This window comes from Petromyzon marinus, chromosome 35, assembly GCF_048934315.1.
Source record: "Petromyzon marinus isolate PM22_M1 ecotype Great Lakes invasive population chromosome 35, UKy_Petmar_22M1.pri1.0, whole genome shotgun sequence".
Classification (NCBI taxonomy): domain Eukaryota; kingdom Metazoa; phylum Chordata; class Hyperoartia; order Petromyzontiformes; family Petromyzontidae; genus Petromyzon; species Petromyzon marinus.
The window spans coordinates 11099863-11171951 of record NC_133701.1 but is presented as its reverse complement, the minus strand read 5'-3'; the positions used below and the strand labels follow the sequence as shown (position 1 = coordinate 11171951).

Genomic DNA, 72089 nt, shown 5'->3' with positions numbered 1-72089 from the left:
ACGGCAAATTCCTCACCCAGTCAGAGGCGGCGAAGGGTAAAGCACACAGTGGGGCTGCCCATACACAAACACCGAACCCGCGCTCCCACCCCGGACACTCCGGGGGGCGGGGAAGTTCTGCCGCTCCCGGCCGCCTTTGTATCTCCCGCCCCCCCCCCCCCCATCTCTCGTGTAATGAGCATAGGACCAGGCTCGCTCATTTCAGGCTGAACAGACCTACGGGCCGACAAGAGCAGGTGCGGAGAAGGCAGATCTTATCCTGTACCGCGCCGCTCCCCGACCGCCTTTGTCTCTCCAGTTGGTTACTAATGTTCGTACAGCACTAGCTACTTGACCGAAGGCTGAGTCGACCTCGGAGATTGCCCTGAACAAAGCTCGTATACGACGTTCCACCGATGTTAGGCAGAACCAAGCACTCCCGGCCGCCTTTGTCTCCCCGGTGTGTTAGCAACATGCGCACAGCACCGGGTAGTAATTTAAAGATGCACCCAGCTGCTCGATGTGCCTAGAGAATCGATTCGCCACTGATGTAGTCCGTGAGCCGGAATCGAACCCAGATGGTGGTGTTCGTAGTGCAATGCGCGACACTGCTCCACCTATCACCATACTACAGACAAAGATCCCCCATATAGACTTTAACAGACTGTTGGGGCAAGTGCTGTTAGCGATCGCCTATTAAGGGTGGCCTGCACCACTCCCGGCCGTCTTTGTCTCCCCAATTGCTGACGTGTATACACACAGCATCAGGTAATAATTTAAGGCTGAGTAGACCTAGCGGGAGCCCATGACCGGTTCAGATATCCGGCCACTATTATCGGTCGTAAGCGTGCATCAATCTCGAGTCGCTGGGTGCGCTAACCACTGCGCCACCTATCACCATACAAATAACAAACATCCCCCATGTAGCCTTCAACAGACTTTCGGGGGGCAAGTGCTGTTCGCGAGCACATTATCACCACCATACAAAGACAAAGGTCCCTCGTATAGCCTTAGCATACGTTCGGGGCAAGTGCGGTGAGTCGTACTCACACGCGGTGGTGGCATTGCACTCTGAACCCGTGTGGGGAGGCCCTCGTCTAACAGTGGATTGACAACGGGCAGTAAGCTCTAAACACCTCTAAACAGGCTACCGGGGCAAGTGCCGTTAGCGAGCACCTTTGAAGGCCGCCACGGCGCGAGAGGGAGTTGCCTGGCCGTCTTTGTCTCCCCAGTAGCGGTATTCGCACACTCCACCATAGTTCATTTATTCCATTTATTTATTTGGTATAGCCCAGCTACCGCTCACTGAAGCCGTGTTCGGTCATTGCTAGAACCCGTTCGGATATTCGCGGCTGAGGTTAGCCTCACACATACCCCTCCACACGCGCACGCAAAGAGAAATACAAAGACAAAGATCCCCCATATAGTCTGAACAGACTGCTGGGGCAAGTGCTGTTAGCGAGCACCTATGAAGGCCAGCACGGCACACGAGGGGGTGGGTCGCCAGCATCACGCCCGGCCGCCTTTGGCGATATAAACGCATTGCACCAGGTACTATTTTGAGGCTGAGTCGACCTAGGGGAGGCCCAGGACCGGTTCAGATAATCGTCACCGGTGTTGGTAACCGTGAGCGGGAATCGAACTCGGGTCGCCGGGTTCGTAGCGCAGCGCGCCAACTGCTACACTACCGCTCCCCGCACACACACAAGCACACACACACACAGACACACACAGACACACACACGTGTACGTATCTGTATCCATACCTATGGCTCGGAGCGGTAGGGCAGGGAGCACCGAGCGTTTAAATCATCCGCCCGGCCCGCGTCTCCCACTGCCCGTGAGTCGTTTGGACGCCAACGTTGGATTTGTTGCTGTCCACGAATGGGGTGACGGGTGTCCGCGCACAGACAAAGATCCCCCGTATAGCCTTCACATACTCTCGGGAGCAAAGTGCTGTTAGCCAGCACCTATACGAAGGGGGGCGGGGGGGGGGGTCGGTGGCCAGCACCACGCCCGGTCGCTTTTGTCTTTCCAGTGGCGATGTTGACACGCAGCACCAGGTACTGATTTGAGGCTGAGTCGACCTAGCGGAGGCCCCGAACCGGTTCAGATATGCGACACTGTTGTTGGTCGCGAGCGGGAATTGATCTCGGGTCGTCGTGTTGGTAGCGCCGTGCGCTAACCACTCTACCACCGCACTCCGCTCATTATACCTGAAAACACATTGATCATCAGCCATGGTCCATCCACTGCTGGATGAAATCCTCCGTCAAGCTGCGGCTACCTCTCAGGATCTTGCGACGCAAGTTCCACCCAGGATCTGCGCACGAACTGATTCCATCTCTCCGTCTCCTCGGTGGAAGTTCTCTCTCTGGAAGAGTTCCATTCCTTGACTGGCTCTCCGTCATTCATCATGAGCATTGTCAATCATCCCTTCATCTATCCGTGACGTGTTCTGCCCAAACTCACTTAATGTTCTTAATAGTTGAGCGTATTTACGTATATATATATACACGTAAGATAATTACTGCTGAGTGATATATCAGCCTAATTAACAACGCTACATTTTGCGTAAATATAGTCTATGCGTGCCATGGAAGTTATACACTTTCATAGGCGTAAGTGATATTACATGTCTAAGAGAGCCGTATAAAGTCTGAATACGAACACAGTGTGGGATACGTATTTCTATAATGGAGCTCTAGATCAGGAATAGCTCGATGAGTCTCAAGACTCGCGCTCAGGAGGGCCCTGCTACATTGAGATGTCTGACTGTGAATTCCATGCGTGAGAATTTGACGTCGAATTAAGAAAAGACCGGAAAAAATGCTTTTAAAAAACTCCGCACAGATGGATTCAATAAACCCAAAAAAATGCACTGCCACATCCTGACCACCTCGCTGCCCAAGTCTATAACACCGGGGAAGTACTGCACCTCGTGCCCATGTTGGTTGTGAGCCAGATCCACAACTGCTTAGCTTCAGAGACCGGGCACGTACGGAGAAAGAGAGAGAGAACGGCGCGCCTCGGGTTCCGTCACGGAACGATTTGAAGCACGCACGCACGCGAACATTACACCCACGCTCATTTTAAATTATCGTAGCAAGCAAGTTCAGCGCTGTGCCAATCCACTGCTGGATGAAGGTCTCCCCACGCCGCGTCGGTCACGGTGTGGGGGCGGGAGGGAAGCTGTTTGACCATACTTCACCACTTTATGGTCAGTTGCGGTCACGTGCGGACCGGTTCGGATAACAAACGCCACGCCGATGATAGCGGTGGCCGGGAATCGAACCGAGGTTTACCGGGGATTTGACGCAGTGCGCCAAACCGCGGCATCGCAAGCTCTGCACAGAGCAACACAACTTAGCAGACGAGATACTTCACACTTCACGTATTCGTCTCTCTACATCAAAAATAATTAGAAATCCTCTGTCAGATGCAACCCATAAGCCGCACGGCCTTCTGTGAGCACTTAATTCCAACAGCATTAACTCAAGAGAAGCAACACTCTGGACCGGATTCGACATCCAGTGTCTCATCAGCAGAGTCGGGCTCGCTTGAATGGAACGCTGGTGAAGTGCCGATCGTGCTGGCAAGGAGCCTCCCTTTACGATACAGGATGACAGTCGCTCGGTAGATAGTACTCCTGTTTATAGTATCAATTTACGCAGTACTGTGCAAAAGAGAAAAACTAGCTGCAATTTAACAGAATCACATTTTTCGTTCGGTGTCTGCTTGACGTGTATGTTCGCTGATTTGGTAACAGTCGCGTAACAGACGCCTCGTGATGACAGTAAATAATCCGGCATTGTATTAATCACAGCTGGTATCTTCACGTGACGTGGAAGGGATACTGGTCGTAACGCCAACGACTCAAATTCGCTTGTAGTCAGTCTACAATGTGTGCGTACACATGCCAGTGATGGGTACCCATCCAGCAGTGGGTTTAGCAAGGGGGCGTCGCTATGATTTATTTACGCAACGTTCTGTTGACTAAACGAAGACGTTCACGAGACGAGGCATCTGCATTGGATCGGATGAGACGAAGATTCCACATCGGATTGGATGCTCGGCTTCTGGATTGTATCGAATTGGATTCTCGGGTTCTGCGGTCGGACGACTGAATATAGACATGCGCTCATTGTTGATATCATGATTTGATCATCCTTCTCAACGACCTCTTCTCACTCTATCAATAATGCAGCTGAATGCTTTGTTGGTTGTAGCTGATCCAGGCGGGTAATCTACACATCTGCGCCGCAGCTAAAGGCGCGCTTATGCACGAGCAAGTTCATTGTCCCATGTTCGTGGGGTCTATATTGTACATCCTCGGTGCCATACTGGGCGAAATCGACGTGCAATTAACATTGAAGCTCTGCAATTAACCCTAATTGATACCGATCACGTTCACGCAATTGTGAGTCGCAGTGTGCACGCGTTGTTTACACACACACGCGCGCGCGCGCATGCACACATAAACACAGGCAGATATATACGAAAATACAGCAATCCCCCATATAGCTTTAAAAGACGTGTTGGGCCAAGTGCTGTCAGCGAGCAGCTATTGAAGGCCGACACGGCACACGAAGGGGCGGGTGGCCAACACCACGCCCGGCCGCCTTTGTCTCCCCAGTGGCGATGTTTACGCGCTGCACAAGGTACTCATTTGAGGCTGAGTCGACCTAGGGGAGGCCGGTTCAGATAATCGTCACTGGTTTTGGTGGCCGTGAACGGGGATCGAACTCGGGTCGCCGGGTTCGTAGTGCAACGTGCTAACCACCGCTCCCCATGTATAAACACGCTTATACTTGTACACGGAAACACAACATGCACAGCGATACAAATGCACGCAGTTTGAACGTTGTGTAAATACGTAAAATTGCGCATGTAGACACTATACATGCAGCTTACGTGAGCATGTACACACATGCGAATGTGCGTTTTGTGGGATATTGAATGCATCGATATTTAAGTTGACACGCAGTGAAGAAGTGTGTGTATGTGCAGATTGTGTTCTCAACGCTATTGTCCACTCATTGCCGTTTGCATTGTCAATGTACTTATGCACATTGTGAATATACATTGTGAATGTACGTTGTGAATATATTCTGAATGTACTTTGTGAATATACGTTGCGAATGTACTTTGTGAATGTACATTGTGAATGTACATTGTGAATGTACGTTGTGAATGTACTTTGTGAATGTACATTGTGAATTGTGAATATACATTGTGAATGCACGTTGTGAATATACTTTGTTAATGTACATTGTGAATGTACATTGTGAATGTACATTGTGAATATATTCTGAATGTACTTTGTGAATATGCATTGTGAATGTACTTTGTGAATGTACATTGTGAATTTACATTGTGAATGTACGTTGTGAATGTACTTTGTGAATGTACATTGGGAATGTACTGTGTGAATGTACTTTGTGAATGTAATTGGTGAATGTACATTGTGAATATACATTGTGAATGTACGTTGTGAATGTACTTTGTGAATGTACATTGTGAATGTACTTTGTGAATGTACTTTGTGAATGTACATTGTGAATATACATTGTGAATGTACGTTGTGAATGTACTTTCTGAATGTGCATTATGAATATACATTGTGAATGTACACTGTCAATATACTTTGTAAATGTGCGTTGTGAATGTACTTTGTGAATATACATTGTGAATGTACTTTGTGAATGTGCATTATGAATGTACTTTGTGAATGTACTTTGTGAATGTACATTGTGAATGTACGTTGTGAATATAATTTGTGAATGTGCGTTGTGAATGTACTTTGTGAATGTACATTGTTAATGTACTGTGTGAATATACATTGTGAATGTACTTTGTGAATGTACATTGTGAATATACATTGTGAATGTACGTTGTGAATATAATTTGTGAATGTGTGTTGTGAATGTACTTTGTGAATGTACATTGTGAATGTACATTATGAATGTAGTTTGTGAATGTACTTTGTGAATACACTTTGTGAACATATATTGTGAATGTACTTTGTGAATGTACTTTGTAAATGTACTTTGTGAATGTACATTGTGAATGTAAATTGTGAATGTACTTTGTGAATGTACTTTGTGAATGTGCATTATGAATGTACTTTGTGAATGTATTTTGTGAATGTACATTGTGAATATACATTGTGAATGTACGTTGTGAATGTACTTTGTGAATGTACATTGTGAATGTACTTTCTGAATGTGCATTATGAATATACATTGTGAATATACATTGTGAATATACTTTGTGAATGTGCGTTGTGAATGTACTTTGTGAATGTACATTGCCAATGTACTGTGTGAATATATATTGTGAATGTACTTTGTGAATGTACATTGTGCATGTAGTTTGTGAATGTACTTCGTCAATGTACTTTGTGAATATACATTGTGAATGTACTGTGTGAATATACATTGTCAATGTACTTTGTGAATGTACATTATGAATGTTGTTTGTGAATGTACTTTGTGAATGTACTTTGTGAATGTAAATTGTGAATGTACTTTGTGAATGTGCATTGTGACTGTACATTGTCAATTTACTGTGTGAATGTACATTGTCAATGTACTGTGTGAATATACATTGTAAATGTACATATGCATGCCTAGCAGGGATGGCATTCCAATTTAAAAAAAAATGATTTAGGATTTATAGGGGAAATTCGGGAAATATTTTGACGAACTTACTCTTTCGGATTACGCAGATGTACGTGTTCGTGCTCACAAAGCGACGTCACTCGATGCCACGTGACATTTTTTTTGGCGGGAACAGATTCGGAAGAAAGGTTGTGTTTGTGACGTCACTTCAGTTTTCGAATCGCAAATTTCGGACGATCCGATCATTCCGATAAGGCACGTGACATCACGACTCAGACGTCCGTCTCCTCGCTAATAGCGAGGTCTCGAGTGGTGTGAGTGTGTGAATATTTGGACACGCATGTAGGGTGGACAACAACACTAACTTTTAAAGCGTGTTGTTGTTGTTCGGAAGACATGGAAGGAACCGGGATGAGTAGAATACCGCACAGAGAATGGCTTAAAGACGATGACATAAGAAGAGGTTGTTGTTGTTAGGAAGATGAGGCCGCTGCTTGAGTATATTGGCACTTCAAGACGGAGAGGAAAGTCTAAATAAATGACGAAATGCTGCAGTGGACACCTACGGGGCTATCTGCCCCATGGATCGTGATGATGATGATGGATGACAGAGGTCAGAAATCCAACTGTGTTCAATCCGACGCTCATCGCTAAGGTGTGTGCGTGTGTGTGGGCCGCTCCGTCACCTGGGTGAACTCCACCGACCCGTGCGATGTCCCCTCTCTCCGTGTCGCCGTGGATGCCGAGTGATGATCACCCCGGGCCGGGTCACCTTGAGTCTGCACAACCTCAGACCCCCCCCCCCCCCCGCCCGCCCCCCACCCCGATCCACGTTGACTCACGGCTACGTCTGCCCCGTTTGTCTGTCCGTCCTATCTCACCCTCACCCCCCCCCCCCCCCCCCCCCCCACCTCGGCCGAGCGATCGGTTGCCCGGTAAAACGTTGAGCCGACGTTGAGCCAACGTTGCCTTGTGGATGGGACCGTTGGCCCAACGCTGGCAAAAGTTTCGTCCGCAGCCAGCCATTGCTAATAGTCGGAGAGTTTAAACAATAGCAACGTTCACCCAGCCCCCCCCCCCCTCCCCCACAAGTGTCTGTAAACCCCAGAGTAATAATAATAATAATGATGACGATGACTGACTGCGGCTTGACAAGCCACTGCTGGCCTCACCCTCTCTACGGCGCTATCGGTCGCGGCGGTTGTGTTGACCATACTTCATCACGCCGGTCAGTGGCTAGGGCTGTCACCGGCGTGCCAGACGATTTTTAGACGCCACTCGCCGCGGAATAGACCTCACATCGCCCGAGTTCACGGTGCGAATCGCGCTAACCACTGCGCCACCGCTCCACCGCGGCCAACGAAGGCCGCTCAATAGAACCCACGATCTCCTGCCCGTCCGCTCTCTGTGTCCCGCAGCAAATGCCGCAGTCTCCCCAGTTTCCCCTGCCGAATAGAATACAACAACAACAACAAAAACCCCGGAACTCCACGTGCGCGTGTGTCCTGCCGCTGCCTACCGCGCTTCGCTCTGACGGACGGAGGCAGCGAAGTCCGTATCGAGTCTCGTCTCTCTCCCGACGAGAACTCCCTCTTCTTCAGAGCTAATGTTTGCGAGAGGCATCGATTTGGTAGGCGCGCGCGCGCACGCGTGTGTGTATGTGTACATCATACACACACACGCGCGCGCGCGCGCATGCACGCATACACACACAAGGAGCGGTGGGGGCCCGGTTAGCGCCATTGCGCCACCAACCCTGCTATCATCTCAGTTAGAATCCCGACCCATGGCTGACATCAAGGGCGGGTGATACGTCTGAACCGGTTCATGAGCCCACCCCTTAGGTAGAGTCAGCCGCATGTTAGCACCCCGTGGTGAGGAGTGTAAAACTTCAGCACTGGGGGAGACAAAGGCGGCCCGGAGTGGTGCTCGTCACACGACCCGCCTCGTTCCAGCCTCGGTAGTTGTTTGCTAACAGCCCTTGCCCCAACAGTCTGCTACAGGTTACACGGGGAATCTTTGTCTTTGCATAACATTGAGAGTCGGATAGTGTCCATGACTTACGCAATAGCATTTTCCATAGCCATGTTTAGTCATAGGCACAATATGCACGTGTGTTTGTATGTTCTATAGGATATCCGGTACTATATAATACACAAGCATGGTCTTTGTTTATACCCTGAGTCTCAAGACTATTTTTCAGGAGGGTCCTGCATTGAGGGACATTTGTGACCAATTCATCCAAACATTTATTAGAGAATACTGCAGATTAATATCGTAATTGTTATATATGTATCCATACTGCATTACTCGGACACGAATCGCTGTCGGCTGTCCCATGGCGGTGTATAGTGGCCGGGCCTGGCTTGCTGATGAGACCTAATGAAGGTGAAACGCCTTCCGTTGCTTCCATTGGAATTACCCCTCGGGCAGTGGCAAATCTCACCGCGATATTTGTCAGGTTACTTAGCTTAACCCATTTTTACGAGGGATGATCAGCACTTTTGTACAGTGGCGAGATGTTAACTACCTCGCCTGGTACGCAGGAGGTCGTCGGTACGACCCCGACCCTGACGCCTGCTGCTGTATATTTTGGGGAATGTGCGTGTCTCTTTCGCTGTGGTCGCGTGGTTTCTTCTCCTGGTCCTCCGTGCTTTTCCCTCCGCATTTAGAATCAACGTCACGCGTTTAGAGTATTTGGCTGCTATACATGTCCACACGATAAGCCACTTCATTGAGCTATCATTTTTGATAGCCAATGTCGCTTCTGATTTAAAATAAAAAAGCTCTATAGCTCAGTGAGCCTTACCTGGTAAAATAAAAATTAGTTTTAGTTCGACTACGTACGGTGCGAAATAAGTTCAACATACATAGATAATAATACCACTTTAATAACAGCGTGGAAATAATGTGCGCGGAGAGTTGGGTTCAGACAAACTAAGTGAGTCGGTACACGCTGCTGATGCTGCTGCGTTGGCAGTGGCAGAGTGAACAACACAAACTCAACACGTTGCGTAGTCAACAATGCGTGGCCTCTAAACAAGTATATATTATAGGCGACGTTTCCGCCACTGATCCTTCTTCGCGATATCTTCATACAAAGGCATTCCTGTATAAGCGAGGGCATTATGTTTATTGTAAAGTATAGCCTATGGCCCCTCTTCACGGCATGATAAAGGGACATTGTCCAAAAACGTCGCCTATTATATGTTTTAAGGGCGGTGATTTTTTTATTCGATGAAAGTAAATGACTGTTAACAAATACATACTCTAACATGTTGTGCCGTGATCGACTCAGTATGCCTCATCCTGCTGATGTTCCAAACCACCCTACGTGCTGGCCAACGGAAAACATATAAATAAAAAAATGGAAGTTTAAACAAATACATTTCACGTCGAAAAACCCCGAGAAATTTTCAACATAGATCCAGAGGAATCTGACACCTCCCCCCCCATCCATACTCACAGATCCCTGGCTCCCCGTGTCTCCTCCATAGCTCCTGAAGCACCTCGCTGTTCTCGCTAAGGAGCATAAACCACCATCGTGCAAACTCCGGTCATCCTCGCAGCAGCGGCTGCAACGCTCTTCCTTCCGATATTAGGAAGCCACTGGACCTATGCAATTTTAAATAATCTAGATCGAAAAACTAATTTCTTTAGAACTTATTTTTTGGGGGTTTTAGTTTGTTGTCCTTCCCACGCACCTCCGATTAGCAGGGTTGGCTACATACGGTGCGAAATAAGTTCAACATACATACGTACACATACACCTGCGTTCGAATCGGGGGCCACGGCTAACATCAGTGGCGAGTGATAGATATCTATCTGAACCGGTCCTCTACTGTCCTCCTTCCCCCTCCACCTTAACCAACCCGCAATGACCAGCGAGGTGAAGTATGGTCAAACATCCGCCCCCCCCCCTTCCCTCCCCCAACCTAGCCAATGACCAACAGCATCCAGCAGTGAATGTACGAAGTGGCTATGCGAAATTAATTCATGTTATTATCGACATTATATAAACACATAAGTTCAACGTACGTACGTGCAAGGGAGCAAAAGCGATGTTCTCAGTGGAGATGAAGCGACGTGAGTGGTGAGCTCCGAGTGGTCTGAGAAGCCCCCCCCCCCCCCGGGACACCGACGCTGCTGATGATTACGATGACGACGGTGATGGGCGCTGGGAGTGCAGAACTTCAACTTCTTCTTTCTCGGCCCACCGTGCAAGGGGAAATCATTCGGCTGCACGGAGGAGAAACTCTCGGGTGTCAACAACACACGGGGAGCGCTCACTCCGTCGCTCGTGTTGTTACCCGTGAGTTGTGCGGGCAGTGCCCGCGGCTGTGGGAGGAAGTCGGCGTGCCCACCGTCGCCCGCCTGACGTTGGGCGCAGAGGCATGGGAAGACGCGTTTGCTCACGGCCTCCGAAATGCAATGTTGTTGTCGCTATGATTTGCCTCTCTCAATGAAAAATAAAATGTTCGACACATTTGCCCATAGCGTTGCCATGAAAAGGAGATGTACATCATAGACGACGTTTTGGGCAATCGCCTTTTCTAGAAGACGTATGCGAAAGACAAGGGCAGTATGTGCATGCTATGAAGCACGGACATGCTGTGACGGTGGGCCGTTGCCCGAAACGTCGTCTATTTTTTTTCCTTTTAGGGCCATATAGTTATGGGTGAATGTGTTAAATGTGCTTTTGCTCCGCTACGAACGCGGCAACAGCACCACACATCCTATTAATATTATTGTTTTCGTGGGGTATCTGTAAATTGTTGGCCGGGTAAACTTTACATGTACCGTATCATCCGGATTATTAGACGCTTTGGAAAGTAAGACGCAGCCCAAACTTGTGTCCGGTGTCAATAAAAATAATGCAAACCTGGTCTCCCTTAATCACAACAACAACAACAGCCCCAGCCATTCGACGTCACCACGGCGCCTTGTGCCAGGCTAGGTGCACTTTGAGGCCACGTGAAGTGTCGAAGGCTCGCTGGCAGCAGGTCACGGGACAGGCCCAGGTGGCACGGGTTCACTCCACTCCTCACTCGCGTGTACACTTACACAACCTACAGGAGTATAAGACGCACCCGATAATTCGGGATAAAAAAAGGTGCGTCTTATTGCAACGATCGAGAGAATACGGTAATCTGTGTAAGTGCTATACCGACGCTGGGTTTGACAGCCGGGCTGTTACTCGAGCGCGCACTCACACTCATTAATTTTCCATTACATTCCGAACCCGTGTAACACCACCGCCCTCCTATTGTATATGATGAGGGCGTAATAGCGATGTTGAAATATATTTAATTGCCTTTTATATCCTTTGTCTCCCTTAAAAGCGTTTCCTTCACGTGCCCGAGCTGCCCGCAACAGCGCCGTCGTTCAAATGAACCGCGCGACGGCGCACGGAAATACGGGGCTCTGCCGTGGGAATGTGGAATTTCCAACCCACGGATGGATGTATGGATGGATGAATGAATCGGGGGGGAGACAACGTTGGGATGACTAACGCTACCCATCTGCGAGGGTGGAGCGGTGGCGCATTGGTTAGCGCACCGAGCTACACGACACACGGCGACCCTGAGTTCGATTCCCGACCATGGCCAACATCAGCGGCGAGTGATATCCCAACCCTCGCCACTGGTGAAGTATGGCCAAGCGATCCCCCACGTGGGGAGACCATCCAGCAGTGGATTGACAAAGGACTGTGAATGAGTATTATGGGTCGTCGTAATACAGTAAATACAACGTTAATTTGCATATCAATGCATATTGGATCACATTATTAATTGCCATTGCTTCCAATTATTCGCTAATGAACCATTAATATCTGCTTGGCGTGCGTATAATTATTAGGCGATGATTGTTCATGCAAGCGCCATTCGCGAGCACCTATTAAGGTGCTGCTGCGCGTACATTGTACACTCGTACCGTGGGATACACGTGCGACAATTCGTAGCGCCACACGAGCACGTACACGTATAAGACAAAGATCCCCCGTGTAGCCTTAACAGACTGTTGGGACAAGTGCTGTCAGTAGCGAGCAGCACCAATGAAGGCCGGCACGGAACACGAGGGGATGGATTGGGCATCACCACGCCCGGCCGCATTTGTCTCCTTTGTTGCGATGTTTCCACCAGGTACTCATTTGAGGCTGAGTCGATCTAGGGGATGCCTCAGAACCGATTCAGATGATCGTCACCGGTGTTGGCCGTGAGCGGTCATCGAACTCGGTTCGCCGGGGTTAGTTGCGCAATGCGCTAACAACTTCGCCACCGCTCACCCCTTCCAGCACACACGTGTACACACATGCACACACGTGTACACACATGCACACACGTGTACACACATGCACACACGTGTACACACATGCACACACGTGTACACACATGTACACACGTGTACACACATGCACACACGTGTACACACATGTACACACGTGTACACACATGCACACACGTGTACACACATGCACACACGTGTACACACATGCACACGTGCACTTGAATATAGGCAGACACAAAGCAGTCATTATTCGTGAGCCACTTGACGGGGCCGTACCTGCAGACCGCTGTGTTTAGTATTTTTAATTACCCGACGATGTACGCGCGCGTATTTATGTAGGTATCTTGTATTTAAGTGTGCGTGTGTATATATATACACGAGTATGCGGGTGTGTATGTGCTACAGGGGATCTAATGTGTGTGTGTGTGTGCGCGCATGGGTGTGTTACTGGCCACCCACCCCCCACGTGTGCACTTAATCTGTACTCGCTAATAGCGCTTGCACCAAAAGTATGGTACGACTCTACCGGGGGGGGGTCTGTGTGTGTGTGGGTGTGCCTGGCACAGTAGGGGGCACAGGTGGTGCACCAGCCAGTCATCTCAGTCATCTCAGTCAGTCGACCCGTGGCACCTGGGTCTGCCCCGTGACCTCCTGCCCGCGGGCGTTCGACACTTCACGTGGCCTCAAGGTGCACATGGCCTGGCACAAGCGTCGTGGTGACGTCACCGCCACTTAGTGGCGAATGGCGGTTGTTGTTGTTGTGTCTGCGTTCTTGTGTGTCTCCGTGCGTGTCTTTGTACGAACAAACATACGCATTCATATATGTACGATATATATTACGTGTCAACGTATGTTTTTGTTATGTATATGTGCATGCGTTAGCAATGCATGTACCCTTCACGTGTGTGTATAATGGCACGCATGTGTCTATGCACGTATTTTAAAAAAAACGTGCGTATGTATTAGTTTACGCATGTACGTATCAGTGTACACATGTATCGGTGGGTGATACATATTTGTGTATATATTATCGTATACGCGTATATCCGCGTACGTTGGTACATATGTATCAACGCGCATGATGTCTGTATTTACGTATGTATGAATATGTGTGCTATGTATGGGCATACGTACGTATGTGTCAGTGTACTATATACTATACATGTATAGTACAAATGTATGCATGTGGTATACATGTGTGTGTGTGTGCTCAGCATAAAATGAGTACCTGGTGCGGTGTGTAAAACATTGCCACTAGGGAGACAAAGACGGCCGGGCGTGGTGCTGGTCACCCACCCCCACGTGTGCCGTGCCTGCCTTAATAGGTGCTCGCTAACAACACTTGCCCCAACAGTTCGTTAAAGGCTATACGGGGGATCTGTATCTGTGGTTCTGTACGCACACGTGTGTACTTACATTGCCACGTAATTTTGCAATTTAGTTCAATTCCAATCTAGCAACACATTTATATAAATAAACAAACGCGCAACGCTCGCGTTATAGACAAGTGCATTAGGATTCACTCATTCGGTCACTTGTATTCAGATATGTATTATTATTCTAATTTGCAAATTATTATTATTACTACTTGAAACTTCGTCGGTTCACGGGGCCGACCAATCTGGCGGGCCCTCTAACGAGCACCCCGGGCCTCGCCAATCGCCGTCCACCCCCTCCCCGCGAGCACCCGGGGCAGCCCGACGCTCTCGCAGGGAGGGGTGGTGGTGGTGGTGGTGGTTGGGGGTGGTGGCCGGGATTCGTAACACAACAGAATGACTTGAAAGTAAAAGAGCTGCGCAAACTCGTGGGGCTCCTGCGAGAGGTGTGCGAGAGGGAGCGAAGCGATCGAGAGAGAGAGACACACAGACACACGGGGAGAGAACGAGGGAGAGATACACACACACACAGACAGGCACACGCACACGCACGCGCGCGCGCGCACGTTCACCACTGCGCTGGGCGCATCCAAGGAATGAAAAAAACTTTGCGCGGTTCAAGAGAGCGCAACAGAATGTAGCGATCGCAGTCATCATCGATCGATACTGTCGACTTCGTGAGCATTGTTTTCGTCGCCGACTCGACCATCATCAACAACAACAGCATCGTCACCGACATCGTTAGAAGTAGCAGCATCTACATCGTCTTCAACGTAAGTAGTCGTCATCAGCAGCAACACTCATCTGCTACTGTTAACTGCGTAATCATAGATTTGTCTTTTGCCTGTTACCTTCATCGTCCTTATCATCAGCAGCAGCTACTGCTGCTTCCTCCTCTTCATCATGAGCACATCATCAGCGGCACCCATCTGCCCCTGTTAACTTTCACAGTGTCCTCTGTAACCTTCATTATCATCAGCAACAGCAGCTACTCCCGACTCTTCATCACGAGTACCACCACCACCATCATCATATGATACTACTTTATCGTAATCCACACGTTCGTAATCATCATCATCATCACCATGCGTCGCGTGGCACGTGCATGGTCCTGACGACGCCGTCTATCGCGTCGATGAGACCGGGCGATGTCTCCACCACGTGCGCGCGCGTTGGCGAACGGAGCGCGCGCGTGGCGATGCGCGGAGATAGGCGAGCGCAGAGTGCGGGATTTTCTATCGATTAATCTCGCTCGTAAACAGTTGCCTGGAGATTACAGCGTTCGTGTACTGTGTATATATATATTACTCGCGGTGAGTTCACGTTTCGTTTTAAGTCGTTGTGTGTGGTTTGTTTTGTCTGTATGTTGAACTCCTTTCGCACCGTACGTAGCCAACCGTGCTAATCGGAGTTGGGGGGAGGGGGGGGTGACAACAAACCAACACAAAAAGCAGTTCTAAAGAAATGAGTATTCATTCGAGATGACTTAAAAGTGCATTGCTCCGATGGCTTCCTCATATCGAAAGGAAGATCGTTCCAGACGGCCGCAGAACGAACTATTTTAAGGGAAACAAATGATGTGGTGCTGATGTTGCGTTGGGTACTGCCAAATGCGCGACTGTGCACAAGTAGAGTCGAAACAAAAATAACCAAACACATCTGTCAGTCACATATAATGGGCGACGGTTCGGGCAATAACCCTTATTCATAGAACGAACTCTTTTAAAGGGCTTAGAACAGAGTACTCCGGTAAGTTGCAGTTGTAAGAAAAGGTTAAGACAGCTGATCAAGCTGGGATTTGTATTTATTAATAATTACGTTCATAATCATCACGTGTTAATTATGTACGTGTGTATGTGTGTTTAACTATAGATGTACAATTACGGTCTAGACCAGACCTTTGGAAGTCTATAGCGAGTACGTGGACCGTGCACGGTGAACGTCACCACCACTGCACGTCGCTAATTCGCTCAGCATCAGGGTCCCCGATACACACGAGGCCACGTGTTCGTTTGCGGCAGTAAACAAAGATTTGTATTATAAATGACACAATGTAAAACAGAAACGAATTATCACTCACATAGCAGAGTCGAACTTAGACGGTTAGAACTACGTAGGGGTGGGGGTGGTGACAGAAGAGTCAAGCTCGCAGTCCCACATTTGTCGTGTGGGTTTCATTCACTCGGTTGGTTTACCGCGTGAATGTTTGACACATGCGGGGAGTACAACTTAGATTTGAGTTGTCTGCAGTAGGGAGCACTAGGAAGTGAAACTTACGCGTTCAACTTGCAGCGTTAATATGTTTAACAAAGGAAAAGCATGGAGTAGTGTATAGGATAACTCTCACACGGCAGATCATTGAACAAGTGCTGTTGGCGAGCACCCATTCAGGTCATTCATACACACATACACAGGGGCACAAATGAATTCCATACACGTGCAGGCATATTAAAGCTTACATGAACATAGTTTTGTTTTACGTAGATACACACATACAGACAGTACTCTTGACACAAACACACACAAAGATCCCCCGTACAGCCTGAACAGACTGTTGGGGCAAGTCCTCTTAGCAAGCACCTACACACACTTAAAAACAAAGATAAAGATCCACCGTATAGCCTTAACAGACTATAGGGGCAAGTGCTGTTAGCGAGCACACTCACACACTCACACACTCACAGAGACATCAACCCCGCAACTCGCCACTCGAGACAGACCCCCCCCCCCCCCCCACTCTCAACCGGTGCCACGTGAGAGCAACGGGAACGTCTCCCGCCAGTCACCCGCACGGCGTATCTCTACCACCCCCGTAGGTGCTTGACCATGGACGGCCGGCCTGACCTACAAACTCCGGTGTCGGCCGCCGCCGCAGCAGCCGCTGCCGCCGCTGCCGGGCTGCCTTTGTCTCTCCTGAGCCGAGGCCCGCCGCACAGCCTCCTGCTAAGAGCCGCCGACAAGTACCAGCGCACGCCCAAGTGCGCGCGATGCCGCAACCACGGCGTCGTGTCGGCCCTGAAGGGCCACAAGCGCTACTGCCGCTGGAGGGACTGCCTCTGCGCGAAGTGCACCCTCATCGCAGAGCGGCAGCGCGTGATGGCCGCGCAGGTGGCCCTCAGGCGTCAGCAGGCGCAGGAGGAGAGCGAGGTGCGAGAGTTGCAGCTCTTCTACGGGCCCGCCGAGGGGCTGGCCATAGCGGCCGCGAACGGCATTCTGGCACCGAGGCCCGCGTACGAGCTGTTCGGGCAGCAGCAGCAGCAGCAACAGCAGCAGCAGCAGCAGGATGGAGGGGTGTTGGAGCCAGGTGAGTGTGTGCGGAGAGTTCAGGGATCTGTGTTTCAGTTCCGCTTTGGAGTCAGAGGCATTGCCGGCATAAGGCACTACAACGAGAGTGCACATCGCGCCTGTCTGTGACAACGCCGTACGTTTTGTATTTAGATGTATAACATTGCACACGATAATCCTAGAAGCATATTTTATGTTTGTTGAACTTCTTTCGCACCCTACGTAGCCAACTGCGCTACGGGGGGGGGGGGGGACAGCAAACTAAACACGCCAATTCACGATGGGTGTGACGCACCAACAGTAATCGGAGAGTTCCAGAGCAACGTTGCGAACTCTAACGCGATGCCATCGCTCTTATGAAGTTGGTCAGTCAGTTCGCGAGCCTCTCTCTGTGTCACTGGGAGTTGGGATGGTGGTACAACGACTGTCAAGAAGACGACACAACGCGAATGAAACTTCACCAAAGAGTCGACCTCGCTATTGGCTGCAGGGGGGAAAAAATCTTGATTTGAAGCTTTCGTGACTGCAGGAAATCCACACTCCTTGGTTCTTTCGGTAAAATTCACGTAGGTAGAAAAATAAAACAAAATAAAAATAATAATACTTTATCACGACGTTGCGATGGCAACACGAGCGGTCGTCCTCGGGCGGAAAAAAATAATCCTGCAGTGGAACTGCTGAACCGAAACGTCGTGATATATATATTTTTTTAATTTTGTTTAATTTTTCAACCTACGTGACTTTACCGAAATAACCAAAGGGAGTTGCCATACAGCGACAATATCCCAAACACCTGGAGAGACACGAATTCGGAACCGCAATGCAATGCAAAACAAACGATTCCTTTGAAAATACGCAAGCCACGTTTGTGCCCTAAAGAGCGGCGCTTACGTGCTGCCGATGAAAGGCTCCCCCCGCTCGGCATCAGGCGAAGAAAGCCTTCCCCGGTGTGAGCGCGAGTTGGATGGGGAACGCCGCGAGTCTCGCATCGCCCCAAGGGGTCTTCGTGATGCTTCCCCGAACAACGTGGGTTACGTATTGTGAGGGCGCTTTAGAGTTCGTCTGGGATCGATTGGTAGCTCGGTGGTTTCGGCTACCTCCTTGTTTGATGAGTTCAATTTCAGGTCACGGCTAACATCAGTGGCGAGTGATATGTGAACTGGAGCTGCATTCACCCCCACCCCACCCCCACATCACCACTGCCCCCCACCAAACACAACCTTGTGACGAACGTGGTGAAGTATAGTCAAACAACCCCTCCTGCCCATGACCGACACGGCGTAGAAGAGGAATGAATCCAGCGGTGGATTGAGATTTTCTTTATACATATACAGGGACGTGATGATGTACGACTAAAAATGACTAAACGCATTCGTCAATGACACTGCGACCCGAAACCAAACGTTTAAATAGGCGACGTTTTGGGCAATGGCCCTTCTACGAAGCAGAAACCACAGCGATGTGCCCGTGACACCGTGGCACGTGCCGCCTCTTGTGGCTGCCACTCCTTGGTTTGTCTCCACGACCGAGCGTGACACCTCTCTGGCCACGCTGTCCCAGCCCAAGCCCCCGCTCGCTTGACCAGTTTTAATAACACACCTAACCTGCTGGGTATGTTCTCGAATCTACGCGCTCTTCTTTATGTCTCTCAATGTAGTTCCAAGTGCGCATAAACATCATACGGTTTGATCCCCCCCCCCCCCCCCCTTCCACGCTCTCTTTGCATTTTATCTCCGTAAAATGATAAAGTTTGTAAAACATCCTGGGGAAAGTGTGAGTGTAGTGCTGGGATACAGAGTGGAATTCGACGTGATGAGATAATATATATTTATATACAGTGATAAGATGTCTTACATAGAGGGCGTTGTGGTGGGAAATCCAGGTCGGATCGCTTCACGTTTTAACCCGTGCAAAACAACGCACAGATTGAAAACTTTCGCAATTTGCCACACGATTGCGAGGTTGCTTCTCGTGAGCAAGTTGCTCCCCCAAATCACTCGTGCCCTGCTGTTGCTTTGCGTCTCTCACGCCACAAGTGGGATGAGACGGTAGGGCTAGTTCATTGTCATCACAATATATGTGATTACATTTAATTGAGATAACATGCGATAGACAGTATTCATCTTTCGTTCGGGAAGAGCCTTTGATTGACAAAAATATGGGACTCTAAATCGAGAGTTTACATATGCCAACCGTATCTATAGGTGTAATGGCATGACGATGTTATTTATTTAAATGTATAATACTAAAAAGATAAGATTGATATGGGATGAGATGGGATAGATAATATTGTATGGAAGCGAGATGGGTTTAGGCCAGATGGGATGTGACAGATGACATGGTGTTGATGGGATGAGAACAGATGGAGTCACGTGCGATGATGCTGATGGAGACTGATGACGATGGGATAATTGAGATGAAGTGATGATGGAATACGTTGAGATGATGTACGGTACAATCAAATGAGATGCAATGTAAAGAGGTGAGATGACTGAGAGTGATGACGGTGATGATGGATAGAATTTGATGCCATAGCGTGAGATGATGATGATGATGGCGATGGTGATTACTGATTAAGATGGTATCGATGGAGTGACGGTGAGATGAGATGGAGCAAAATAAGATGTGATTGGATGGATAATGATGGACATAAGATGATGATGGGATGAGACGGGGATGGGAAGTGATGGAGATGAAGATGATGGGATGAGACGGGGATGGGAGGTGATGGAGATGCGATGATGATGATGATGATGATGGGATGAGACGGGGATGGGAGATGATGGGAACGCGTGTAATCCCACCTGGCTCTCGCGTTCCCGTGACCTCGGAACGGCGCGAACCGACACGCGGCTCGCCCGACCCACGGAGAGGCACGGCATCGCCAGATATTCCATCACAAAAACCGCTTGGCACCGACGCGCACAAACGTGACTCGACATGCAACAACATGCATTGTTACGCGCTAACATGGACTACCATGACAGCGGCGGCGCAGTGGTTAGCGCCCTGCGCTACGATCCTAGGAACCCCCCCCCCCGGCGAACGCGGGGTTCGACTCCCGCTCACGGTCAACGTCGGTGACGAATATCTGAATCGTTCCTGGGCTTCCCCTAGGTCGACTCAGCCTTACAATTAACACCTGGTGCGGTGTGTATATATATGTAAAAAAATATCCACACTGGGGAGACAAAGGCGACCGGGCGTGGTGGTGCTGGCCACCCACCCCCTCGTGTGCCGTGCCGGCCTTCATAGGCGCTGTTAGCAAATAGCACTAGCCCTAACAGTCCGGTAAGGCTACACGGGGGATCTTTGTCGTTGTGGTCTCCGATGAACAATCAATTAAAAAGCACACAAATGTGATTAATTTAAAGTCCTCTGTCAATCCACTGCTGGATGAAAACTTTCCCTGGACGGAATCTGATGTGCTGTGGATTCGTGCGTCGATGCAGTCCAATGCCATATGAAGCGTGTAGCTATTTGTTTATGTTTTTGCCTGTTTAGTATTTGTGTATCTGTGTACGTATTTGTTATTTGTGTGCTAAATTTGTGTAATCATATTTCTATATGTATATACATAAAATGCGTATACTAAGCGACACGCAGTATAATTATATTTACGTGCTGTTTGTGATTTTGTGTTTTTGTTACATTATTTATGTATGGTCGATGTGTTGCTGCAACCAATTTCCTAATTTAGTACAGTACATGCAGGTAAGACATTTATTATAATTATTATAATCACATAAAATGCTATGTATTTACGCGTGCATGTACGTATGGTGTGTGGTGGTTAACGGTAGGGTAGTGGTTAGTGGTTAGCGATAGGGTAGTGGTGTGAGTAATGTTAATACTCGTTTAAATGGGTCCTTTCGAAACATATACGTTGTATTATTCCAGTAATAATTACTAAAGTCATTGTACAGCTTTAAGCACTTACAGACACCCCACTAAAATAATACTGAAGCAATTATATATTTTTTGGTTAAACCACATTTTTATTCCAAAGTCTCTTACACGTCTCCCCAACGACGTCAGTAAACTTTGTTCAATCTTCAATCCCTCTCCTCTGTAAGATACGGAGCCGTTGCGAACACGTCGTTCAATCAGCCGTTGAACAGAAAGTCAGACTGATCAGACATCAGCGGGGTATCTGTAAATGGATAACCATGTCCACATGTGTCTACTTATGCGTGCATGCATGTTACTGGGGGTTCGTTCCACTGCGTTTAGACTCCAGCCGACCCGAGTTCGATAACGATGATTTTTTGTAACGTTCCTGGACCTCGCCTAGGTCGACTCAGCCTTAAATGAGTATGGTGTGGATAATGCATTGGCACTGGGAAGACAAAGGCGGCCTTGAGTGGCGCTGGTAACACCACCACCTCGTACGCCGTTACGGCCTTCATATATATGTGTGCTTGCTAACAGCACTTGCCACAACAGTTATTTTAAAAGCTATATTTGACTGTATATATTTATTTATTATGGTATAATAACTCGTTTGCATAGTATAGTGTAGCACGTTCAAGCCAGACATTTTAGAATGATTAAAGGCCATATGTATGAAGGCATATTTTTCTACGTACGTATTGTATATTTACATGTGTGTGCGATGCATTCACCCGTACTAAATATAAGAAAATGCAGTTGAGACATTATAACCACATAACTCATTATGTATATATCCAGCAGTGAATCGAAAATGTACAAGATAATGATTATGTATATATAGAATGTTTAAATACATGTAATTCTGACATGCATGTTATGTGAGACTAATCTCTGTGTATACTATGTATGTATGTTTTCTCACACGTTTCAGTCGATTAAGTCCAAGTGATGTTCTGCGCAAATGAGCATTGAGGCTGTGGTGCTCATGTCCCGTTTACAGCCCTGAGCCATTGGTGGAAATTCCTCATTCCTATGGCGGGGGCAAGTCTATCCATAGGACAGCCACTGTTGACTTCCCTACAAAGTGGTACATATTTTATCGACCCCCACCCCCCCCCCGAGCGAAAAATAACATGCGTGTTATAATGATATCACGTATGTATACACTGTTTATGCATGTATTTGTGTGTGTGCATATATATGAATTTTATGTATTTACTCCGATAGAGTATAATCTAGTGGATTATGTAATATAGTTTGTATTTATATATAGGGATTTTTAATGTAAGTATTAACGTACTGTGTTTGAATCAATACAGAAGGATGATAATGTAGGTCCGTGAATGTTATATAATAAGCAGACTCAATATGAATACTGTGATGATAATATTATGAATAAGATGATTATCATATATCATAATATTGTGATTTAAATTATAGTTGATTGTATTCTAAATTATTTTAGACTATTGATTATTGTGGTACTTTGCACTATATATGTTCCATTTGTTTGCATACATTAATTCATAAACGTGCTTTATATGTATCACGTCAATAGATATTTTGGGCATAAATACGTGAGTATCATTCAAATGTTTTTTTTATTATTATTTGTGTGTTACGCACTACTTCAAATAAGTAACATCGAATTAATATAATTATCATCATCATTATCATAATAATCATCATCAGCCATGGTCAATCCACTGCTGGATGAAGACCTCCTCTGCCTCGGTAGATTAACGTACGTGTCACACGCGATACACATGTTACATGCGAATTAAATCGACAGTGAATTCACACGTTCATACGTGCATACGATACGTGCATCCATTAATAAAACTAACTCTCATATGGCACGCGTTCAACCGTATCTATTCTATAGCAAACGTTGGCTGCGCGTCTTACAAACCGGTAGGTGTCTGTGTGTGTTGATCAGATGTGTATAACTTTATTGAGTGCGTCTTATAATCCGGTAGGTGTCTGTGTTGATCAGATTTGTGTAACTTTATTGAGTGCGTCTTATAATCCGGTGGGTGTCCGTAAATTTGATCATATTTGTGTAACTTTATTGAGTGCGTCTTATTATCCGTTAAGTGTCCGTGAATTTGAGCAGATTTGTATAACTTTATTGGGTGCGTCTTGTAATCCGGTAGGTGTCCGTGAGTTTGAGTAGATTTGTATAACTTTATTGGGTGCGTCTTACAATCCGGTAGGTGTCCGTGAGTTTGACCAGATTTGTATAACTTCATAGGGTGCGCCTTACAATCCGGTAGGTGTCCGTGAGTTTGAATAGATTTGTATAACTTTATTGGGTGCGTCTTACAATCCGGTAGGTGTCCGTGAGTTTGAGTAGATTTGTATAACTTTATTGGGTGCGTCTTACAATCCGGTAGGTGTCCGTGAGTTTGACCAGATTTGTATAACTTCATAGGGTGCGTCTTACAATCCGGTTGGTGTCTCTGTGTGTTTGCACAACCAGCTCTATATAACTGTATTGGCAATAAGAACACATTTGAGGATGCGTCTTGCTTACAGGAGCGTCTTACGATCCAGACGATATCGTATGAAGTGAGTTATATATATGTAACGTACACGGTTGCTTAATGTAGGACATTTAATGAATACGCGGTTTACACGATGCAGTATATATGTATGTGTGTGCACGCGTGTGTCCGTACCGATAGTCAAATATAACAACAAAACACACACGCGTGGCATACAGTGAAATCTGCAGTGTATACCACAATCTACGTCCACTTGTCTCTGTATGGTCACTCGTTAATTGGCTGAAGACACCTTCTAAATATACAGAGGATCGCAGAGCTTGGACAATTGTCGGAGGCAACCGGCTCATCGCCGCGAGCCACGCCACCACTGCCTGAAACGCTGCCTGTTACATTCTGGCGAATTGCCCGATGATGCTGGAAGTACTTACCAGCGAAACGTCGTACTCAAACTGTAAATGTGTATTCACTCTTCAACACACCGGTGGGCTAAAGTAGTGAATTATTTGTCTTTTGTCAACGTGACACTTTTTTGCTGATTGGCCGTGTCGGGTGGTGGAGGGTTACGACACATTTTTAAATAAACGCGATCTAACCCAAAAACCGTTATTATGAATAATATTGGTCGCGAAAGCCTACGTGTTAAACTACATACAGGGTGTTTCAAAAAGATGTTAACACTTCTGCCAATTTGCAACAATACCACGAGAAGCGCGCCTCCGAGCTCTGGATACCACCTAGAGAAGATTCCAGGCCACGTGTTGACAACGATGGCGAACAAGTGGAGACTCTTTGACTTTTTTGAAGCTATGAACATTACATTTGTTATCACGTTGCAGTGTATTTATCCGTTCTTTTTCCGTAAAAAAACACGATAGTCCCACTTAAGTGTTAATATTTTTTTGAAGCACCCTGCGTACTATGTTTTATTTTGAAGATAAACGTGTTATTGACGCAATGTGTTCAGTGATTTAAAAAAGATATAGTACGTGCCCGTGATTGGATGGATGCTGTCACGTGTGGCTTATTTCGAATAAAACCTTACTGGTACACTGCGCCCGAAATGTGCTCCACAAATGGCAGAGGACGCGTCCGTGTGGATGTTCTCTTGTTTGCGGCCAGGGTGTTGCGGAAGGACTAATGATCCTGTATGAGGCTTATTACGTCTCCAAACTATCCTTGAATTCTCATGACGGACACTGATTCGGATGACGAGTTGTACACCCGATATTGTAATGTGCGTCATGTCTATGTGTGTAGTGTATATATGGGGAGTGGTGGCGCAGTGGTTAGCGCGCTGTGCTGCGAACCACGGCCACCAACACCAGTGACGATTATCTGAACCGGTCCTGGCCTTCTGAGATGTCGACTCAGTCTCAAATGAGTACCTGGTGCGGTGTGTAAACATCGTCACAAGGGAGACAAAGACGTCCGGGCGTGGTGCTGGCCACCCACCCCCTCGCGTACTTTTCCGCCTTGATAACATTTGCCCCAACGGTTTGTTAAGGCTGTACTGGGGTCTTTGTCTTATATCTATATGTATGTATGTATGTTGAACTTCTTTCGCACCGTTTGTAACCACCTGCGCTAATCGGAGGTGCGGGGAAAGGACAACAAACTAAGCACAAAAAGTAGTTTTAAAGAAACGTGTTTTTAATCTGGATTTAAAAGCGCATAGCTCCAATTGCTCCCGAATACGAGGGTCTGTCAAACATTCCCACGATTATTCCATTGCTGTTCTTATTAGTATTAACATTATAGCCATTGTTTTGATTCAGCTCGTTAACCCAGGAAAGCCTCACTGAGTCTCAAGACTCTCTTTCAAGAGTCTCCTGCCGTGGTCTCGCATCGGTGGGCGACAATTGGCACGTATTTCTTCGTTAAAAGTAAAATCGCGGTGGAATGTTTACACATTTGGACCGTGACGAATTACGTCTCGGGATCTTTAACGTGCTCCGTGACGCTGCAGACGACGCGTATATTTAATTGGTTAATGCCACCCCCATCGCACCTCCTGCCTGTGACATCTCCTCCCCTTCCTCGAAGACACGGGGTGCAGTGCCCATCGGCCGCATGAGAACACCACCAACAGGCACGAGCAGCAGCAGTAGTGCGACTGCGGCCATGCATCCCAGACTCCTTCAACGGGGAAGGAACAGCATAACTACACGAACTCTGTCTCTCTCTCTCCCGAAGCCCTCTCGCCGTGGCCACCAGCATGCCTCGACATCGCCATGCGGCTCCTGGACACATTTCCATAGAATATAATTCTCCCGTAGTATTGACCGGGGCGGCCTACGGCGTTAGAACCGCGGGGAAGGGTGGATGTCATGGTGGATTTCATGGGGGGGGGGGGGGGGGTAGGCAGCGGTGTTGAAGTGCTTCACAGCAGTAGTGCTGTGAACCCAGCGACTGCGAGTTCGATCACAGACCACGGCGGCTGACATCAGTGGCGAGTGATGTCCTTTCAGCCCGACCGTCACCGAGACCCGTTGGGGTGAAGTATGGCGACCCAAACGACTCCCGTGACTGACGCGGCTTCTGGAGGCGTTACATCATGGCAGTGTATTTACAATGTAGTTCCCTAACGTGCTGCAATCAAATATTATTATTAGAAGTGTTAATGTTGTGAATAGGGCGCACACATTGTGTTATTATATTATGTAGTGGCGTGATTAACATTGTTTGGATTTGGGAGAGACAAAGGCGAGGAGCTTTGTGTCAGTCGACCAGTCACGCGTGCCGCGTGCCAGCATTAATAGGTGCTCGCAGATAGCGCTTACTCATGGAGTCTATACGATGAAGCAGACGATACGTGTGCGTGTGTGTGCATATATACACACACACGCATACGATTGTACGTGTGCGCCTCTGTGTCTGTATCTGCGTGTCTATTTATATATGCTGTACAAGGATAGCCTATATGTGCGTCTTTGTGTAATTTTGTTCGTGTGTGTGTGTCTGAATGTGTGCTTTTGTGTGTGTCTGGACGTATGTGCATTGGTGTAATTTTTGTGTCACTGCATATATATACGTATATACCCGTGTGTGTTTGTGGGTATATATCTATGCGTCTATGTATGCTAATGTGTGTCTGTACGCATGTCTGCTGGTATGTGAGTATATTGTGTACTTGTTTTTTGCTTGTACGTGCGTGTCTGTATGTACTCATATCTGTATCTATATGTGTCTGTGTTATATATATGCAGTATATATCACTAATGTTGGTCGGAATCGAACTCGGGTCGCTGAGTTCATCGTGCAGTGCGCTAACCACTCCGCGACCTCTCCCCATTGTGCCGGTCTTGGGTTGACTGAGACTTAAACGAGTTCCTGGGGCTGTGTGTAAACATCAGCAGCGGGGAGACAAAGGCATCCTGGCGCAACGCTATCCACACCAGCACTTGCCCCAACAGTCTGAAGGCTATACGGGGGATCTTTGTCTTTGTGTCTGTGTGTGTGTGTGTCTGTGTGCGTCTGTGTGTGTGTGAGTGTGTCTGTGTGAGTGTCTGTGTGTGTGTGTCTGTGAGTATGTCTGTGAGTGTGTCTGTGTGTGTCTGTGTGAGTGTGTCTGTGTGTGTGTTTGTGTGAGTCTGTGTGTGTGTGTCTGTGTGAGTGTGTCTGTGTGTGTGTGTCTGTGTGTCTGTGAGTGTGTCTGTGTGAGTCTGTGTGTGTGTCTGTGTGAGTGTGTCTGTGTGTGTGTCTGTGTGTGTGTCTGTGTGAGTGTGTCTGTATGTGTGTCTGTGTGAGTGTGTCTGTGTGTCTGTGTGTGTGCGTGTCTGTGTGTGAGTGTGTCTGTGTGTGTCTGTGTGTGAGTGTCTGTGTGTGTGTGACGGATTAGTTTCGCTTGTTTATAGTGGCACGCGTCACGCTTCGCTGAGTGGAAGGAACGTGTTTGTGTGTGTGTCTGTGTGTGTGTCTGTGTGTGTGTCTGTGAGTGTCTGTGTGTGTCTGTGTGTCTGTGTGTGTGTCTGTGTGTGTGTCTGTGTGTGTGTCTATGTGTGTCTGTGTATGTGTCTGTGTGTGTGAATGTCTGTGTGAGTGTGTCTGTGTGTGTGTCTGTGTGTGTGTCTGTGAGTGTCTGTGTGTGTCTGTGTGTGTGTCTGTGTGTGCGTCTATGTGTGTCTGTGTGTGTGTGAGTGTCTGTGTGTGTGTCTATGTGTGTGTGTCTGTGTGTGTGTCTGTGTGAGTGTGTCTGTGTGTGTGTGTCTGTGTGAGTGTGTATGTGTGTGTGTGTGTCTGTGTGACTGTGTATGTGTGTGTGTCTGTGTGTGTCTGTGTGTGTGTGTCTGTGTGCGTGTCTGTGTGTGTGTGTGTCTGTGTGTGTGTCTGTGTCTGTGTGAGTGTCTGTGTGTGTGTGTCTGTGTGTGTGTGTCTGTGTGAGTGTGTCTGTGTGAGTGTGTCTGTGTGAGTGTGTCTGTGTGAGTGTGTCTGTGTGAGTGTGTCTGTGTGTGTGTCTGTGTGTGTCTGTGTGTGTCTGTGTGAGTGTGTCTGTGTGAGTGTGTCTGCGTGTGTCCTCGCTCACAGACTTTTGCCCCGATAGTCTGTTACAGGCTACACGGGGGATCTTTGTCGCTGTGTATGTCTGTGTGGGTAGCGGTAGTGCAGCGGTAGTGTAGCAGTAGTGCAGCGGTTTGTGCGCTGCGCTAGGAAACTGGCGACCCGAGTTCAGTGGCGGGTATTTGAACCGGTCCTGGGGCTCCCCTAGGTCTACTCAGCCTCAAATTAGTATCTGGTGTCATGTGTGAACATCGCCACTAGGGAGACAAAGGCGGCCGGGCGTGGTCCTGGCCACCCACCCCTCATGTGCCTTGCCGGCCTTCATAGGTGCTCGCTTACACTTGCTCCTACAGCATGTTAAGGCTATACGCGGGATCTTTGTCTTTGTGTGTCTATATCTGTGCGTGTCTCTAAGTGTCTATGTGTGTGTGTTCGTCACTCTCGGTGTCTGTGTCTATCTCTGAGTGTCTGTGTGTGTGTCTCTCCGTGTCTCTGTGTGTATACAGAGGCGTTTTATCGTCTTATTCCTTGCGCGTATATGTTTATAACAAAGACAAAGATCCCTCGTATAGCCTTCAACAGACTGTCGGGGCAAGTGCATTCAGTGAACACCTAAGGAAGGGTGATACAACACACAAGAGGGTGGGTGGCCAGCACCTCGCCGGGCCACCTTTGTCTCCCCAGTGGCGATGTTTACACACCGCACCAGGTACTCAATTAACGCTGAGTCGACTTAGGGGATCGGTGCAAAAAAAAACGTCTCCGTTGTTAGTGGCCGTGAGCGGGAATCGAACTTGGGTGACTGCGCTGGGCTTGTAGCGCAGTGCGCCAACCACAGCGCCACCGCTCCACACACTCACCCGCGCGCGTTCACAACGTACACAACGTGCAATGTCTACTCATCACTCGGTGAACAAACTCTTCGGGTGTGAAATACAATTACAACACTTTTTTTAAACAAAATCATGGTTATTTGTTGTATTATGAAGTTTATTTAAACGAAAACTAGTTGAACAATTTTGTTTTATTTTTCCCGGTACGGCCCACTGAGCTATATAGTGCATTTTCAGAAGCGACCTGCCCACAAATGATAGCTCAACCAAGTGGCTTATCGTCGTATGGAAATGTATAGCAGCCAAATAATCGATAAACGCGTGCTGATTCTAAATGTGGAGAGAAAAAACCCGGAGTAAAAATCCACGCGACCACGGGCAGAGAGAGACACGCAAACTCCAAATATACAGCAGCATCAGGCGTCAGGGTCGTGATCCAACCCACGGCCTCCTGCATACCAGGCGAGGGAGTTAACATCTTCTCAGCTGAGTCTCAAGACTATTTTTCAGGAGGGTTCTGCCAACGTCTCACAGTCGAGGCGGGGGGGGTGGGGGGATTGATCAACTTTAGAAAAGTATAACCAAGACGCTGGGGGGTGACGAGATGCTAACTACCTCGCCCGGTATACAGGACGTAGTATGTTCGTTCTGGAACCTGACGCCTGCTGCTGTATATTGGGAGTTTGCGTGTTTTCCCCATGGTCGCGTGGATTCTTCTCCGGGTCCTCCGGTGTTACCATCCACATTTAGAAACGTGCGTTTAGAGCATTTGGCTACCATGAATTTCCACACGAGGATTAGCCGCTTCGTTGAGCTATCATTTGTGGTGACCAGGTCGCTTCTGAAAAAGAGTTACGTAGCTAATTGGGCCTTACCCGGTAAAATAAAACAAAAAAGTTGAGTTAATAGTGTACACAATGGCCTGGATCTTGCGAATCACGCCACGGGGATCTTTAACGCGGTGCACTGCGATTACATCAGACAGCGCGTTTTATTTTGTACTCGTTTCATAGTTTTCACTCGCAATCATCATCAAGCGCGGCCCTTGTACAGAATTCGAACCGCGACCCTCTGCAAAACAAAAGGGCGAACGCGTCTACCATGGCACAGCCCGCTTGTGTAGAAATGTAAATATAGATGTACGGTGCTGTGTCGTTCCTCCATTATTTAATCAGGGGAAGGTCCCTTGTACTGGACATCTGTGAAAGAGAGCTTTATAGCTCATCGGATTCCTCCAGCATAGATGCATATTTTGAGTCTGACTCTGAATTTCTTATTATCATGGGGACGCGAGTGAGCGTAGTCACGCAGTTTGTCACTGTTGACGCATTGCCCTCTCTCTCTCTCTGTGCACCGTCGCACACTCTAGGAATGAGAATATTGGTAAGCTTATAATAACGTCGTAAATTTGCAGAGGAAAGACATTGCACGCCAACGCGCTTCCAAACACATCTGAGCCACGTGGAAGAGTAGACCAAACACCTTCTGAAATTCGCTATAGAGGATGCTGGTTCCACCACCAGTGGTGTGAGCGAGAAATTTCAGGGCTGCGCCTTTATTATTCTTTTTTAATGGAATTTGCCTACCTGGACGGCTGCAGTAGGAATGGAACTCATGCGCTCTCGGTGCTGAAGTGGTCGAGCTAAATACGTTGTCCAACCACCTAACTACAATTTTTTTTATAAGCCGCTTATGTAAAGCACCGCGAGCGGAGTTTGCTCGCTTCCTATCGGCTTTAGCGTCACACTCCACGGGAGGCGAATTACTCGGTTCACTGATGCTGCTGATGCTGCTGCAGCTCGCGCGTGTGTGTTGAGTGTTTAGCGCGAGACGCGGAGCAGAAGCAGCATCAGCTGCGGTGCGGAACTTTGGTCTGAGCCTGCCGTGTGTGAGTGAAACTGGACATCTGTGCAAAAAGAGCTTTACAGCTCATCGGATTCCTCCAGTGTAAATGAATGCATATTGTGCTTACTAAACCAATCAACTGTCCGAACCGTAACTTTTGGCACGCAAATTCGAAAATGTAGGTTTTTAATTTTCCTCGTTATAGCCTCGGCTAAGTGTTTACTAAATGCGCCAGACGTCTCGTCCTGATATACCACGAGGAGAATCTCCTTTGATCTCTCCGAAGAAATTAAATTTTACGCACGAGTGGGCTTTGTCCGGGTGCTCCGGTTCATTCCTCCCACTTGTACGAGCACTCATCATGACCATTCATTTTCTAAAACATCTTACTATACGGAGAAGCGTAGAACTTGGGCAATTGTTGGTAGGGAGCGCCGGATCACCTCCTGCCTTCCTCGCTCGCCTGTGATGCCTCCTCGCATCTCAGAGTCGTCCTTTCTCTCTCTCTCTCTACGACAATGAACGCTACAACTTGATATCGCGATTGATGATGATGATGATGACATTACACGTGTGTATTACCTAGAGTGTTCTACGTGTGTGTACATTATTTGTGGGCAACGACCCGTGTTCGATTCCCGCTCACGGCTAACACCAGTGACGATTATCTGAACCGGTCCTGGGCCTCCCCTAGGTCGACTCAGCCTCAAATCAGTATCTGGTGCGATGTGTAAACATCACCACTACTAGGGAGACAAAGGCGGTCAGGCGTAGTGCTGGCCTCCCACCCCCTCGTGTGCCGTGCCGGCCTTCATAGCCGCTACTCGCTAACAGCACTTGCCCCAACAGCCTGTGAAGGCTACACGGGGGATATTTGCCTTTGTACATTATAGATCATCAATCGCCCAGTCTCAACGGTTGTACTATCACATGCTATGTATATACGGCGATGTAATTGCTCCGATCGATTCTGCTAATGCCCCTCTGTCATTATCCGTGATGCGAGCTCATATGTTCCACTCTCGTCACACGTGTGTACGCCCCACCAGGTGCACATTCATGGCTGAGTCAACCTACGGGAGGACAGTGGCTGGGTTCGCATATTCGCCAGCGTTATTGGTGGTCGTGAGCGGGAATTTGAACTCGAGACTTCGGGTTCGTAGCAAGCACGTGGATCGTAGCGCCACCGCTACCCACTGCTCTACATCTACCGCATGCGTGTTTACATCCACGCATGCATAGACAACGTTAAAGATCCCCCGTATAGCATTGAACAGACCGTTGGGGCAAGTGCAGTTAGCGAGGCCGGCACGGCACGCGAAGAGGTGGGTGACCAGCACAGCACCCGGCCGCCTTTGTCTCCCTAAGTGCCGATGTTTTTACACACCTCACCAGTTACTCATTTGAGGCTGAGTCGACCTAGGGGAGGCGCCGGTCCGGTTTAGATAATCGTCACCGGTGTTGGTGACCGTGAGCGAGAATCGATCTCGGGTCGCTTGATTCGTAGCGTAGCCGGTGCGGTGTGTGAAGATCACCACTGGGGAGACAAAGGCGGTCGGGCGTGGTGCTGGCCACCCACCCCCTCGTGTACCGTTCAGGCCTTCATAGGCGCTCGCTAACTGCACTTGCCCGAACAGTCCGTTCAGGCAATACGGGGGATCTTTGTCTTTGTTTGATATGTACACAATGTGTACACACATACGTGTGAGCTGATCCTATCGCTCTATCTCCCCCATGGGTCGTCCTCTGAGACGCGTTCCCTCCTTCAGCTGCCATTCCGTTACCAGTCTCATAATGTAGGATAATGTTAATATAATTCTCTACGTTAAAATTATTTATTTTAATGCATTTGTTGTGTGGACATGCAATCGTGTTTATGTATTAATTATTCCCAACTATATCTATAGTAATGTTGCGTTATCTACAACACGATAACAACGAATGTAACAGTAATATCCTTGAAACGTATCACCGTATACGGATTTTGATGAATGCGAAAAAATATAAAAGTTAATCATCAATAGAGAGTGGGGAGTGGTGTCGGCGTTGGCACCGATTAATCCAGCAGGAGATCGATCACTCCTGATAATACATAACACAACATCAGGGCGTTGATCAGCTAAAGTGAACGTATTTATACTCTCACGTCTCAAATTCAACGATTTAAATTAGTCCGAAGACTCGTTCATTTCACCGTTACAATCCCCGCTCTGAATTTGGGGACAAATTAGCAAATGCGCTGTTATTAGTGACACTACAAAGTCTCGATGGTCACGAATGACAAATTACCGTGTCGGCACAAATCATAGTTTTCAAAAGCAAAAACAGCTGAGCACACTCGTCAACAACACCGCCTTTGGTGGAAATATATATTCGGGAACGTTTCGGGCAATGGCCCCACCTCATAGTCCATGGATTAAAATGATGGGACTTGTTCACTGAGCGTTTACAAGGACGTGAAATAGCGCGATCGTGGGACGATGCCTCAATCAGTCCTGGACCCCACAATGGGCGATGGATAAGACTTGAAGGACTCCAGTCCCGCGAGCCCAATTACGCGACTCACGGATGCCTCCACCCACGTTGACGACTCCGCCCCCCATGTCTGGCTGTCTCGTCTCATCCACACTGTGATCAACAACCACCACCACCACTACTGTGTTCAACCACCAACCACACTGTCTTCAACCAGCACCACCACCACATTGTGTTCAACCACCACCACCACATTGTGTTCAACCACCACCACTACCACACTGTCTTCAACCACCACCACCACCACACTGTGTTCAACCAACTCCACTACCACCACACTGTGTTCAACCACCACCACCACCACACTGTCTTCAACCAGCACCACCATCACAGTGTGTTCAACCACCACCACCACTACCACCACACTGTGATCAACCACCACCACATTGTGTTCAACCACCACCACCACCACCACATTGTGTTCAACCACCACCACCACTACCACCACACTGTCTTCAACCAACACCACCACCACACTGTGTTCAACCAACACCACCACTACCACCACACTGTGTTCAACCAACACCACCACCACACTGTGTTCAACCAACACCACCACCACCACACTGTGTTCAACCAACACCACCACCACACTGTCTTCAACCAACACCACCACTACCACCACACTGTGTTCAACCAACACCACCACCACACTGTCTTCAACCAACACCACCACTACCACCACATTGTGTTCAACCAACACCACCACCACATTGTGTTCAACCACCAACCACACTGTGTTCAACCAACTCCACCGACCACACTGTGATCAACAACCACCACCACCACTACTGTGTTCAACCACCAACCACACTGTGTTCAACCAACTCCACCACCACCACATTGTGTTCAACCACCACCACCACCACCACCACATTGTGTTCAACCAACACCACCACTACCACCACACTGTGTTCAACCAACACCACCACCACCACTACCACACTGTGTTCAACCAACACCACCACCACCACACTGTGTTCAACCAACACCACCACCACCACTACCACACTGTGTTCAACCAACACCACCACCACCACACTGTGTTCAACCAACACCACCACCACCACACTGTGTTCAACCACCACCACCACATTGTCTTCAACCAACACCACTACCACACTGTCTTCAACCAACACCACCACTACCACCACACTGTGTTCAACCAACACCACCACCACACTGTCTTCAACCAACACCACCACTACCACCACATTGTGTTCAACCAACACCACCACCACATTGTGTTCAACCAACACCACCACTACCACCACACTGTGTTCAACCAACACCAACACCACCACACTGTGTTCAACCAACACCACCACCACACTGTCTTCAACCAACACCACCACCACACTGTGTTCAACCAACACCACCACCACACTGTCTTCAACCAACACCACCACCACCACACTGTGTTCAACCACCACCACCACCACCACACTGTCTTCAACCACCACGACACTGCAGGTCACAACACTTCTCTTACTGCTTGACTTTTAGAATTCTCTCTCGTCGACTCAACATCCATGTAGTAACCCTCGCTCAAAGGTCGAGAAAACTCAGAGCGCAATCGTCAATAACATCGCGTGGGGTCTGACACGGAAAATAAATGTATAATAGGAGACGTTTCGGGCAATGGCCCTTCTTCAAAGCACCAATTATGTGCCAACTACGTAACTGGCGACGCATCTATCAGCAGCAGCAGTTTCACTCAAACAACGTTGGCCAATTGCAGAAACGTGCTTCACGACGATCTCTTACAACTTTAATCGTGCTGTTTGTTGCTGGCAGCTTGGCGTTTCGGTTCTTTGGGCTCCTTGTGCTCAGCCCAACTGGTATGTAACAAGTAAATACGCAAACAGCGCAGAGAAAGAGAGAGTGTCTCATTCACGCACGGCTATTCCCGGAGCAGCAAGTCTGCATCTGATTAATGCGTCGAAGCTGTCCTATTCACGCGTCCGACAATGGAAATGACGTAGGTTTAAATTGGTGTATATAAGGTACGTAAGGAAGTACATAATCTCAATGCGAAACGACATATTACGATCGCGTTTGTGTTAAACTATACACCGAATTCATACAATTCACTCGTTACAGTAGAATATAATTTTTAATAGATTTAAGAATCTGAGGTTAAACTTAATTGGTTGCAGGGCAGAACACGCGGGCAGTGGGTACGATGATTACTCATCCGATCTTTAATAACGATGGTTGCTCATTACGATGTTTAATCACGATGGTTGCTCATTACGATATTTAATCACGATGGTTACTCATTACGATATTTAATAACGAAGGTTGCTCATTACGATCTTTAACAATGATGATTGCTCATTACAATCTTTAATAATGATGGTTGCTCATTACGATCTTTAATAACGATGATTACTCATCCGATCTTTAATAACAATGATTGCTCATTACGATATTTAATAACAAAGGTTGCTCATTACGATCTTTAATCACGATGGTTGCTCATTACGATGTTTAATCACGATGGTTGCTCATTAAGATATTTAATAACGATGATTACTCATCCGATCTTTAATAACAATGATTGCTCATTACGATCTTTAATCACGATGATTGCTCATTACGATCTTTAATAACGATGATTACTCATTACGATCTTTAATAACGATGATTGCTCATTACGATCTTTAACAATGATGATTGCTCATTACGATCTTTAATAACAATGGTTGCTCATTATGATATTTAATAACGATGGTTGCTCATTACGATATTTAATAACGATGGTTACTCATTACGATATTTAATAACGATGGTTACTCACTACGATCTTTAATAATGATGATTGCTCATTATGATGTTTAATAATGATGGTTGCTCATTACGATCTTTAATAACGATGATTGCTCATTACGATCTTTAATAATGATGATTGCTCATTATGATGTTTAATAATGATGATTGCTCATTACGATCTTTAATAAGGATGATTGCTCATTACGATCTTTAATCACGATGGTTGCTCATTACGATCTTTAATCACGATGGTTGCTCATTACGATCTTTAATAACGATGATTGCTCATTACGATCTTTAATCACCATGGTTGCTCATTACGATCTTTAATAACGATGATTGCTCATTACGATCTTTAATAACGATGATTGCTCATTACGATCTTTAATAACGATGGTTGCTCATTACGATCTTTAAAAACGATGATTGCTCATTATGATCTTTAATAACGATGATTGCTCATTACGATATTTAATCACGATGGTTGCTCATTACGATCTTTAATCACGATGGTTGCTCATTACGATCTTTAATAACGATGATTGCTCATTACGATATTTAATCACGATGGTTGCTCATTACGATATTTAACAATGATGATTGCTCATTACGATCTTAAATAACGATGGTTGCTCATTACGATATTTAATCACGATGGTTGCTCATTACGATCTTTAATCACGATGGTTGCTCATTACGATCTTTAATCACGATGGTTGCTCATTACGATCTTTAATCACGATGGTTGCTCATTACGATCTTTAATAACGATGATTGCTCATTACGATATTTAATCACGATGGTTGCTCATTACGATCTTTAAAAACGATGATTGCTCATTACGATCTTTAATAACGATGATTGCTCATTACGATCTTTAATCACGATGGTTGCTCATTACGATCTTTAATAACGATGATTGCTCATTACGATATTTAATCACGATGGTTGCTCATTACGATCTTTAAAAACGATGATTGCTCATTACGATCTTTAATAACGATGATTGCTCATTACGATATTTAATCACGATGGTTGCTCATTACGATATTTAACAATGATGATTGCTCATTACGATCTTAAATAACGATGGTTGCTCATTACGATATTTAATCACGATGGTTGCTCATTACGATCTTTAAAAACGATGATTGCTCATTACGATCTTTAATAACGATGATTGCTCATTACGATCTTTAATCACGATGGTTGCTCATTTCGATCTTTAAAAACGATGATTGCTCATTACGATCTTTAATAACGATGATTGCTCATTACGATCTTTAATCACGATGGTTGCTCATTACGATCTTTAAAAACGATGATTGCTCATTACGATCTTTAATAACGATGATTGCTCATTACGATATTTAATCACGATGATTGCTCATTACGATATTTAACAATGATGGTTGCTCATTACGATCTTTAATAATGATGATTGCTCATTACGATCTTTAATCACGATGGTTGCTCATTACGATCTTTAATAACGATGATTGCTCATTACGATCTTTAATAACGATGATTGCTCATTACGATATTTAATCACGATGGTTGCTCATTACGATATTTAACAATGATGGTTGCTCATTACGATATTTAATAACCATGGTTGCTCATTGTGATATTTAATAACGATGATTACTCATCCGATATTTAATGACAATTGTTGCTTATAATGATCTTTAATAATGATGGTTGCTTATTGCAATCTTTAATTTCGATGGGTGCTCATTATGAGCTTAAATTACGATTGTTGCTCATTAGCAGCTTAAATTTGGAACTGAAAACTGTGCCAACTCTACTTACACTCTATAACACTTAACCCTTGCGATGCTTTGTTGTTAATATTTACCCACGAAGTTTTTTTTTACTTGTTGCACTTTTAAACGTGTTCTGTTCTTAAATACAGTTATTTGATGAGGCTGTGTTGTTGGTATTGAGGTACAAGCAATAACTCTTCTTTTCTCTGGACCTCTGTTTGTGTGCTTCGAATTAGGGCCATTACCTGAAACGTCGCCTTATTGTATACATCGGTTTTTTTATATCTTTTTAAAGCCACAGTGTAATTGCAGAATGTGAGTTTCCCCCTTCGTTATAATGGTGATCACTGTATAGAATAATTGGTTAAATATGTTTAATTATTAATCATACTGAATTACTTTTTATTAATTACGTATCGTACATTACGTTATATCACTCTAGTATGTGTTACTGTTATTACGTTCGATGTTAAGATATTTAACTCTGTAATATGTTATATATGTGTGTATACATATAAACACATGTATGTGTTGATGCATATATGTAATGTGGGTATGTGCATATCACATGTGTATACATGTTTAAATGTAATGTATGCAACATGTCTGTATATATGTATGGATGTGCTGCATGTACGTACATACGCATCTGTACATAACGTATATGCGTGTGTATGTGTATACCATATGTGCACTTATGTTGTGTATTAATGTTATATAGATACATACACACATACATGTGTATGTTTATATCATGTATGTGTGTATGTATGAGGACACGTGCGAAGCGAGTTCGATTCCCGCTCACGCCCAACACCAGTGACGGTTATCTGAACCGGTCCTGGGCGTCCCCTAGGTCGACTCAGCCACAAATGAGTACCTTGTGCGATGCTGACCGCCCACCCCCTCGTGTGCCGTGTCGGCCTTCAGAGGTGCTGCTCGCTAACAGCGCTTGCCCCAACAGTCTGTTAAGGCTACACGGGGGGCATTTGTATTTGTCTTTTTTTGTGGGTGCGTAACGTGTCCGTGTGTTTCATAATTGGTTTTCGGGTGAGATCGCATGAGCCAAATGTGTGTCGTACACCCTCCTCCACCCGACAGCCCCATTGACATCTATAGATGTTACATCTGTAGATGTCACATCTGTTAGATGTCACATCTATAGATGTCACATCTGTAGATGTCACATCTATAGATGTCACATCTGTAGATGTCACATCTATAGATGTCACATCTGTAGATGTCACATCTATAGATGTCACATCTATAGATGTCACATCTGTAGATGTCACATCTGTTAGATGTCACATCTATAGATGTCACATCTATAGATGTCACATCTATAGATGTCACATCTGTAGATGTCACATCTGTTAGATGTCACATCTATAGATGTCACATCTATAGATGTCACATCTGTTAGATGTCACATCTATAGATGTCACATCTATAGATGTCACATCTGTTAGATGTCACATCTATAGATGTCACATCTATAGATGTCACATCTATAGATGTCACATCTGTAGATGTCACATCAATAAATGTCACATCTGTTAGATGTCACATCTATAGATGTCACATCTGTAGATGTCACATCTATAGATGTCACATCTGTAGATGTCATCTGTTAGATGTAACATCTGTTAGATGTGACATCTACAACCGGAATCAAGTTACATAAAGCGGCAATGTAGCAGTGGCGAAACTCGTAGCAAGTTCTTCTTCTCAATGTAGCTCTTGTTTAACGCGGTCACTTACACGGCTGCACGACCCCAGTGGCAATGATCTGTGTTTGACAGAGCAGCAGTGGCGTAGCAACTACACGGTTAGCTCAGGGGGTGCGGCGATCGGTTAGGTGGGGCCCCCCAATATTTGATCAGTCTCTCATGGTGGTTGACAAAGGGGGCCTCAACTTGTAGCTTTGGGGACCAGGGGTAGGGGGGGGCGGCAAGGCAAGGCAAGCCCCCCCCCCGCCTGCCCCTACGCTAGTGATGCTACCACAAAGCAGACTCGCCTCTTCACTCTGGTGTGCCGCTTTACACGCGATGAGCGGCTCGCATCGTCGAATGCCACCCAAGCTACATGACTACGAGTGCCCCCTAAAGTGGCAGCTGTCCCCGCGCGGCACACCCAAAGGGACTCAGCACATGGCCTGCGAGCGAGCACTGGCGCTGTCAGTCTGGGGGCCACGATCACTATGCTACGTGGTTTCATTGTTGTTATTTTGTCCGCACGTAAATTTCGAATGTCGCGGTGGTGGTTGGGGAGGGGGGGGGGTTACTTGACAACCCACTGTGACGCAGCGGGCACGTGGTAGTAGCTATCGCATCACGTTATGGTTAATACACGCCACAGTATTAACGAGGGCTGGTCGCCGGATTTGAACCGCGAACCTCCAAAACAAGCGGGCAACACGCTACGGCTGCGCCCTGCTTGTGTAAGAGGCTTAACCCTTCACTTGCTCTGAGTGACAATTCTGATGCTGGTTTCTCGGTATGAATTATTGTTTCACTTAAAAACAATATATAAAGAAATGACGAAACACTCAACACGTTGTACGCCTTTTTGCGTCATCTGGTCCAACACCAGTGGAGACTAGGCTCTAAGAAAAGCCGCCTTGGGTGTGGACCAATCAATTTCAAGGACAGTGCATATTATTATCAGAGTTGTCTCTTTTGTTTGCATTTTGACTGCTTGTGTTGTGGTTATTGCAAACATGATCCCTTGTATAAAGGTGTCAGTTTTGGTGCCAGATAAAAGGGTAAAAACCTATTACTCAACACGTTTGTCTATAACGCTGTGTGGCCTGAAATTATCATTGTATATAACAGGCGACGTTCCGGGCAATAAACCTTCTGCATAGCACACAGAGAGGCCACGAAAGACGTAGGTTCATACGAATTGGAGACTGCGCTTGTTAACACAATGGGGGCCTGTTTAGAATGACATTAAAAAAATTACTCTGATGATCAGTTTTGTAAATTAGATTATGAATTGTTACACTAATAGTAGCTTTTGAGCAATAGGCAACCCCTTAGAGAGTAAAAAAATCACTCCGAAAGAATAAACTCATTTATGTAAAAAATGTAATTGACACAATGTTGCTGACATATTTCATTGTGGGAATCATAATAATAGTAATAATAATAGTAGTCAGAGTTTCCCACGACTCCGAGTAACCAGGAGCAGGCGACGGTGGCTTTTGATCGACTTTAGCGTCACACTCATGTTATAAACACCCCACCCCACAAAAGAAATGCTTTCTTTAGAAAAGTTACATTTCACCCGTGACAAACTCTGATTTATGCTGCCATCCAGTGGTGGCAGGATAGCATAGGGCCGTGTGAAGCCTTAAGAAAGTGAACATTGTTATATGGATGGGGAAGGCTACACGCGAATGCAAGTTGCACTCCATGGTTGCGATTGATCTTGCTGAAAATCATCTCGCTTTTTTAATATAATGACCGCCCATACTCCTCTCCCTGCAGCCAGCCAGCCAGCCAGCAAAACTTGTTTTATCGCATAGTACGACTTTAACTTGAAGCACGCCACTTGCAAGGTATTCACTCGCGAGGAGGAACCACAGGCGGAAGGCAGCCAGGCAGTGAGCCGGCGCTACCAACAATGACCCACGCTCTGCGGTTCTCTATATATCCAGGTGTTCTCGGCCAATTAATGAGTGTTTATAGATGTAGGAGGGAACGGGATCACCTGGAGGAAGCCCACGCTTGCCAGGAGGGCAACACTCTATCCAATGTAGATGGAAACAGATAGCCATTGGTTGACTTTGCTGTACTGCCTTCTATATTTTTGTTTCACCTGGTGAAGCCCACCGAGCTGTACAACTTTTTTTCAGAAGCCACCTGGCCACAAATGATAGCTCAACGAAGTGGCTTGTCATCATGTGGACATTTATAGCAGCCGATTACTCTAAATGCGTGTTGATTTTAAACGTGGAGGGAAAAAATCGGAGGACCCGGACAAAAACCCGCGCCACCATACAGCAGGCGTCAGGGTCGGGATCGAACCCACGACCTCCTGTATACCTGGCGAGGTAGTTAACATCTCCTAGCCACCGTAATGATGATGATGAGAGAGAGACACGCAAACTCCAATATACAGCAGGCGTCAGGGTCGGGATCGAACCCACGACCTCCTGTATACCAGGCGAGGTAGTTAACATCTTCCAGCCACCGTGATGATGATTATGAGAGAGAGAGAGAGACACGCAAACTCCAATATACAGCAGGCGTCAGGGTCGGGATCGAACCCACGACCTCCTGTATACCAAGCGAGGTAGTTAACATCTTCCAGCCACCGTGATGATGATGAGAGAGATAGACACGCAAACTCCAATATACAGCAGGCATCGTCAGGGTCGGGATCGAACCCACGACCTCCTGTATACCAAGCGAGGTAGTTAACATCATTCAGCCACCGTGATGATGATGAGAGAGAGACACGCAAACTCCAATATACAGCAGGCATCGTCAGGGTCGGGATCGAACCCACGACCTCCTGTATACCAAGCGAGGTAGTTAACATCATTCAGCCACCGTGATGATGATGAGAGAGAGACACGCAAACTCCAAATATACAGCAGTCATCGTTAGGGTCGGGATCGAACTCACGACCTCCTGTAGACCAGGCGAGGTAGTTAACATCTTCTAGCCACCGTGATGATGATGGGAGAGAGACACGCAAACTCCAAATATACAACAGTCATCGTTAGGGTCGGGATCGAACTCACGACCTCCTGTAGTCCAGGCGAGGTAGTTAACATCTCCTAGCCACCGTGGCGATCGAGGGGCATGGCACGTCCCCGACGCTCACGGGAGGGGAAACGTTTTTGCAACATCTGTGTGTGTGTGCGGTGATCCATCAACCTTCACGGCTGCCTCCAACAGTGCTGGACTAGGGACCACGTGCTACACAGCCGCCGTCTTATTTCCCAATAATCTATCGTATGTGATGTGATAATGTCTAATTGATAGGATCAGGAACATTTCGACTATAGGGTGGCCACGCAGTGTTTATGACAGCTGTTGTAATGCTCAAGATTTGGCCCAAGGTTCACGTGTATGGATGGTCACGCTGATGAGTCCAAATGCTCCTGCATTCACTGCCGTGACTCGAAATGACATAAATATACTCAACAAAGATCACCTGGGAGAGCCCTGCAGCCTGGCCGCTGTTAGCGAGCACCTATTGATGCCGACACGGCACACGAGGGAGTGATTGGCCTCCGCCACGCCCGGCCGCCTTTGTATTCCCTGTGTTTATACACGGCATCTGGTACTCATTTAAGGCTGATTCTACATGGAATAGGCCCGTGACCGTTTCAGATATTCGTCTATGATGTTGGCCCGGCCACCTTTGTTTTCCTAGTAGTGGTCATGTTTACACACCGCACCAGGTACTGATTTGAGACTGAGTCGACCTAGGGGAGGCCAAGGACCGTCACTGGTGTTGGTTGGTGGCCGTGAGCAGGAATCGAACGCAGGTTGTTATCTCGGGGTTTGTGTGGCAGTGCGTTAACCACTCCACTGCACGTCCAGGATATCATTCTCCCATCACTTCCAAGACTCTTGGCCAGTGTGGAAGAGTAGGCCAGATACAACCTTCATACCCCTCTCTCTCTATATTGGTCCTGTTGAAATCTATAAAGAATTTACTTCATTTGTTTGATTATTCACTTTTTTTCGCTTTTGGCATTTTTGCTGACAGTCTGGGGCATGTCACTCTTGCGAAAGAGGCTCCCCGTCGAGGCCTCGTGACTCGTCACATGGTTCAACAGAGGGGTGGGGACGCTCCGCTCGAGCCCACTGCCACCCCTTATGCAGACAAGAGTACGTGGAGTACGTGGAGTCACGCACTTATCACTGTCCATGCATTGTCCCCTGTGTGTGTGTGTGCGTCCCATCGTGGGGAGCGGTAGTGTAGCGGTTAGTGCGCTGCGCTATACACCTGGCGATCCGGGTTTGATTCCCGCTCACGGCCAACACCAGTGACGATTATCTGAACCGGTCCTGGGCCTCCCCTAGGTCGACTCGGCCTCAAATGAGTACCTGGTGCGGTGTGTAAACATCGCCACTGGGGAGACAAAGGCGGTCAGGGCGTGGTGCTGGCCACCCACCCCCTCGTGTACCGTTCCGGCCTTCATAGATGCTCGCTAACAGCACTTGCCCCGACAGTCTGTTAAGGCTATACGGGGGATCTTTGTTTTTCTTTGTCTCTGTCCCATCGCGAACGCAGAGGACATGCACAGGAATATTGATAAGACGATAATGCCGTTTCGTTAACGGAAGACATACATTGTGTCATAAACACTCTTCATAAAACGCCTGGCCAACGTGGAAGAGTAGACCAAATACCCTCTGGAGTTCGGTACAGAGGAGGCCCCCTTCCAACAGCAGTGGCGTGAGGGAGGAATTGCAGGGCTGCGCCTTCATCTCTTTTTAAAGTGGATATGCCCTGCCTGTGCGGCTGCAGTAGGAATGGAACTTGCGACTTCTCGGTGCTAAGTGGATGAGTTGGACGCCCTGCTCAGCCACCTGACTACCTCTTATTTATATAAGCCGCTTATTTAAAGGACCGCTAGCGGAGTTTGCTCGCACCATACCGGCTTTAACGTCACACTCCGCGGGAGGCGAATTACTCGGTTCGCTGACGAATTTGCAGGGGCTGCGCCTTTGCCCTGTTAATCGATGTCCAGGCGCGCACGCGCGCTCAGTCCTCTGCGTACCCCTCCCCCATCCCATCGGCGCAGGAGGTATAAACACAAACAATAAATAAATTCAAATAGCGTGCTTTCCATTGCGGGAGATACTTGGAAGGCTGAGTCTCACGTCAGAGGTTGATCCGTCGACATTAGCCTGTGGCCACCCTTTTGCAATATCGCCGTGGCGAAGGACGACAACGGCCGAACGCTCGCGAGTCGAGTGATGATATCGGGATCCGCTAATGATGGTGGGTGGGGAGCGGTGGCGCAGCGGTTAGCGCGTTGCAATGCTGTTGACGTGCCCGAGGTCCATCGGGGACGCGAAGCGTTGTGGCTTTCGGCAGCTCCACATCCACCAGCGACCACCCGCGCGGCACATTCCATCGTGATTTACGGTGCTTTGGTAATCCACTGCTGGATGAACGCAACCCACCAAACCACCACTTCCCCCCCCCATACTTCACCACGCCGGTCAATGCGGAGTTGGTGAAGGGAAGGCCCAAGCCAGATCTAGATGCCACTCGGACCTTGGCTCAACCCCTGGACACGGGTAGCATCCACGGCGTTTGAACTGCAACAGAGCACCCCTTCTGTCACCAACCCGCACTGACCAGCGTGGTGAAGTATGGGGAGAAGTGGTGGTGGTGATGGGGGGGGGGGGAGGTGGCGGCGTTCATCCAGCAGTGGACTATCAAAGCACTGCGAATCGTCATTAAGTTCCGGTGCGGGTTGCTGAATATGAAACTGCTGAAGTGGCTCGCGCCATGTGGCTCGTTGGGGGGGTAGGGGGGGGTAGTTACTTGACCATACTTCACCAACGGTGTTGGTGAGAGCCGACGGGTGAAGGCGGCAGGGATCACAGCAGACGCGTCGGGGGGGGGGGGTGGTCAGATAGAAGCGCAGTCCGGTCCAGTCCAGCAGTGGATCTTCATCTGCAGCGCCCTCTACAGGCCAAATACGTAGCGCAGCCGCGCGTGGAAACAAAGGCGCTTCAGTTGCGTTCGCCCATCCGATCGCCTATCCAGGCTCCAAAAGAAATCCGCTGCTTCGCTGCCAAGACACCGGGGGAGACGTGGGGGAGGAACGCGTTCCGGCCGAGTTGATCCACAGGCCTGCAGAGGATCAGCTGTTCTGTAGACGCGTGGTGCCTCCACCACCACCACCACCGCCACCCCCCTCCCACCCCCCACTGGAGGCGCGGTGGTTTGCGTTGGGGGCTGTGATTTAGTCGCCGGCTCTCTTGCTGCGGTTTATTCGCTGACGACGGAAAAAGAGCGGCCAAGCCACTTGGAATTGTTGCGCGAAATCACTGCGAGTAATTACAGGATCAGAGGAGGGGATTGACATTGTTGTTGTTGTTATTCGTTGTTGCTTTTGCTGTTGTTATCGTTGTAACATGCCGCATCTCTAGTAGACGTGTGTCAAAAAGAGCTTCAGAGCTCATCGGATTAACTCCTGCAGTTTAAAATAAATAAATAAAAATCTGATTAAAAACAAGACTCTGAGATGCAGAGGTTCGAGAGCACGGGCTGTGAAGGAGGATGGTGATGGGTTCCAGAGTTTGGCGGCAAGAAGTAGCTTAGATATGGCAGTTTAGAAAGTAAGTTTCGTGAATCCATCTGTATGGAGCTCTAGAATGATATTCCCTCTTGCTACGGGGGTGGCTTTTATTTGGGAGCCCTGGCTCATTCCCCACGTGCGAGTCGGTGAAAATGAATCAGCCACGCATCCCAACGCAGGATCCCCACCAAAAAAACGACGACACAATACAAGTCGTCGAATTGCCAACAACACAAAAAGGTCACTCCAGAGAGAACAGCGCGGAGTCTCGAGGCCCCTTTGCGAGAGAATCCTGCCGAGGGATATGTTGGCCCTTTCACGTGAGTCGCCATGCTTTGTGTGTGTGTGGGAGAGAGGAGGAAAACCGAGTGCCTGGAGAAAACCCCACGACGCATTTAAAGGGGACAGCCATCGCACTCACATATATAGCCTGTATACAAACCTAGTTGCTGTACTGCCTGCTGTGGCACGTCTCCCATCTCCGGTGTGTGTGTCTGTGGGGAGCGGTAGTGTAGCGGTTAGCGCGCTGCGCTATGAACCTGGCGACCCGAGTTCGATTCCCGCTCACGGCCAACACCAGTGACGATTATCTGAACCGGTCCTGGGCCTCCCCTAGGTCGACTCAGCCTCAAATGAGTACCTGGTGCGGTGGATAAAAACATTGCCACTAGGGAGACAAAGGCGGTCAGGGCGTGGTGCTGGCCACCCACCCCCTCGTGTACCGTTCCGGCCTTCATAGGTGCTCCCTAACAGCACTTGCCCCTACAGTCTGTTAAGGCTATATGGGGGATGTTTGTCTTTGTATGCACGTGGGTGTGCCTGTTCCGTGACCTCCTGCCAACGAGCCTTCGATACGTCGCATGACGGCCTCAAAGTGCACCTAGCCTGGCACAAGCGCCGTGGTGACGTCAGCGCCGCTTAGTGGCGATTGGCGGCTGTTGTTGTTGGTGCCCAACTCGCCGCATACAGCAGTGGAGAGCAAGGGTGGTGCATCTGTCAATCATCTGTCAATCATCTGTCAATCATCTGTCAATCATCTGTCAATCATCTGTCAGTCGTCTGTCAATCATCTGTCAAACATCTGTCAATCATCTGTCAGTCATCTCTTCAGTCATCTGTCTGTCAATCATCTGTCTGTCAATCATCTGTCAGTCATCTCTTCAATCATCTGTCAGTCATCTCTCCAATCATCTGTCAGTCATCTCTTCAATCATCTGTCAGTCATCTCTTCAATCATCTGTCAGTCATCTCTTCAATCATCTCGGTCAGTCATCTCTTCAATCATCTGTCAGTCATCTCTTCAATCATCTGTCAGTCATCTCTCCAATCATCTGTCAGTCATCTCTTCAATCATCTGTCAGTCATCTCTTCAATCATCTCGGTCAGTCATCTCTTCAATCATCTGTCAGTCATCTCTTCAATCATCTGTCAGTCATCTCTCCAATCATCTGTCAGTCATCTCTCCAATCATCTGTCAGTCATCTCTCCAATCATCTATCAGTCATCTCTTCAATCATCTGTCAGTCGTCTGTCAATCATCTGTCAGTCATCTCTTCAATCATCTGTCAGTCATCTCTTCAATCATCTGTCAGTCATCTCTTCAATCATCTGTCAGTCATCTCTTCAATCATCTGTCAGTCATCTCTCCAATCATCTGTCAGTCATCTCTTCAATCATCTGTCAGTCATCTCTTCAATCATCTGTCAGTCATCTCTTCAATCATCTCGGTCAGTCATCTCTTCAATCATCTGTCAGTCATCTCTTCAATCATCTGTCAGTCATCTCTCCAATCATCTGTCAGTCATCTCTTCAATCATCTGTCAGTCATCTCTTCAATCATCTCGGTCAGTCATCTCTTCAATCATCTGTCAATCATCTCTTCAATCATCTGTCAGTCATCTCTCCAATCATCTGTCAGTCATCTCTCCAATCATCTGTCAGTCATCTCTCCAATCATCTATCAGTCATCTCTTCAATCATCTGTCAGTCGTCTGTCAATCATCTGTCAGTCATCTCTTCAATCATCTGTCAGTCATCTCTTCAATCATCTGTCAGTCATCTCTTCAATCATCTCGGTCAGTCATCTCTTCAATCATCTGTCAGTCATCTCTTCAATCATCTGTCAGTCATCTCTCCAATCATCTGTCAGTCATCTCTTCAATCATCTGTCAGTCATCTCTTCAATCATCTGTCAGTCATCTCTTCAATCATCTCGGTCAGTCATCTCTTCAATCATCTGTCAGTCATCTCTTCAATCATCTGTCAGTCATCTCTCCAATCATCTGTCAGTCATCTCTTCAATCATCTGTCAGTCATCTCTTCAATCATCTCGGTCAGTCATCTCTTCAATCATCTGTCAGTCATCTCTTCAATCATCTGTCAGTCATCTCTCCAATCATCTGTCAGTCATCTCTTCAATCATCTCGGTCAGTCATCTCTTCAATCATCTGTCAGTCATCTCTTCAATCATCTGTCAGTCATCTCTCCAATCATCTGTCAGTCATCTCTTCAATCATCTGTCAGTCATCTCTTCAATCATCTCGGTCAGTCATCTCTTCAATCATCTGTCAGTCATCTCTTCAATCATCTGTCAGTCATCTCTAAAATCATCTGTAAGTCATCTCTTCAATCATCTGTCAGTCATCTCTCCAATAATCTGTCAGTCGTCTCTCCAATCATCTGTCAGTAATCTCTCCAATCATCTGTCAGTCAACTCTTCAATCATCTGTCAGTCATCTCTTCAATCATCTCGGTCAGTCATCTCTTCAATCATCTGTCAGTCATCTCTTCAATCATCTGTCAGTCATCTCTCCAATCATCTGTCAGTCATCTCTTCAATCATCTGTCAGTCATCTCTTCAATCATCTCGGTCAGTCATCTCTTCAATCATCTGTCAGTCATCTCTTCAATCATCTGTCAGTCATCTCTCCAATCATCTGTCAGTCATCTTTTCAATCATCTCGGTCAGTTATCTCTTCAATCATCTGTCAGTCATCTCTTCAATCATCTGTCAGTCATCTCTCCAATCATCTGTCAGTCATCTCTTCAATCATCTGTCAGTCATCTCTTCAATCATCTCGGTCAGTCATCTCTTCAATCATCTGTCAGTCATCTCTTCAATCATCTGTCAGTCATCTCTCCAATCATCTGTCAGTCATCTCTTCAATCATCTGTCAGTCATCTCTCCAATAATCTGTCAGTCGTCTCTCCAATCATCTGTCAGTAATCTCTCCAATCATCTGTCAGTCAACTCTTCAATCATCTGTCAGTCATCTCTTCAATCATCTGTCAGTCATCTCTCCAATCATCTGTCAGTCATCTCTTCAATCATCTGTCAGTCATCTCTCCAATAATCTGTCAGTCATCTCTCCAATCATCTGTCAGTAATCTCTCCAATCATCTGTCAGTCATCTCTTCAATCATCTGTCAGTCATCTCTTCAATCATATGTCAGTCATCTCTCCAATCATTTGTCAGTAATCTCTTCAATCATCTGTCAGTCATCTCTTCAATCATCTGTCAGTCATCTCTTCAATCATCTGTCAGTCATCTCTCCAATCATCTGTAAGTCATCTCTTCAATCATCTGTCAGTCATCTCTCCAATAATCTGTCAGTCGTCTCTCCAATCATCTGTCAGTAATCTCTCCAATCATCTGTCAGTCAACTCTTCAATCATCTGTCAGTCATCTCTTCAATCATCTGTCAGTCATCTCTCCAATCATCTGTCAGTCATCTCTTCAATCATCTGTCAGTCATCTCTCCAATAATCTGTCAGTCATCTCTCCAATCATCTGTCAGTAATCTCTCCAATCATCTGTCAGTCATCTCTTCAATCATCTGTCAGTCATCTCTTCAATCATATGTCAGTCATCTCTCCAATCATCTGTCAGTAATCTCTCCAATCATCTGTAAGTCGTCTGTCAATATTCTGTCAGTCATCTCTTCAATCATCTGTCAGTCATCTCTTCAATCATCTGTCAGTCATCTCTCCAATCATCTGTCAGTCATCTCTTCAATCATCTGTCAGTCATCTCTCCAATCATCTGTCAGTCATCTCTTCAATCATCTGTCAGTCATCTCTCCAATCATCTATAAGTCGTCTGTCAATCATCTCGGACAGTCATCTCTCCAATCATCAGTCAGTCATCTCTCCAATCATCTGTCAGTCATCTCTTCAATCATCTGTAAGTCATCTCTCCAATCATCTGTCAGTCATCTCTCCAATCATCTGCCATTCATCGCTCTTCAATCATCTGTCAGTCGTCTGTCAATCATCTGTCAGTCATCTCTTCAATCATCTGTCAGTCATCTCTTCAATCATCTGTCAGTCATCTCTTCAATCATCTGTCAGTCGTCTGTCAATCATCTGTCAGTCATCTCTTCAATCATCTGTCAGTCATCTCTTCAGTCATTTGTCAGTCATCTCTCCAATCATCTGTCAGTCATCGCTTCAATCATCTCTCAGTCGTCTGTCAATCATCTGTCAGTCATCTCTCCAATCATCTGTCAGTCATCTCTCCAATCATCTGTCAGTCATCTCTTCAATCATCTGTCAGTCGTCTCTCCAACGCATCTGTAAGTCGTCTGTGAATCATCTCAGTCATCTCTTCAATCATCTGTCAGTCATCTCTTCAATCATCTGTCAGTCATCTCTCCAATCATCTGTCAGTCATCTCTCCAATCATCTGTCAGTCATCTCTTCAATCATCTGTCAGTCATCTCTCCAATCATCTGTAAGTCTTCTGTCAAATATCTGTCAGTCATCTCTACAATCATCTGTCAGTCATCTCTCTAATCATCTGTCAGTCATCTCTTCAATCATCTGTGAGTCATCTCTTCAATCATCTGTCAGTCATCTCTCCAATCATCTCAGCCAGTTATCTCTTCAATCATCTGTCAGTCATCTCTCCAATCATCTGTCAGTCATCTCTTCAATCATCTCTCAGTCGTCTGTCAATCATCTGTCAGTCATCTATTCAATCATCTGTCAGTCGTCTCTCAATCATCTGTCAGTCATCTCTTCAATCATCTGTCAGTCGTCTGTCAATCATCTCAGTCAGTCATTTCTTCAATCATCTGTCAGTCATCTCTTCAATCATCTGTCAGTCGTCTGTCAATCATCTGTCAGTCATCTCTTCAATCATCTGTCAGTCATCTCTCCAATCATCTGTAAGTCATCTCTCCAATCATCTGTCAGTCATCTCTCCAATCATCTGTAAGTCGTCTGTCAATCATCACATGGTACCTGGATTTGTTTCCTCACCTCCAGCCAGCAGCGAGCCTTCCGCACTTCACGTGGCGGCCTCTCGGTGCACCTAGCTTGGCACAAAGGAGCTGCGGCGACGTCAACGCCGCTCAGTTGCGCACTTCGTGGCTCCATCTTTGAGTGGGCCACCAATCTCCGCAAATGCGTAACGTCGCTCTACCTTGCGAAACGAAACACGGTCATTAAGCATCCAAACTTTACTGCGTGGGGGACTGGGGCTCGATAGACACACCCTAGGGGGCGTTCGGTGAGCCGCACTGCGCCTTGATCCGGGGTTTGACTCCCCACCCTGGCCAACATCGAGGGGGTGAGTGACCAGCACCACGCCCGGCCGACTTTAAACTAAAATAAGATCAACTAAAACTATTTTAATTTCACCAGGTAAGTCACACTGAGCTACGTAGCTCTTTTTCAAATGCGACCTGACCACAAATGGCAGCTCAACGAAGTGGCTTATCACGTGGAAATGCATCGCAGCCAAATACTCTGATGCTACAATAATAATTGTGGAGGGAAAAACCGGAGGACCCGGAGAAAAATCCACGCGACCACGGGGAGAGAGACACGCAAACTCCAAATATACAGCAGCAGGCGTCAGGGTCGGGATCGAATCCACGACCTCCTGTATACCAGGCGAGGTAGTTAACATCTCCTAGCCACCGCGGTGAAGTGTGGTCAAACAACCCGCACGACTGACACGGTGTGTGGGGAGGTCCTCGTACGGCAGTGGATTGTCAATTGGCTGTAAATTATTACTTCAGTAATATAGTTGCTGTTAAGTAACAGGTAATTACTAATTGTATTATTCGTAATGTCGTATGGATGGATCTGCATCGGCGCGGAATGGCGTTGTTGTTGTTGTTGTTCGTGTTGCACAATGCAGCCGTGTGCTGTGTGCGTTGTGATTATAATTATTATTGAGCTCGTTCACCCAGGAGATCCTCACTGAGTCTCATGACTCGTTTTCAGGAGGATCCTGCCAAGCGTTCACAGTGGAATGTGGGTTGTGGAGGGCGATGGCTGCTGTGTAACAATCCAAATGAGTAAATGTTTCCGGTTAAGCTGTTCAAACGTTGACCGCGTGCCTCTGGCACGCAACGACCCCGAACTCTTGCGGATGGCGTCACGGGCTCTTCAACGGCCACTGTGAGTGACGCGGGCGGCGCGTAGTACAGCGTCAGTATGGTTAATACACTCCGCAGTATTAATCAGGGCGGCCGTTGTAATCGAACGGCAAAACCCTGGCAACGACGAGCGGCGAATGCGCCACTTTCTAGGCCCGCGCCCGAGTGATTTTCTGCTCGAATGAGGCATCGGTGCTCGGCTCGTATTTACTACAGCCCTGAGCCGGTAGCTACAATTCCACATTCCTATGGCGGGAGGCGAGTCTGCCCACGGGACAATCGCTGTTGACTTCCCCGGCAAAGTGACTACTAATTTTATCGCCTCCGCCGAAGGGATGATGGGCTGAGTCAACCCCCAGGCGGAATGTGAACTCGCAAACCTTCGCTGGGTGTCGCTGTGCCACGTACGTGCGCACGTATTGGTGAACTTCTTTCGCACCGTACGTAGCCAACCGTGCTAACTGGGGGTGCGGGGGAAGGACAACAAACTAAGCACAAAAAGCAGTTCTAAAGAAATGGGTTTTCAATCAAGATGATGTAATAGTGGATAGCTCCAGGAGCTTCCTTATATCGGAAGGCAGAGCGTTCCAGACGGCCGCAGAAGGGCATCTGAAAGGGCGGCCGTGTGTACGAGTGTGCATACGTGCTGGCCTTCATAGGTGCTAATCGCTAAACAGCATTTGCCCCTAACGGGCTATACGGGGCACCTTTGTCAGTGTATGTACGTTGAACTTCTTTCGCACCGTACGTAGCCAACCGTGCTAATCGGAGGCGCGGGGGCGACAGCAAACTGAGCACGTGACCGGCGAGTGGCCGCAGGAGAGGCTGCATCACCTGGCATTGCTCAGATTGTGGAGGGCAACGGCTACCGAACAACAACAAACAACAACAAACAGATGTTCGTGTGTAGCTGTGACACACAACCCCCGTAGGCTGCTTGCCTCCAGAGGTCTCTGACGCGGGGCTGGTCACGTGTGTGTGTGCGCGTGCACGCGCGTGGAACCACGCGACCCGAGCTCGATTCCCGCTCACAGTCACCAACACCAGTGGCGATTATGTGACCCCGGTCCTGGGCCTCACGTAGGTCGACTCAGCCTTAAACGAGTGCCTGGTGCGGTGTGTACAAACATCGCCACTGGGGAGACAAAGGCGGTCGGGCGTGGTGATGGCTTACCCACCCGCCCCCCCCCCCGTGTGCCGTGTCGACCTTCACAGGTGCTGCTCGCTAACAGCACTTGCCCCAACATTCTGTTGAGGCTACACCGGGGAACTTTGTCTTTGTGGGTGGCTCGGGAGTGATGCGACAGTGGTTCGTGCACAGCGCCGCGAGCCAGACGATCTCAGTCAAATTAGATTCCCGGCCACGGCTAACATCAGTGGCGAGTGATATCCGAGCTTGTTGTGCATATGAAGGTACGTCAGCGATCCATCCGTGCAAGGAGACGTGTGTGTTTTTTTTGTTCCATTTGCCATTTGAAAATGTGCCTTTTATAAAGTCACAATTATTGTCTTAGTTTGTGTTGCTCGATCTTTCTGCCGTGCTTGACACTGCGGGCCAATGGGATCGCGTTTGAGAGACGAGAGAAAATTACTTTGGCATCGACCGACATTGGCCCAGCGGTAGGGCAGCGTGTTGCAGAGATTCGCAGGTTCGAACCCTGTGGCACTCCCTGATTAATACTGCGGTCCATGTGTATCGGCCAGACGATTTATACTACGCGCCGTCTGATTCACTCACAGCGGACGCTACTAGATCCCGTGACGCCATTCCTAAGGGTAGACCATTGTTGTGCCGGCGTGATTGGCCCAACGTTGCCACATTTGAAAAGATTACAAATACTGAATTGGGATTTCACACAGCGATCATCGCCACCCGCCCACCTCCCACCCTCCCCTAGCCGCGAAAACGTGGCAGGACGCTACAAAAAAAAAGAGGCATGAGGTGTAAACGAGGTGTAATAATTAATTCACCATTTATTTACAGGTTTTTTTTTTTGTTAAATGGGTCAGATCGCGTAAATAGAATGTCGTGTCACAAACCCTCCATCCACACGACGCAGTAAAGTCTCCACGTGATGAACGCACGTGGCAATGAATTCGTGCTGCAGCAGCACCACCCGGCAGCGTTGGTGGAGAGCGATCGAATGACGCTGAGGTGGTCACTGTGGCAGCTGCCTGGTGATGCTGGTTGTAACGAGCAGCAATGCGTTGGACTGTTGTTTATTAAAGTTCTCGAGCCAGCTGGGCCAGGATTGGGCAAAGACTTAGCCCACTTTTCACCCAGACAACTGGAGGGCAGCAGAGACTAAGTGTTACTAACTTAACGTGACAAAAAAAATACGCAATAACATATTCAATGATCACAGTCAAGAGACAAACAACACATGTCTACTATTAAAAAGGATAAGTAAATATCATTTAAAACTTAAAATATCATCGATTGTATTCAAACTATCCTGGACACTGTTCCAGTGCCATACGAGGCTGCTATCATTATTATTATTATTGTTGAACTTAAAACACCGTGGTCTTCAACTCAACGCCGCGAGGAAAATGTAACGTTTGCAATTTAAAAGCAGATTATTTGTTTGTTTTGCCAGACATCCCAATTGTGAATTACATGGGCTCCAGGCGATTCACAATGCTGCAAAGACAAAGCCCCACCCCCCAGTATTGCCCCTAACAGACTGTTAGGGCAAGGGCTGTTAGCGAGGGCACTCCTGATAGCCATAACGCCACGCGGGGTGGTGGTGTGTCCACCATCCGTGCCCGGCCACCTTTGTCTCTCCAACGCTGATTCTTCACTCACCGCACCAAGTCATCAGCTGCAGCCACACAGATATCACTCAAGTCACAGCTTAAACCTCCACGCCGGTATCCTGCTACAATCAATATACTTTTTTAAAAAAATAAAAGATTCTGCTTACTGTAAAGCTCTTTTTCAGAAGCGACCTGGGCACAAATGAAAGCTCAACGAAGGGGCTTATCACGTGGACATTTATAACAGTAGTCAAATACACGACACACGTGTTTCTGAAGTGACTGTTGACACCTTTCTGCTCCTAGTGCCACCGTGAATGCAGTGAACGCTGAAGGTTTTGGTGCCTCCTTGAAGTCGTCGGGTGTATGTTGAACTTGTTTCACAGCATTAGGTAGCCAACCGTGATAATCGGAGAGGTGCGGGGTGTGATCAGGAGATGGCAAAGGATTGGAGTTGTAATGTTTCCTGCTGCTGGAATTCTCGTCGTGAGTCACAATAGCGATTGCTGCTGGCACAAGCAATCTGCTGTAGGCACAGTGAATCAATCAATCTGCTTGTGGGACAATCAATCTGCTTGTGGCACAAGCAATATGCTTGCTGGCACAATGAATCAATCAATATGCTGCTGGCACAATCAATCTGCTTGCTGGCACGATGAATGAATCAATCTGCTTGTGGCACACGTAATCTTCTGGTGTCACAATACATTTACCGGCTGGCATAATCTGCTTGCTGGCTCAATCAATCTGATTGCTGGCATAATCAATGTTTCCTACTGGCATAATCAATCCTCTTCAGGCACAATCAAACCACTGCTGGCACAATCAACATGCTGCTGGCACGATTAAAATCATCTTAGCAAAAATGTACTTCAAAACAGTATTGAGTTGGCTTACAATCGTTCAGCTGGATTGATTGACCAGCTGGGTAGGTTGTCGCGGTTGTGCCGGCAAAGCTACCCGACCAGTCGTAGGGGAACTACAGCATTTCGTCCCCGAGGAAGGTCCTAACACGTGGAAGCGAAACGTCGGACATCGTGCCGGGCAAACGTTGTGGCGCGACACCGGAAGTGGCAGCGGGGAGCGTCGACAGCTTGGGGAGTTTCGCTTCTTCTTTATTTATTTATTTATTTTAAATCGTAAAGCCCCCCCCGCCACCCCGGGATAAAGGCGCTGCACAACAACTCGGCGCTCATCGTTAACACTGCCCCCCCCCCCCCTCACCTCCTCTAACGGCGAGGGGTAAAGGGGGGCACGCGGGTGCCCAGATGGCAACGCTGGTTGCAGCGGCCAGCGCACGGCACCAAAACTGCGAACCCGGTGACAGCTGAGTTCGATTCCCAGCCGCAGCTAATCGTGTCACATCCAGCGGCGCGGTGTGCCACATCTACATCGCTCGAACCAGGGGGTCGGCAACCCGCGGCTCCGGAGCCGCATGCGGTGGCCTCTTTAAGGGCTGCTTCGTGACCGTTACTCACATTGCATTGCGGCTCTTGAAATATTGATGGGTTGTTTTTTTTTTTACCGAATGAATTTTTTTTTAATCTTCTTGTCACATTGGTGGCCCGCCCCTGGCTCAATCACTCCCTCCCCACTTCACCAATCCCACACGTCTGACCAGCGCAGGGAAGTATGGCCAAACAACCCCCCATGACCAGCACGACCTAGGGAGGCCTCCATCTAGCAGTGGATTGACAAAGGGCTGTGAAATATTATAGTTAATAATAATAAAAACAAAATGTATCACAGATCTACTTGTATAGGAGAATAATGTTTGCCCCATCATCTCCAACGCGCTTTAAATCTCATCTTGACCATTCGAAAGATGAGCTTTAGAATGAGGACCTCCTGATGTCCGGTCTGAACGTGAAGCAGAGAAGGAAGTGTTGTGACCTACAGTGTGGTGAGTGGCTGAGTGAGTGGTTGAGTGAGTGGCTGTGTTAGTGAGTGGCTGAGTGAGTAGCTGAGTGAGTGTGTTCGTTTGTGGCTGAGTGAGTGGGTATGTTATTGTGACTTAGATTGACTCAGCATCCATTGAGTACCCGTTGCGATGTGCAAACATTGCCACTGGGGAGACAAAGGCGGCCGGGAGTGGTGCTGGCCACCCACCCGCGTGTGTGACGTTCCAGCCTTCATAGGTGTTCGCTAACAGCACTTTCCCCAACAGTCTGTAGAGGCTTATACAGGGGATCTTTGTTGTTGTAACCATGGTAGTAGCAATAGAAGAGTGATAAGGAAGTGAGGAGGTCGTGGGTTCGTTCCTGACACTGATGCCTGCTGTGTATTTGGAATCTGCGTGTCTCTCTCTCTCCCTGGGGTCAAGTGGATTTTTTTCCGGGTCCTCCGGTTTTCACCTCTACATTTAAAATCAGCATCACGCGTTTTAAAGTATTTGGCCGATATAAATGTCCACACGATAAGCCACTTCGTTGGGCTATCATTCGTGATAGTCAGGTCGCTTCTGAAAAAAAGAGCTGTCTAGCTCAGTGGGCTTTACCCGCTAAAATAAAATAAAAATGTTAAAAAATAAACCGAGTGCCAGCGAGTGAGCGAGTGACCGGAGTGATTGGGCGAGTGCCGGGTCACTCCAAGTCACTCCGAGCCCTCTCAAGTGCAGAGAGGTAGGGCCCCGAACTCGTGCCATGGGGTCTCTGCCGTCCACCGCTCGTCCACGGAGGGCCGACATCTCCGGCAAAAGACTTCCATCACAGTGGCGATAGCGACGACAACATTGTGACTGGGACCTTTCTCTTTGCATTTTGTTACACCACGGTGAAACGTGGAACGTTAGGCCAACGTTGACCCGACGCTTGATGAACGCTTGGTGAACGTTTCGAAGCACGTGCCCACGTTGGCCTAACGTTGCATGTTTACTTGGACTGTGGTGCTGTGAAAACATCGGCTGATTTGATGAGTGGTGACCTCTTCAGGTTTTCTGAACTGATTTGTGATGTTAGTATCTCCCGGGCTTGTCCCCTTCCACCCCGCCCCCGTCATGGGAATGTGGAATTTCCAGGACTGGTTTCAGGTCGCCAGCTGAGACACTTGTTATTATTCTGAATCCATTAGCAATGGGTTGTCTTGTATGGATTGCCTGGCGCTGTCATTGGAATGTGGAATTATGACCATTCGCAATTTCAATGAACTGTTTCTTATAGCAATCACAGTGTTTAATCTTCTTTGGTTCTTTACCGAAAGAACCAAAGAAGATGAATCCTTGCAGTCACAAAAGCTTTAAGTCACAGTGTTTAATGTTTAAGGTCTGGTTAAACCGTAATTGTAACTCTAACCATATCCCTATTGCCTAACATGAGCCCTAACTTTAACCGCAACCCTTACCCTAACCCATCAACCCTAACACCGAACTCTAACCATGACTTCACAACTATTAACCTCGTTCGTGGCACTAACCAATCACCCCTTACTCTCACCCAAGTCCAATTGTGATTTACCCCCTTTTAACCGATAAATTTGACTCGAGCCCTTACCACAACTCTAGCCAGCTTCAACCACACCATCAACGTTGATAATATTAACGTCCTATGTATCTACCAGTGGTTCTTAGCATTTACTGCAGCCTTGCACCCCTTTGGTTCTCAACCGTTAAACAATGTAAAATGTTAATAAGTACGTAGGTTCGATGGAACAAAGTAGTTGGACTTACATGCCCATGCTTTAGTTGTGTTTCAGTGATTTACCGTCTAAGCAAATCTGGCCACGTCTCGCACCCCCCATGAAGAGCATCTCGCGCCCCCAGGGGGTGCGTGCACCCCAGGTTAAGAAGCACCGGACTATCTAAGAACGCTTCATTGAGTCTCAAGATTCATTTTCAGAAGGATCATGCCTTGAGTTGTTTGGCAAATGACACTTCAGAATAACCCCCACGAGCCTCTCACGGAGTGGGGAGGCCCTCATCCAGCAGTGGATTTACAAAACGGGATGTAAATCATAATGATTATTTTTGCTAATGAATGGAAAATAAAAAAAATACGAGCCACAGTGGTGCGAATGCGGTCAAGCAGCCCACACTACGGACCGCATAGCAAACGTGACTGTGGTCTGCACTCCTTCGACGGAGGAGGAACAACAGAGCTGACAAAAAAACTCTCTCTCCTGTAGCCCTCTCGTCGTGCCCAGCAGTAGCAGCAGTAGACCTCGACGTTGGCGTCGAGCTCCTGAACATCGAAACCACCATCATTATGAAGCCACTGGAGCTATGCACTTTGAAATCGCCTGAATTGAAAACTAATTTCTTTGTAGAACTGTTTTTTGTGTTTAGTTTGTTGTCCTTCCCCCCGCACCGCCGATTAGCACGGTTGTGCGAAAGAAGTCCAACATGCATACACGCGTACATCACGCGCGAGTACAACAGAACAGAGTCGCCACGCGGCCGCGGGACTAACTCTTTGCCCGCTGTGTCTCTCCGACCCCACAGACCCCAAACGCCAGAAGTCTGACCCCAGCACCACCGCGCTCCATGGGTCGTCCCCTCGACTGGACACCCCGGCCTGCACCGACACAGACTCGGCCACGGCGTCGTCCCCTGACCTCCTCCACCCGCCCACGTCCACCCTCTCGTCCCCGGAACTGCGGCCACCGGCGCCGGCCTTGTCCACCTCTCCACCCCCTCACCTTCCCCAACCACCTCATCACGGCCAGCCGGACGGACTCGTCGTCTCCTCGTTAGAGGCCAGACTCATACAGGCGGCGGCGGCGGCCGCGTCGTCCTCGTCCTCGTCATCCTCATCGTCCTCCTCGCTCCTTCACCTCGTTCAGCGGCCAGCGTCCGCGTCGTCCGCGGCCGAGCGGGCGACTCCCGGAGACTCGGCCTCGGCCGCCGCCTCGTCGTACCTCCCCGCTTCCTCTTCGCCAGTAATCATCGGCAAGGATCTCTCCTCTGACCCCAACCGTTCACCGCTCTGCTCCGACAGCAGCGGAGGCGGAATGGTCGTGGTCAGGGACGAGCAGGCCCTCATGAGCCGGGCCTACCCGTGCCGTGCGTCCGCGGGCTCCTCTTCGTCCTCCTCCTCCTCGTCGTCGTCGTCGTCGTCCAACTCCGCGCTGTGCGCCGGCGGCCGCGCCCAGCTGGAGCTGCTGAGCCGCGTGTTCCCCACGCACCAGCGCGACGCACTCGACCTCGTGCTGCAGGGCTGCGCGGGGGACGTCCTGCGCGCCATCGAGCAGATCCTCAACCACCGGGACCTCGACTTCTTCAAGGGCACCGGGGCCGGGGGGCCCTCCAACGCCGCCAACGGCGGGATGGGCGGCGGCGGCGGCGGCGGCGGCGCCGGAAATTTCTCGCCGTTGGCCGTCGCCGCCGCCGCCGCGGCCGCCGCCGCCGCGTCGGGCCAGCTGCCCGGCGGTGTGGGCACGGCCATCCCCGTGTCCCTGCACGGCTCCCACACTGCCATGCTGAGCGCGCACCACCAAGGAATCGTGGCCGCGGCCGGCGGCGGCGGCGGCGTGGCCAGCGGCGGGGTCGGCGGTGGCTGCGGCATCATCGGCGGCGGCGGCGGAGGAACGATCGGCGGCGGCGGCGGCATGAGCTTGGGTGCCACGGCCACCTTCCCGGGGCTCAAGTCGGCCTTCTCGCCCCTCCCATCGCGGCTGGGTCCGGACGCGTCCGCCTACTCCCTGGGGGGGCCCCCCTTGGGCTTCAGCCCCCTGCGGCTTGCCTACGCGCAGGCGCAGGGCCGCGGCCTGGCGGCCGCCTTCATGAACCCGTACTCGGCGGCGGCCGCGGCGAGCGCCCTGCTGCCCCACGTGGGACTCAGGCCGCAGCTCGAGTACCACCAGTTCCTGCCGCACGTGCAGGGCTCGGCGGCGGCGGCGGCGGCGGCGGCGGCGGCCGCGGCGGCCGCGGCGGCCGCCCCGCACAAGGAGGCGGGCGGCTACGTGAACGGACTGCACGCCGCGCTAGCCGCGAGCCATCAGCCGCCCAAGCAGTAGCAGCCGCGGCGGCGGTGGGCAACGGCCGTGCTGCAACCTTCCCCCCCCCCCCCCTTACCCCGTCGCCCCATACTTCGTCATGAAACTCGGCAACGTAAATGAAAGTGAATATGTATACGCAAACGTTCGTGTGTACAAATGTGTAGCCCGATGCTCCCTCCACGGACCGCGCCCCCTCCACCCCGCCGTTCCCCCGCGCGCTGTGATTGTGTTGGTTGTTTGACCATACTTCACCGCACTGGTCAGTACAGGAAGGTGATAGGAGGGACGGATTGAGGGGTCAGCCGAGGACCGCTTGAAGCGTCAGCCCGGGTGGGGAATCGAACCTAGGCGGCCGGGTTCTCATGTCGAAGCTTGCTAAGCTGTTGCCCTACCGCTCCCTTCCCCAACGCTACACGTAAATACGGTGTGATTATGTTTGGTTCGGTTTCCACTTGGGTGAGTCTCATCGGCAGCCTCAGGCCAGCTCAACAAATGCTGTTGTGTCAACCCAGACGCTATTGGCAAGGGCACCCCCTTAAAGGTGTGGATTCCGTTCAGCGACAAACATCTAAATTGAGATGTATTTATTTAAGCACAACACAGTTTTAGGATCATCATTCTTACGAACCATTATCGTTAATTCATCACGCATTGCTTCCTGCTTCCTGCTCGACCTTATAACTTTTTAACTAAACTAAGACGAAACTGTTGTATCTTACCAGGCACGGCCCACTGAGCTATTTCTCTCTTTTTCAGTAGCGACCTGGCCAAAACACGAACGAAGTGGCTTGTCGCGTGGAAATTTATAGCAGCCAAAATCATCTAAACGCTCGCTCAATCTGAATGTGGAGGTAAAAACCCCCAGAGGATTCTGGAGAATATCCACGCGGCCATGGTGAGAGGGAGAGAGAGAAAGAAACATGCCCACTCCAAATATACAACAGGCGGTCAGGGTCGCGATCGAACCCACGAACTAACTGCATAGCCGGCGAGGGAGTTAACATCGCACGGCCACGGCGTCTTACTCAATGCATACATCGTCACCACCATCACCACCATCATCAACTGGCTCTCGGTCTCGCATTGGTCTCCGATCTCTGGGTGCCGCTGTGATCTCTGGGTCGCTGTGGCTCGCCTCCCAACTCTTCCGTCACCGCCTCCATCTGTGACGTCGTCGCTTTCGTTTGCCTGCATCACGAGGGGGGGTGTACATTGAGAGATCTGAGTGGCTCTGTGTTGGTGTTGTCGTTGTTGTTGTTGTCGTGGTAGGTGTTATTGTCGTGGTGGTGTTGGTTGTGGTGGTGGTTGTTGTTGGTGGTGGTGGTGGTGATGCGAAGCTGATTGCGATGTCTGGGCCAGTTATGTAGAAACGCACTCGAGGGCGCATGAAGGAATGAATTAACGAATGAATAATGTGGGAATGAATTAATGAATGAAAGCGAAGGCCCAATTAGCGCGTGGACGAATGGAAAGGGATACGTGGACGAACGGACGATTGAATGAACGTTTGCACGAAAAACGCACGAACGAATGGAGCAACGGGCATTGATTGTGCGGCACAAATGCGGGAATGAATGCTGCTGATGCACGAACGAATGTACGGACGTGCACACGCGACAGGGAAGGATTCGCGAACACATGAGTGGGTGCACGAGCGAACGAAATAACCGATAACCGAGGAATGAATCGAACGCATCGGTGAACGAATCATCGCGGGAACGCAGGCGCTTTCTAACATGGACACATACACACACACACCGCAAACGCACGTGAATCACGAGGTACGTGTACGTCAATATGCTGCGTGTGACGTTGCGACCACGAGTGCATCTATACGTATACACCAAGATCCCCCGCATAGCCTCAACAGACTGTGGGCGCAAGTGCTGTTAGCAAGCACCTATGAATGCTGGCAGGGCACAAGTGGATATGGGTTGACAGCACCACGCCCGGTCGCCTTTGTCTCTCGAGTGGCGATGTTTACACACCGCACCAGGAACTATATACTATATATCCACAAATACCTATACAGTACATACGCGCGCACACACAAACATATACTATATATATACACACATACACGTGCACACACACATACATGTACTATATATACACACATACACGTGCACACACACATACATGTACTATATATACACATACACGTGCACATACATACATGTAGTAATATATGCACATACACATGCACACACACATACATGTATTATATATACACACATACACGTGCACACACATACATATACTATATATACACATACACGTGCACACACATACATGTACTATATACACGTGCACACACACATACATGTACTAATATATACACATACGCATGCACACACACATGCATGTACTATATATACACACATACACGTGCACACACACATACATGTACTAATATATACACATACGCATGCACACACACATACATGTACTATATATACACACATACACGTGCACACACACATACATGTACTATATTTACACACATACGCATGCACACACAAATACATGTACTATATATACACATACACGTGCACACACATACATGTACTATATTTACACACATACGCATGCACACACACATACATGTACTATATATACACACATACGCATGCACACACACATACATGTACTATGTATACACACATACACGTGCACACAAATACATGTACTATATATACACACATACACGTGCACACAAATACATGTACTAATATGTACACATACACGTGCACACAAATACATGTACTAATTTATACACATACGCATGCACACACACATACATGTACTATATATACATATACACGTGCACACAAATACATGTACTATATATACACACATACACGTGCACACACACATGTACTATATATATACACACATACACGTGCACACACATACATGTACTAATATATACACATACGCATGCACACACACATACATGTACTATATATACACACATACACGTGCACACACATACATGTACTATATACACACATACACGTGCACACACATCCATGTACTAATATATACACATACGCATGCACACACACATACGTGTACTATATATACACACATACACGTGCACACACACATATGTACTAATATATACACACATACACGTGCACACACACATCTACTATATACACACATACACGTGCACACACACATACATGTACTATATATACACACACATACACGTGCACACACATACATGTACTATATATACACACACATACGCGTACATACACAATAATACCAATTCATATACTATATCGCAATACACATTTTTTCATACTGGAGGAATCCGATGAGCTATAAAGCTCATTTTCACAAATGTCCAGTCGGAGCACAGGGCCAGAACGTTACAGGAACAACAAAACGATACACATACAAACGCATATTTACACAATTACACACGTATATATTATGTGTATATACTTACACGCGCATAAATACATACATACAAACATGCATATACTTAAAACACAAAGACAAAGACCCCCCTCCGTATAGCCTGAAAAGACTGTTGGGGCAAGTGCTGTTAGCGAGCACCTATGAAGGCCGGCACGGCACACAGTGGCGATGTTTACACACCGCACCAGGTACTCATTTGAGGCCGAGTCGACCGAGGGGAGGCACAGGACCGGTTCAGATAATCGTCACTGATGTTGGCCGTGAGCGGGAATCGAACTCGGGTCGCCAGGTTCGGAGTGCAGTGCGCTAACCACTGCACCACTGCTCCCCATACACACATGTGCACACATGTACACATAAACACACCAACACGTACACACGCATGCCGAATGATTTGGGCATTTGCGTGCGTATATGTTAGCATCAGCACTGGGGAGACAAAGGCGGTCGGGTGTGGTGCTGTCCTCCCACCTTCAAAGCGCTTGCCCCATCGGCCTGTGTAGGCTACACGGGGATATTTGTCTTTGTACTGAATATACTTGACGCATAGTGTACAATACAAATTGTATCTGTACACAACAACAACAACGTATACACTCCGATGTGTGTTACGGGATGTACCGTGTGTTTGTTCGGCCATGGTGCCCGACGTTTCGGTGCCATCGGGAACAGTTCGACACGCGGCACATACCCCACGTTTCGGCCAGGCAAACCCCGAGACTCGCGTCGCCATAGCCGCAGGACGCTCTTCGACGACTGATCCGTCACGTGTCTTTTTATTTTGTTACCGGGGGGCAACACCGTCTCGGATTCACCGCCAGTGAGTTTGCGACTCTTTGAAATGTCGATGGTTTTTTTTGTTTGTTTGTTCAATCTTGACTGAAAGCTTTCGTGACTGCAGGAATTCACATTATTTGGGTCTTTCGTAAAATGCACGTTCAAAGATAGATAGGTTCAAAGAATAAAGAACCTATCTACGTGACTTTACCGAAAGACCCAAAGAATACCTTCTCGTTAATTTTGAGGGGTTTTTTTTTTCCCCGACCCCTGGCACTAAAGACGCGGACGCATGCCCGAGACAAACTGCGTAGCCAAATGAACACTCCGCACAACACGGAGCCACGCCGCGCTCGACGGGATCGCGCGCACGAGACGGCGCTTTGGGGGCGAGAGGAGCCGCACAACGTCACGGACGATAGAGTGGACGGCTGCGTGTGGAGGGGGTGGGTCGTGGGGGAAACCACGGCATTTGGTGGATGCATTTGTATCGGAACACGCAATGGATGATCCATGATCCAACCCTGATTCGGCGTTGTCAGTGGTGCAAAAGCACAATTAGCACCAACTCAACATATCCAACTCAACAATTATGTGGTTAACACAAAAAAGAAAACGTGGTTAATTATCGAGTTAGAGTCACTCTCGCACATCGGCCAGAGAGATCGAGTGACTCTGCCTCTAGAGTGACTCCGCCCCTCTGGCCCATGTGCTGTGAATAAGGGTCATTGACCGAAACGTCGCCTCGTATATCATTTGTTTTATTTTTTTTGTTTAACTCCACAATAATGGGGACGAAAGTTCCCCATAAATTGATCGCGTCAATAACAACACCGTGTGTGGCTTTACAAGGAATGTTTAAATAATCGACAACGTTTCGGGCAAATGTCCTTTTTCATAGGTGCTGTGAAGGGGGGCCATTGTCTTATGAAAATATACAATAAGCGACGTTTCGGGTAACGGCCCTTTTTCATAGGTGCTATGGAGACGGAAAATATTCGTATTTTTTATTTTCAAGGTTACAAGTGTTAATGCCGCCGGGTTGTCGTACATCCTGCCATGTGTGTAGATGAAGAGAGACACTCCATCCGAACGGACACATTCGGCCCCCGGTTGCTTCAACAGCACAAGCAACGCGCGTCGCACGGCCAGAAAGCCACGGCGAGCCCTGTCGCGTTGCTGAACACCTGCCACCGGTTCCCGTTGCTTGGGCACGACCGCTCAGTTGTACTTGGTGGCGATTTAAGACGAGGCGACCAATAACGCAGTTCTTCAGCAACTGGTGGTTTTGCGTCGCGCGCAAGGTTTGAGAGCTGACATCACGTGTGTGTAGGCTAGTGGATGTGATGCGTGTACGCGTGCGGCGTGTTTGTTTGGTGAGCGTGCATGTAGTGTGCGCGCGTGTGTATGGTTCGTGTGCGAGTGTGTGCGTGAGATTACGTTGGGCAGCGGTAGTGCGGCGTTTAGCGCTGCGCTGTCAACACGGCGACCTCGAGTTCGATTCCCGCTCAAGGCCGGCAACAGTGACGATGATCTGAACCGGTCCCGGGCCTGCCCTAGGTCGACTCAGGCTCAAAATGAGTGCCTGGTGTGGTGTGTAAACATCGTCATTGTGGACACAAAAGCGGCCGGGCGTGGTGCTGGCCACCCACCCCCTCGAGTGCCGTGCCGGCCTGCATAGGTGCTGCTCGCTAACGGCACTTGCCCCAGCAGTCTGTTCAAGCTATACGGGGGATCTTTGTTTATGTTTTGCTTTATGCAAAGTCACACGAAGAGCACCACATGGATATCTTACAACCTTGTTATAATAAAAAAAAACAATCAGATTTATGAATACACAACATTATAATTTTATTTCACGGAGAGTACAAACATACACCACAGCCCGCTTATCTGCTGGAGGCTCTTGAACGGAGCTCCGCCATCACTTGCCATTATTTGTCCAGACTTTACGGCCAATTCCTACGTCTCAGCCAGGCATCGCAAGTCATACACCTCGGTTTAGATTCCCCAGTGAACGTTGAATGTTGGTTCAAAGTTCAGGCCAACGTTAGTCCAACCACATGCCAACGTTGACCCGACGACACCCGAACCTTACTGGGTTCTTCGATTAGGTTTTTTTACTGAACGTAGCTCTGTTATGACCGCATCTCATTCACGTACCTGTCAACCCCTTACCAGTGCCCTACCTTATTGCAGACCAATTCAGACCTTGTTGGTCACCTCGTGCCCTTAGATTTCAACGTTCATCCTACGGGGTCCAATCGCAAGCGAGTATCACAAACAAATAGAAAACATTTTTGTTAGCCCGTTATTGAAACGTCTGTACGCCGTATGGACCTGCAAAACTCGATTTCCCTGTACAGGAACACGGAGCAAACCGTGCGGGTTGACGCGGTGAGCGTTTACTTCACGTGCGACGTCTTGAATTGGTGAACTGAGCTCACACACCGCTCCCGGACCTCCAAACACACCGCCGTAAAGACAAAGGTCCCCCGTAACGGACCTACAGACTTTTGGAGGCAAGTGCTGTTAGCGAGCATCTGTGAAGGCCGGCAGGGCACACGAGGGGGGCGGGTGGTCGGCACCACGACCCGGACGCCTTTGTATCCCTAGTGGCGATGCTCACACACCGCACCAGGCATTCACTTGAGACTGAGTTGACCTAGGGGAGGCCCAGTACCGGTTCCCACACACGCACACACACGAGCAAGGATATTGTGCACACCGTACCGTACGGCTGACGTCAGCTTACTCATCTCAACGTGCAGAAACAGTGAATGTTGCTTGTTAAAAGGTGGGGGGGGGGGACATTCCTACCGACTCGCGATGACCTCTCCACAGCCGGGTTCACGGTCGAGCGACCAGTCGCAGCCACGGCAGTCGAATGGCTCTCACGCAATCCTCGCAACCGAAGCAATCGCCTTCAACTGCTTTGTCCTGCCACGTCCCAGCGAGTAATTGCGCACCGCGGAAACCGAACGGCGCGCTGAGGATTGCAACGCACTCTACCGTATGTATGTTTGTTGAAATTCTTTCGCACAGTACGTAGACACCAGTGTCGCCAGCCCAGTCATAGCTACTTGCTGCCTCGCTGCTGCTGATGCTGCCTTCCAGCGTGCTCCTCTGTGGGTTCCCTTCTGCGATTGTGAGATGCAATTTGCATGAACGGCGACGACGATGCCTCGTGCATACAGACCTGAACGTTGTTCATCATCATCATCATTATGGAATACGTCGCTACGGATCGCTGAGCGGAGATCGATGCTTTGAAATGCGAGTCTCGACTGTGAGAAGTAGCCGGTTTGAGTATCGATTACAGAGGCGTCCAGCCCGGTTATAGAAGACCCGGCAGGGCGCCTTGATAGGGGTTCAAGAATGATGCGAGAGACTGGGTGCCTGGAGCATGACGAACCCAGTAAACATGCGAACGTTGAGCCAACGTTGGCGCAACGTTGGCGCAACGTTGGCATGCTCACTGGGTGGTTTGGAGGTTGTACGCACCAGAGGGCAAACACATTTGTCAAGGCAGTCTGCGAGACAGTTGCATAAATTCATGGGATTTTGCATTAATTCTCAGGCAGTGGCAGTTGAATCTTCAGGCGATGTCAGTTGAATTTTTAGTCAGCGTCAGATGAATATTCAGACAGTGTCAGTGAGATGTCCAGGCAATGTCAATTGAAATTTGCAGGCGGTGTCGGTTGAATCTTCTGGCAATGTCTATGGCATTTTTATCCCATTTCAGTTGAATTTCCATGCAGTTGTCAGATACATTTTAAGACATTCAACCCGCATTTTGAGTCGTCCTTGAACCTCCTGATTAATTTCAGGTACTTTCCCTGAAATGTATTTTTAGAGTGTATATATATACAGTATATATCATGAATAAACAAATAAAACACATGACGTACAATTGCTGACACGCGAAGATCGGAATGTTTATTTTACATTATAGACCGGGTCTGTAAAGCAGGGGACAACCTCCTACAACAATATATCTCATCCGTGTACTCCTCTGCGTTGTCTTCATTATGTACATAGTGCCTGTGTACACATTGTGTCGACGGTGATGATGACATACCACGGTCGGTGATGAAAATGAATCACTATATAATTCGGAACTTACGCTCTAAATACGCATATGAACGTCGTTTTAGGTGTATTTATACATAAGTCGTGTTGCAAAAGAAATTACTGAGATGTGTGTGTGTGTGTTTTAGCGATGGAGAAGGTACGATTTTTCAACGTCCCCGCGTGTGTGTGTGTGTGTCTTACATCTCTCTATAGACCAGTATGGATCGCGCACACACGCGCGCGCACGTACATTAACAAAAAAAGCCATTCTGTATATAAACAAAAGCAAACGCATTATGATCTCATCTTTGGGTGTACAGACGTTCAGGTTATACCTAAAGACGTTTCGCAAAAAGTTGCCACGGATGTGTGTGTGTGTACCTATGTGGATTTGGCATATTGCTGGAATAACTGTGGAAACAAACTTACTGTTGATTATCGTTACGATTACAAATGTTGAGAATTTAACTCCTCTTTCCACGTGTAATATACGAAAACGCAGTACGGTATATACGTGCAGTATATATACTGTAATTAGCGCAGCGTTCTATTATTTATTGAATAAATGTCACTGAAAAAATATGTCCATGGCGTTTTGCGATTTGTATTACAATATTGTCCAGTCCGTCGACACTCATATAAAGAATATATATCACTGGTTACCCGAAAGTCAGAACGCATTTGGGTTATATTTATTTTAACAAATCGCATCGCGTTACTTACGTGATTTTAACAAATGCCCATACTGACTCTTCGTGTTTAGTCCATTGTCTTTCAACATTTTGAATGGCATCTGAAAAGCAGGAATACGAATACATATTAATAATAGATACAATATTAACTTTAAGAATAAACAATATTTTTTTAAGCCAATGTTAATACATTCAATAACACTACGTGTCCTGACTTTTGGGCAACCTTGTATAATATATAAAAAGACAAAGATCCCCCCTATAGCCTAAACAAACTGTTGGGGCAAGTGCTGTTAGTGAGCACCGCGCCCGGCCGCCTTTGTCTCCCCAATGCCGATACATTTTGCACGCTACGCCAAGTACTCATTTTAGGCTGAGTCGACCTAGGGGAGGCACAGAAACGGTTTAAATATTCTCCAGTTATTGGTCGTGAACGGGAATAGAACTCTGTTCGCAGGGTTCGATGCGTAATGCAATACGCAATACACGCATACACACACACAACTTCTGAGGCATGTAGATATATGATTGTATACACATAATACACGTAACTTTACGTGTGTGCATTTACTGTATATGTTTATGTATGTATACATGTGTTTCTACAGGTTGTGTGTGTGTGTCTTTATGTGTATGCAAACTTAGACACATATATGCATTCGTGTACATGTACCCATGCATACGTGCGTGTCTATACCCGTACATATATTTCTAAGTGTTACACTTTATATCAATATGTGAATGTGTGTGTAAACGCTCCCTATATATTGAATACAAATAATAAATAATACTAATATACAGCCCCACATCAAATCCACTGCTGGACGAAGACCTCTTCCTTCCCAGACTATAGTCCGTCATTGGGGTTGTTTGACCATACTTCACCACGCTGGTCAGCAGTGTGGGTCGATGAAGGTGGGTCTGCCCATGATCGGTTCAGATGTCACTTGCCTTGGCTGGGGATCGAACTCAAACAACCCCGCCCGCTCAGACGAGATTGCAGATTGCGCGAACCACTCCACCACCGCTCCCCAAAACAGTCTCTCTGCGTGCAGACTGTATATGGGGAGCGGTGGCAGTGCGGTTAGCGCGCTCCGCTACGACCCGGGCAACCTGCAACAGACTGTCGGGGCAAGAGCCCTTGTTAGCGAACACTTATGAAGGCCGGGATAGCACACGAAGGGGCGAGTGGCCACCACCGCGCCCGGCCGCCTTTGTCTTCCCAGTGACGATGTTTACACCAGACTTTCATTCAAGGTTGAGTCGACCTAGGGGAGGCCAAGGACCGGTTCAAATATTCGCCACTCGTAATAGGTCGTCGGCGAGATCGAGCTCGGGTCGCCGGGTTCGGAGCGCAGAGCAGTGCTAACCACTGCGCCACCGCTCGCCACACGTACACAACACATTTGACATTCTCTGTTGGGGAAATCGCTAACACACAAACACACGCACGAATGTATACACGCGCATACGTACAAAGATAAAGATCGACAGTGTAGCCTTATCAACTGTTGGGGCAAGTGCTGTCACCAATACCCTAATA

General features: G+C 48.0%; 1 protein-coding gene across 1 annotated transcript; it reads left to right on the top strand.

The window, feature by feature from the left end:
* The first annotated feature begins 14064 nt into the window (after nucleotides 1–14064).
* DMRTA2 (DMRT like family A2) lies at nucleotides 14065–70436 on the top strand. Its single transcript, XM_076071922.1, has 3 exons — nucleotides 14065–15039; nucleotides 17083–17570; nucleotides 60076–70436. Exons 2-3 carry the CDS (start codon nucleotides 17093–17095, stop codon nucleotides 61587–61589), a joined length of 1992 nt encoding a protein of 663 aa, XP_075928037.1. The 5' UTR covers nucleotides 14065–15039; nucleotides 17083–17092; the 3' UTR covers nucleotides 61590–70436.
* Nucleotides 70437–72089: the final 1653 nt, after the last annotated feature.

What these genes read in the sequence shown, in the direction of transcription:
- DMRTA2 (XM_076071922.1), top strand. Translation starts at nt 17,093, where the DNA reads ATGGACGGCCGGCCTGACCTACAAACTCCGGTGTCGGCCGCCGCCGCA. An exon ending in TGGAGGGGTGTTGGAGCCAG is followed by an intron (nt 17,571 to 60,075) that starts GTGAGTGTGTGC and finishes CCGACCCCACAG; the next exon opens with ACCCCAAACGCCAGAAGTCT.